Source organism: Hemitrygon akajei, chromosome 8, assembly GCF_048418815.1.
Source record: "Hemitrygon akajei chromosome 8, sHemAka1.3, whole genome shotgun sequence".
Lineage (NCBI taxonomy): Eukaryota > Metazoa > Chordata > Chondrichthyes > Myliobatiformes > Dasyatidae > Hemitrygon > Hemitrygon akajei.
In genome coordinates this window covers 157,242,227-157,314,315 of record NC_133131.1, presented here as the reverse complement: position 1 = coordinate 157,314,315, position 72,089 = coordinate 157,242,227, and the positions used below count along the sequence as shown (strand labels likewise).

The following is a 72,089-nucleotide window of genomic DNA, read 5'->3' as shown; positions in this document are numbered from 1 at the left end:
AACACACTGTATGAGTAATCCTGTACCAGTCTGCCTAGTTTGCAGAGATCTTGTTTGTTATGGCAACCTGATTTTAATTAAGTCTTTCTATTATCAGTGATTTCCACCAGAATCTTTAAAAACTCCTGCCAGCTCGACAAGAAGCAGTTGTCAGAACCAGGATCAGAAAATGAAGTAAGTAGGGTTCAGATGTGCATTAAGATGTTTCACAAACATTTCAGTAGCAGACAGATGATAGAACCAGTGCATTAGATGCCTTCCAGCTAAATTAAGCCATCTGATGTGTCAAACAATAATGCAATCAAAGCTTTTTTTTAAGAGAATACCCTACAGTGTCCTTTTTGTTCGATTTATCTCAGCAAACAGGAGTTGTTCCTCCTTTCTCTCTGCATTTGAAGGTGAAACATTTGCTTCAGGTTGACATTTCTTTGGAGAATCTAAATGGGAAGAAGCGCCTTGCTGATTTGCTATTGTAAATCAGACGTTCCCTGCAGTGCTTGCTTCTCTTATCCATGTATACAGGCTCCAGGCAAATCATTGTCGTACATTCAGACGTTCTGCTTCTGCTGGAGTTTTCATGTTACTTTTAAATTGCAGCCTGGCTAATGTGATGTTAGTAAGGACTGCTTTAGTCAAACACTAAACTAAATTAAAGATAGACTATGAAGTTTGGTTTTTAATACAGCCTGTGTCTGTGTGTAACAGGCAAGATTAGCATTTCATACGTGACCCTTGAAATATCACTGGAGTCCTTCCCACGAAGGAACTTCTGTGGTCCCATGCAGGAGAGAACTCCAGGACTTAGATGCAGGGATGGTAATGTCCATTTAACTCAGGACGATCTACAACTTAATGGGGATCAAGAAGGTGGCAGTGTTCCAATGCACTTGAAAGCATTGCCAAAAGACACAGGAGCAGAATTAGGCCATTCAGCCCATCACATCTACTCCACCATTCCATCATGGCTGATTTATTGGCCCTCTCAACTCCAATCTCTTGCCTTCTCCCTGTAATTTTTGATGCTTTTACTAATCAAAAACCCATCAAGCTCCAGATTAAATAAACTTTGTCATCCCATCCTCTAGCTAAAGAAATTCCTCCTCATCTTTGTTCTAAAGGGGAGTCCTTGTATTCTAAGACTGTGCCTTCTGGTCCTAAACTATCTTTCCTGATGATAGAGGATGCATGCTTGGGCCTGAGAATATACTTGCTTGCAGGGCATTTTTATGGGTCCTGTCTTACCCCTTCCCTCTCCTCAGCTGCCTATCACCTCCCTCTTCTTTCCCTTTTTCCCATCATCCATGCTCCTTTCCTATCAGATTCCTTCTACCTACAACTTCCCAGCTTCTCACTTCAGCGCACCCACCATCCCCTCACCTGGCTTCATCTCTCACCTGCCAGTTTGTGCGCCTTCCTAAAGCCCCAACCACACCACCTTTTTCTAGCTTCTTCCCCCTTCCTTTCCAGTCCTCCTGAAGGGCCAAGGCCCGAAAAGTTGACTGTTTATTTCCCACTGTAGATGCTGCCTGACTGCTGAGTTCCTCCAGCATTCTGTGTGTTGCTGTGTGAACAGTTACTGGCACTGCTGCTGGAGGAATTGAATGTTTAATGTAGATCGTAGATAACCGTCAAGCTTTGGGCTTTGGCCTCATTTCAAATTCCTGCTGGAGCTGCACTCACCCAGACAATTAAGGAGCATTCTGCCACCTCCTGAACTGTGCCTTGTAGATGGTAGTGTCAAGATGTAAGTTACTCTTTGCAGAACACCCACCCTCTGACCAGTTCTTTCAACCACAGTATTTAAGTAACTTGTTCAATTGAATTTCTGGTGATTAGTGACCCCCAGGTTGTAAAAATCCCAAATTCCCCTCAGTCATCACCAGTCCTGCTAAATCTTAAATTATTCCATTTTTTTTCAGTTAACAATTTATTCCGCGTCCTGGATGTCCACCATCCAGGACATACCCTCTTCTCATCAGCAGCATCGGGGTGGGGGGGGGAGGTACAGGATCCTGAAGAAACACTCTTGATGCTTTAGCAACAGCTTCTTTCCCTCCACCATCAGATTTCTGAATGTTCTTGAAATTATGAGCATGACCTCACTATTCCCCTTTGTACTACCTATTTATTTACTTACTGTAACTTCAGTAATTTTTTTATATCTTGCATTCTACTGCAGCCACAAAGCAACGTCAATAACAATGAACCTGATTCTGATTCTTTGTGCGGTCAAAAATTTCCGACGAAAATAAGAAACAGAAGAAGGAGGAGGCCAATCTAACCAGGGGAAAACCACAAGCTCATATCCTCATATCTGCCTTGTCAAGCCTGTAAAAGCTTTGCATACTCCCATGAGATCATGGCCAATTCTTGTGAATTCTACAGAGTAAAGGCCCAACCGCTTCTGCTTAACCTCTCCTTATAACGACAAACTTGCCAACCCAGGAATCAATATGATGCAACGTCACTGTATTTAATACCATAACACCAAAAGATATAGGAGCAGAACTATACCATTTGGCCCATCAAGTATTTCCCGCCATTCCATTAAAGGCTGATTTATTATCCCTCTCACCCCTATTCTCCTGCCTTCTCCCTGTAACCTTAGATGCCCTTACTGATCAAGAACCTATCAACACCCCTTTAAATATACCCATAGACTTGGCCTCCACATCATCTTTGGCAATGAATTCCACAGATTCACCAGCCTATGACTAAAGAAATTCCTCCTCATCCCTGTCCTTCCATTTGGAAGGAAAGGGACATTGTTACATATAGAAGTGACTATGAACTTCTGTAAAACCCCACCCTGGTTCACCTTAAGGAAGGAAACCTGCCATCCTAACCCATTCTGTTCTGCATGTGTCCTTCTGGCTAAAGAAATTCCTCCTTATCTCTTTTCTAAAGGGTCAACCTTATATTCTGAGGCTGAGCCCTCTCAACCTAGACTCTCGCACCTTTGGAAACATCCTCTCCACGTCCGCTCTATCTTGGCCTTTCAATATTCGATTGGTTTCAATGAGATTCCCCATCATTCTTCTCATTGCCAGTGAGTACAGGCCCAGAGGCATCAAACACTCCTCACACTTTAATCCTTTTATTCCCGAAATCATTCTCTGGAGCCTCTCCAATGTCAACATATCTTTTATTAAATTAGGAGCCCGAAACTACTCATAATACTCCAAGTGTGGTCTGACCAATGCCTCATAAAGCCTCAGCATTACTTTTTCTTCACCTTCTTAAGCCCATCACCTCAAATAGGGCCTAGGCAACCAGAATCCTCTGTTCAGGACCAGTAGAAGGTTGAGTGGCCCTGTGGCTTCCGCTTTCATCACACAACTTCAGAAATCCACAAGGGAAAAATTCTTCCTCTCCCAGCAATGAGGTGTTTGGAGCTTCTGTTGGCGTTTCTGAAGTTCTGGGCTTTTCAGTGTAACACTTGCTAGCCACATGCCCATCCCTCCTTCTTTCTCAGCCTGGTCTGAGACCATGCATGGTGGAGCTTCAGCAATTCATCTTTGCTTTGTATTCCAGTCCTCTTAAAATGAATGCTAACATGGCATTTGTCTTCCTTACCTCCGACTCAACCTGCCAGTTAACCTTTAGGGAATCATAAAGTACCTCTGCACTTCTGATTTCTGAATTTTCCACTCACTCAGAAAATAGTCTACACCTTTATTCCTTCTACCAAAATGCATGATCATACACTTCCTTACACTATATTCCATTTCCCACTTCCTTACCAATTCCTTAATCTGTCTAAATCCGTCAGCTGATTTCATATTTCCTCAACACTAACTGCTCCACCACCTATCTTTGTATCTTCCGTAATCTTGGCCACAAAGCCATCAATTCCATCATTGACATAAAATGTGAAAAGAAATGGTCCCAACGCCAACCCCTGCAGAACTTCACTGGTCACTGGCAGCCAACCAGAAAAGACCCCCTTTATTCACACGCTTTGCCTCCTGCCAGTCACCCACTCTACTATCCATGCTAGTACCTTTCCTGTAATACCCTGGGCTCTTATCTTGTTTAGCAGCCTTGTGTGTGGCATCTTGTCAAAAGCCTTCTAAAATTCCAAATAAACAGCATCCACTGATTCTCCTTTGTCTATCCAATCTTTTAATTCCTCGAAGAATTCCAACAGATTTGTCAGGCAAGATTTATCCTCAAGGAAATCTAGTGACTTTGGTCAATTTTATTAGGTGCCTCCAAGTACCCGAAACCTCATCCTTAATAATGGACTCCAGCATCTTCACAACCATTGAAATCAGGCTATTGGTCTATAATTTCCTTCCTTTTGCATCCCTTCTTAAGGAGTGGAGTGACATTTGCAATGTTCCAGTCCTCCAGAACCAATCCAGAATTTAGTGATTCTTGAAAGATCATTACCAATACCTCCACAATCTCTTCAACTACCTCCTTCAGAACCCTGGAGTGTCATCCATCTGGTCCAGGTGACTTACCTACTTTCAAACCTTTCAACTTCCCAAGCACCTCCTGCTTAGTAATAGCAGTGACACTCACTCTGTCCCCTGAAACTCTCAAATTTCTGGCATTCTGCTGGTGTCTTCCACAGTGAAGACTGACCCTGTACAGCCCTTTCCAATCCTGTGCAGGAGATGCTACATACCAGGCTGTGATGTAACCATGTCAGGATATTCTCACTGTATACCTGTAGAGATATGCAAGAGTCTTTGGTGACTTACCAAATCTCTACATAGCTCTACACACCATCCTTATACACCTGGAGAAGAAGGCTGCTTATGTGAGATTGCTGTTCTTGGACTACAGTTCTGCATTCAACTCCATAATTCCCTCCAGGTCTGACAAAAAGCTCAGAGACCCTGGCCTTCACCCTGCCTTGTGCAGCTGGATCCTGAACTTCTTGTCAGATCGCCAGCAGGTGGTAAGAACGGGCTCCCTTACTCACATCTGCCCGTCTGACGCTCAACACTGGGAACCCTCAGGGCTGTGTCCTGTCCCTTCCTTTACTCTCTGTATCCCCATGACTATGTCACCACCCACAGCTGCTAATTAAATTTGCTGATGATACCACATTGGTTGGCCTTATCTCAAATACTAACAAGGCAGCCTACAGAGAAGAAGTCATCACCTCAACACAGCGATGTCAAGAAAACAATCTCTCCCTCAATGTCGCAATAACAAAGGAGCTGGTTGTGGATTACAGGAGACAAGCTAACCCACTGACCTCACAATGAGGACTGGTGTGCGTTCTGACTCTACATCTTCAGATGGAGTCACCATCTGAGCCCTTGTTCTCTAGCCTTAATTTATCCATCTCCACTAACACATTTCCCAGTCAGGTCAGCCCCTGAGATGAATTGGCTACATAAAAGGAAATGGAAGAACAAACTAATGCAGAACTCAGAGAATGTCAAGCACTGCACCGTAATGCTGTGTTGACCTTTTAACACACACTAAGATCAATCTCAACCTTCTTTCCTGCATAGCCTTCTATTTTTCTTTCATCAACGGGCCTATCAAAGAGTCTCTTAAATATCCCGAATGTATTTGCCTCTACCACCATCCTAGCTGAGTGTTCCATGCATTTTCCCAGTCTCTGTGTAAAAGACCTACCTCTGAAATCTCCCCCCTGTACAATGATCTTAAAAGTATTTTAGCCATTGCCAGCCTGCGATAAAGGTTCTTTCTGTCCACTCTATCTATGCCTCTTATCATCTTATACACCTTTATCAACTCTCCTCTCATCTGTCTGCATTCCATGGATTACAAAAGAGATACAGGGGAGGTTAAAGCTGCTCTGATAAGTATTAGGTTATAAACACCAAGAAAGACCAGGCTAATTACAAAAGAATCAAATAGGAAGATAAAATTAAAGATACACAGTGAAAGCATATGAAAATAGACTGCTGACACAAATTTCAATCCTAAAGAAATCAATAGGTAATAAAAAGGTTGTCGTGGGGTGCTCTTGGAGGTCTGGGTCCAAGTGCGGGGGACCGGCAGGCTTGCTCTGTTACGAGAGCTGCTGGCACCAGGAATTGCAGTTGGCAGGCTCACGACTCAACCTAGGAGTGGAGGGACGGTGGAATCCCCATGAAGAGACGGAAACAAGAGGAATACCAGTAAAGCCACAGAGCAACACCACGAGACAGTTCATTCTCTCCAATACAATGACCCCACTAAGGCACTGAATGAGAGTCCTCTTTAAATAATCACAGAATGTGGGGAATGTGTGCCAGTCACAATTACCTTGACCAGTTTAAACTGAACTAGTAAATACAGGTGCTCAGGAACAATAGACAATAGGTGCAGAAGTAGACCATTCGGCCCTTCGAGCCTGTACCGCCATTCTGAGATCATGGCTGATCATCTACTATCAATACCCGGTTCCTGCCTTGTCCCCATATCCCTTGATTTACCTATCTAGCTCCTTCTTGAAAGCATCCAGAGAATTGGCCTCCACTGCCTTCCGAGGCAGTGCATTCCAGACCCCCACAACTCTCTGGGAGAAGTTTTTCCTTAACTTTGTCCTAAATGACCTACCCCATATTCTCAAACCATGCCCTCTGGTACTGGACTCTCCCAGCATCTGGAACATATTTCCTGCCTCTATCTTGTCCAATCCCTTAATAATCCTATATGTTGCAATCAGATCCCCTCTCAATCTCCTTAATTCCAGCGTGTACAAGCCCAGTCTCTCTAACCTCTCTGCGTAAGACAGTCCTGACATCCCAGGAATTAACCTCGTGAATCTACGCTGCACTTCCTCTACAGCCAGGATGTCCTTCCTTAACCCTGGAGACCAAAACTGTACACAATACTCCAGGTGTGGTCTCACCAGGGCTCTGTACAAATGCAAGAGGATTTCCTTGCTCTTGTACTCAATTCCCTTTGTAATAAAGGCCAACATTCCATTAGCCTTCTTCACTGCCTGCTGCACTTGCTCATTCACCTTCAGTGACTGATGAACAAGGACTCCGAGATCTCTTTGTATTTCTCCCTTACCTAACTCTACACCGTTCAGATAATAATCTGCCTTTCTGTTCTTACTCCCAAAGTGGATAACCTCACACTTATTCACATTAAACGTCATCTGCCAAGTGTCTGCCCACTCACTCAGCCTATCCAAGTCACCCAGAATTCTCCTAACATCCTCATCACATGTCACACTGCCACCCAGCTTAGTATCATCAGCAAACTTGCTGATGTTATTCTCAATGCCTTCATCTAAATCATTGATGTTGATGAACTCAGAAGCTCAATGCTCTTCAGCAAGCAGCAAAGACTACAGCACTCATGACACTATGTGCAGGAATGGGATCCATTAAGGACAAAATTGGGAACTTGAAAATGAATGCCAAGGACCATGTTAAATTACTTTGCATCTGTCTGCACCAGTGAAGGAGTGCACTGGCAATCCCGGAACCCACGAACAACAGACTTCAGTGTAGAGATGGCGACAAGAGTTTACCCATAATTCCAGAAGAATATCGGTGGCTTGGCCAAGCGGCAGGGTGAGAAGTAACATTCTCAAAACCAGGACACTGTGAGTAGCGCTAATCAGGCGCCACTTAAATAATACAGGCAACACAGAATTTCCAAGCCTATCAAAATAAACTTGACACACGACACCGGGAGACCACGTTACAAAGAGCGAGTTGCTCAGGAAAGACACATGAAAGCCTAAACAACTAACAACTCTCATTAAACAACAATTAGCCAATTCAGGTGTTCTGAAAACCTCAGAGCCCAATGCTCTCTGGTGTCACCCACAGGCCCAGAGAGTTCATTACAACAAAGGTGCTTCTAAAGTATAATGAAGAGGGATGTGACTGAGCGCCAGAGTTTGTGTCACCTGTGGTTGGTATCTGGAACACACTTCCAAAAGAGGTGGAGGAATCATTACATTTCAGGAGGATTTAAACAGACACTTAAATAGACAAGGTGTAGAAGGATAAGGTCCTATTGAATTATTATAGATAGGCAGAAAGGTCAGCATGGATCTGATGGACTGAATGGCTTATTTCTTACACGACAATCCTATGGCTCAGTGAAGGAGTCATAAAAACACAAGAGATTCTGAAAATGCTGGAAATCCAGAGTAACTGCTACAAAATGCTGGAGGAACTCAGCAGGTCAGGTGACATCTGGGAAGAGAAACAGTTGATGTTTTCACTGTGTTCAATATTGAGGGAAATTGCAGAGGTGCCAGCATGCAGGATATTGACCTTGATATTGATCTGAACTTTATTGATCACTCTGCTTGTACAATATGTGAACTCCTCCCATGTGGGAGTGGCTAACTGAGTGGCACAGCAGTAACGCTATTAACCTCCACCACAGTTTCAGGCTGAGATACTTCATCAGGACTCTTTAGAAGATATTAAAGTGGGATATTATAAAGGAAATTTTAAAGCAAAGAGGTATCAAAAGTATTGACTGATAAAAAAATTAGGAAGTCTTCAATACAGTTTGGGATACATCCCTAGATTCTGAACTAGTATGGGAGGAAACTGCACAGGGGACTGACAATAATCTTTCAAAGGTTTTTGGATACAGGGATATGACAGAGGGCTGAGAGGGGCAAATGTTATTCATTTGGCACAAAAGGAAATAAAGTTAAATCCAGCAACTGCAAACCAGTCAGTTTAACCCTGGTGACGGGAAAGCTGTTGGAAACATTGATCCAGGTCAAGATGAATAGTAGCCCAGAGGAAAACAGATTAATTAAGGTTTTGTTTCCCCAGAATGGAAAGGGAAGAAAGGGGGCAGAGGTCACAGTCAGAGGCTGCACCAAGAAAAGGTTTCCTTGAGGAGTCAGCAGCGAATTTGTTATGGGCAAATTGTATTTTACCAATGCAATAACAGCGTTTTAGTGAGGTAAAGTAAGGAATTTATTAGGGTAAATCAGTAAGTGTGGTTCAAGTTTTTGATTAGATGCCACATAAGAGACTTAGTCAGGAAAGCTGAAGCACATGGTATAAAAGGAACTTTAATACAAATTTGGCTGGGCTACAGACAATCGAGATAGTGGCAAAAGGTTGCATTTCAGCCTCTGTAAGATAAGTGGCATTTCACAGAGATCAGTGTTAGAACAACTGCTTTTCTTAGAATCTGTAGTAATGACCCAGACATAGGTGCAAGCCAGAATTTCTTTGTTTGTGTATGACACAAAACTGGTGGCATTATAAAATGTATAGGCAATAATGATAAATTTTAACAGGGAATAAACGGGCTGGTGGAATGGCCATGTACAAGACAGATGAAGTTTAAGGTGGCGAAATGCAAGTTGATATGCTTTGATAGAAAGAGAAAGAAGAAATAATATAAAATAAAGGATAATATACTAAAAAGGGGTTATGGGTCCCCTCTGCCATTAGATTTCTGAACAGTCCATGAATCCATGAACTACCAGCGTGTACATTGCCACCAACCTCTTAGATCCCTTAACCCCCACCACCCATTTATACCTCCTACCCAAGATCGACAAACCTGTCTGACCAGGTTTCTGTTTGTTCCTGCCCCACTGAACTTATATCAGCTTTCCTCAACTCTATTTTATCCCCCCGGTTCACTCCCTTCCTACCTACATCTATGACATTTCACACACTCTGGATCTTTTCGATGACTTCAAGTTCCCTGACCCCAATCGTTTCATTTTCATTATGGATGTCCAGTCCCTATACACCTCCATCCCCCATCAGGAGGGCCTTAAAAATCTGCTTCTTTGTAGACAACGCACCCAACCTGTTCTCCTCCACCACCACTCTCCTCCGTCTGGCAGAACTAATCCTCAAAACTCTCAATAATTTCTCCTTCGGCTCCTCCCACTTCCTTCAAACCAAGGATGTAGCCATGGACACTTGCAAGGGTCCCAGCTAAGCCCCCCTTTTTGTCAGCTACCTGGAACAGTCCATGTTGCAAGCCTACACTGGTATCACTCCCCAACTTTTCCTACATTACATTGATGACTGCACTGGTGCTGCTTTGTGCCCCCAGCTTCCACACTGGCCTCAAATTGACCCAGTCTATTTCCAACACCTCCCTCCCCCTTCTCGATCTCATTGTGTCTATTTCTGGAGACAGTTTATCTACTGATACCTTTTATAAACCCACTGATTCTCACAGTTACCTTGACTGTAGCTCTTTCCACCCAATCACTTGTAAAAATGCTGTCCCTTACTCTCGATTCCTCCATCTCCACCAAATTTGCTCTCAGAATGAGGCTTTTCATTCCAGAACAAAGCAGGTAGAAACATAGGAAACCTACAGCACAATACAGGCCCTTCAGCCCACAATGCTGTGCCGAACATGTACTTACTTTAGAAATTACCTAGGGTTACCCATAGCTTTCTAATTTCCTAAGCTCCAAATACCTGTCCAGGAGCCGCTTAAAAGACCCCATCATATCCGCCTCAACCACCATCACTGGAAGCCTACTCCATGCACTCACCACACTCTGCATTAAAAAACTTACCCCAACATCTCCTCTGTACCTACTGCCAAGCACCTTAAAACTGTGCCCTCTCTTATTAGTTATTTCAGTCCTCCCTCTTCAAAGAAAGGGGCTTTCCTTTCTCCACCATCAATGCTGCCCTCACCCGCATCTCTTCCATTTCATATATGTCTTCCCTCACCCCATCCTCCTGCCATCCTACAAGAAATAGGGTTCCTCTTGTCCTCACCTACCACTCCACTAGCCTCCACACCCAGCACATAATTCTCTGTAACTTCTGCCATCTCCAACAGGATCCCACCACCAAGCAAGCTTTCCCTCCCCCCCCCCCCCCACTTTCTGCTTTCCGTAGGGATCACTCCCTATGTGATTCTTCCATTCGTTCCTCCCCACTGATCTCCCTCCTGGTACTTACCCTTGCAAACAGAACAAGAGCCACACCTGTCCCTACACCTCCTCCCTCACAACCATTCAGGACCCAAAACAGTCCTTCCAGGTGAGGTGACAGTTCACCTGTGAGTCTGTTAGGGTCATCTACTGTATCCCGTGCTCCCGGTGTGGCCTCCAGAATATCGGTGAGACCCAACAATGATTGGGAGACCGCTTTGCCGAGCACCTACGCTCCATCTGCCAGTAACAACGAGATTTCCCGGTGGCCACCCATTTCAATCCCACTTCCCATTCCCATTCCAACATGTCAGCCCTTGGCCTCCTCTACTGCTGTGATGAGGCTACACTCAGGTTGGAAGAGCCACACCTTGTATTCCATCTGGGTGGCCTCCAACCTGATGGCAAGGACATCAATTTCTCTAACTTCCGGTAATTGCACCCATTTACCATTCCCCCATTCCTGTTTCCCTCTCTCATCCTACCTGCCCATCACTTCCCTTTGGTGCTCCTCCCCCTTCCCTGTCTTCCATAGTCTTCGACCCTTTCCTATCAGATTCCCCTTTCTCCAGCCTTTTATCTCTTTCACCGATCAACTTCCCAGCTCCTCGCTTCACCCCTCCCCCTCTCCCACTTTAACCTATCTCCTACCACCTTTTACTTCCTTCTCCCCTCCTTGCTCTGACTGCTCATCTTTTTTTCCTCCAGTCCCGATGGATGATCTGGGTCCAAAATGTCGACCCTACTCTTTTCCATAGACGCTAACTGACCTGCGAAGTTCCTGCAGCATTTTGTGTGTGTGTTGCTTGGATTTCCAGCACCTGCAGATTCTTTGTGTTTCTGCAACTATCACACTATTCCTCTTTTGCACTATTTATTTACTTTTTATTATAACTTGTAGTAATTTTTATGCATTGCACCATACCACTGTAACAAAACAACAAATTCCACGCCATATGTCATTGGTAATAAACCTGATTCTGATTCCGATTCAAATCATTCAAAGAGGCAGGGCAAGCTGAAAAAGAGTCACAATTCAGGGTTTATCTGTTTGACATACAGCGTAAAAGCAGGGAAGTTGTATAGGATAGGTAAACCCAGTTAAAAAAAACGTTAAGATACTTTCTTTTATTAACTGAGACACTGATTCTTTTTAATTTCAAAATAGGCTTTATTCATAAGCAAAACATACAAGAAATACAAAAATCTATTCATGGCTTTCTTTACATGCATAGTGTGATTCAGCCTATGCATTCATAACATTATAAGTTCTATACATTTGTAGTGTGATCACATTCTAGACCATTACACTAATCAGGGAGGTTGTGCCAGTACCATGTACAACATTAGATCACAGCTTGGACATTGTATGCAATTCTGGCTACCTCATTACAGGAAGGATGATTGATCTGGATGGAATACAGTGGAACCACACTCTCTAAATGCTGGAGGAACTCAACAGGTCAGGCAGCATCTATGGAGGGAAATCAAAGATCATAGCTGGGAGCCTAAGGAGGAAGGAAGCCAGATGGAGGCAATGGGCAGGTGAGGAGAAGGGAGCAGCTGAGAATATAGAATGGGAAAAGGGGGGAGGAGTGGGGTGGGGAGAGAATTACCAGAAGTTAGAGAAATCAGTGTTGATGCTGTCTGGTGAGGTGCTGCTCCTCCAACCAGAGTTCGGCCTCATCCAGGCAGCAGAGGAGGACGTGGACAGAAAGGTCGGAATGGGAATGGGAAGTTGAAATGAAATGGGTAGCCGGCAGGAGAGCCTGCCTTTTACGGCATACTCCTCCACTGCCTATAGCATCCCCCCGGCCCTCCTTATCTTTCCCTTTTCTCCCTTGGTCTACTGACCTCTAATAGTTTCCTTCTTCTTCAGCCCTTTACCTCTTCCACCTATCACCTCCCAGCCACTTGTTCATCCCCCTTTCCTCCATCCATCCACTTTTCCACTCACTTGGTCTCACCTATCACCTGCCAGCCTGTACTCTTTCCCATACCCCAAACTTCTTCTTCTGGCTTTTGCTCCTTCACTTCCAATCATTATGAAGGATCTCAACCCAAAATGTTTACTGTTTATTCACTTCCATAGATGCCATCTGACTACCGAGTTCTTCCAGCATTTTGTGTATGCCGTTCAAGATTTTCAGCACCTGCAGAATCTTGTGTATTTGATATCACGTGGGACACTCAGTTTACTATGCACAGGTGTACATTCATGACTGACTGGGTAACAAACGCTCTCCTTGCCAGTGAACACGCCAAGAGTGACAACCCTTTAACTGGTTAACAAATCAATTGTTTCTCCCCCAGTACCTCCTTTACCTAGTACAGTGACCGTTGAGTATACATTCATGGTCTTCTGTTGCCCATCCACTTCAAGGATCAATGTGCAGAGCATTCAGAAATGCTCTTCTGCATGCCACTATTGTAACACGTGGTTATTTGAGTTATTGTCGGCTTGAACCCATCTGGCCATTCTCCTCTGACCTCTGACATTAACAAAAGGTGTTTTTTGCCCACAGAACTGCTGCTCACTGGAAGTTTTTTTTTGTTCTTCACACCATTCTCTGAAAGCTCTGGAGACTGTTGTACGTGAAAATCCTATGAGATCAGCAGTTTCTGAGATACTCATACCACCCTGTCTGGCACCAACAATCATTCCATGGTCAAAGTCACTTAGATCACATTTCTTCCCCATTCAGATATTTGGTCTGAACAACAACTGATCCTCTTGCATGCTTTTATGTATTGAGTTGCCACCACAAGATTGACTGATTAGATATTTGCATTAGTGAGCTACAGTACAGATGTATCTAATAAAGTCGCCGCTGAGTCTATATTGTATTTCATAGAAGCAACATGAAAGAGATTTCTGCATTTTGTGAGCATGTCATTCCTAGCCTAGCCACGTCATTCTGGTAAACATGACAGCCACTGGCCGTGTGGTCAATCACTGACTGTAGAGTAATTGTGCTCATTGACACAAAACAAATACTCTCAAGAATCAAGTACGTGATGATCTTATCTGTAAATGAAAGGAAACACTGTGTAACAGAGAACAAAATGTCCAGGGCATTGACACTATGCACTGAGGTTAAAGTGAGCATGATATCCAGTTCTCTATAACTAATAGACATCATGTGTGGTCAATCTTACAGCAAGCAGGAGATCAATTCTAATCTGCCCATTCTTTGGCCATATCCATTGAACAATGGGATGCCTTTGGAGCTAAGGATGGTGGAGGGGGTGTGCGCAATGTGGGGAATGTGAGGGAGTGCACAGAAAAATCAGAGGATATTAGCTAATAAAGAACTACACTTTCAAAACCATGGGGACGACAACAAGTGGAAGGGTATGTTCTGTGCTGTATCTCTAAAGAAAAGGAAACCAATAGGGAAGACAACTGAAAGAGTCATAGAAAGAAACTATGCAGCTCTTCATATTTACAAATATTTACTATCATCACTAATTCTACTTTTTTATCCAGAATGACCAAAGAGGAACTAATGCTTTCCCAGCATATATGATGAATAAACTCTTCTCGGGCTGCCAGCTGGGTACAGGTATCGATTTTAACTGACATCTCAATGACGAACTCTCCATGAAGACGGCAGAGTTTGCCATTGAAACATTGGCTAAAGTTGATATCTACACCCAGCTGGAAGCCCAGAAAGATTTTATTCGTAGAATGACAACAACTTCTTGTGAGACTGTAGCCCAGGTTTTATAGATGCCCAACCACAGAAGCATCATCACTCCATCTACTTTGTTGAGCCCTTTAAGAAATTTGTGTGTTTCAGAGAGATCATCTCTCATTCATCTGAAGCTGTAGAGTCTTAGAGATACCGCACAGACACAGGCCTTTCAGCCCACTGACTCCATGCCGACCATCAACCACTCATTTACATTAACCCCAGACTAATCCATTCTTTTTCAATCTCTCCACATTTTCATTAACTCTGCCTAAATTTTTCAGTCCTCCTGCGCTATGGGCAATTGACCTACTAACCTACATGCTTCTGGGATGTGGGACGAAACCCATACGGTCACCGGGAGGATGTGCAGACTCCACTCAGACAGCACCAGAAGTCAGACTGAATCCGGGTGCCTGATACTGTGAGGCAGCAGCTCTGTTCACTTTGTCACTCTGCACTCTGAAGAGGGTAGTAGTCTCTGAGGAGATGCGGTATGTCACCAAAGACTCTAGCAAATTTCTACAGATGTTTTGTGGACTGGTTGCGTCACTCTCTATTATGGAGTTGCCATTGCACAGGATCATAAGAGGCTGCAGAGAGCTGTAGACTCAGCCTGCTACCTCATAGGCAAAACCCTCCTCACCATCCTCAAAAGGCAGGCCCATCATTAAGGACCCTCACCATTTAGGAAATGCCCTCTTTTCAGAGAGGGGGTGCAGGAGCCTGAAGCCCCACATTCAAGGGTTGAAAGATTCAAGATTCAAAGTACATTTATTAGCAAAGTATATGCAGTGTACAATCCTGAAGTTCATCTCCCCCACAGTCACAAAACAAAGAAGATTCATGGAACTAATTGGTTCAAAGAGAAACATCAAACATCAACCCCTACCCTACCGACACGTGCAAAAGAATTGTGAAAATGGCAAAAAAGAGCAAAAAACACAGAATACAAAACACAAGAGGCATATTTCAGTAAAGTTTTAGGAACAGCTTCTTCCTCTCTGCCATTAGATGTCTGAACAGTCCATAACCCTATGAACATGACCTACCTATTCCTCTTCTGCATTATTTATTTATTTGTTACTTACAGTAATTTATTATGCCTACACGGTACCGCTGCCACAAAACAATACTTTGGAGTGAAGGAGGATGAGAGGTGACTTGATAGAGGTGTACAAGCTGATAAGAGGCATAGATAGAGTGGATAGCCAGAGACTTTTTCCCATAGTGGAATGGCTAATACAAGGGGTAAGGTTACTGGAGGAAATCATAGTGGGGATGTCCTGTACTGGACTGTGCTGTGCTGTTCTATGTTCTATGTCAACAACAGGAGAACTTTGTGCACTTGAGCATTTAAAGGCAATACATCCAACAAAAGTGTCCTGGCAGGTTGGTTACGGGATCAGTCAATCAAGTTGCAGAGACAGGCAATGGCTGGAAGAAGACTTAACTGAAGTATATAAAATCATAAGGTGTCTAAATAAATTAAATTGGATTTATCTCTTTCAGCAGGGAAGCCAAAGCAAGCTTGGTAATTGGTCCATTATTGTCACATGTACTGAGATACAGTTGGAAAGCTATGGTTTGCATGCTGTCCTTACTGTTAACATAGTACAGTACAGGAACAAGCTCTTCAGCCCACAACAATGAGCCAAACCTATTAAATTTGTAATGAAATGGCCAACTGAACTTATCTATTCTGTCTTCACAATGTCCTAAATGTTATGGTGGTGGCATCCGTCGGTCTCGAGAGACCATGGATCTGCGCCTGGGGTTTCCAGGGTGCAGGCCTGGGCAGGGTTATATGGGAGACCGGCAGTTGCCCAAGCTGCAGGCCTTCCCCTCTCCACGCCACCGATGTTGTCCAAGGGAAGGGCACTAGGACCCATGCAGCTTGGCCTTGCTCACGGACACAAACACGCTGCCTCAGCTGAGGCTCGAACCAGTGACCTTCAGGTTACTAGTCTGATGCCTTGCCCACTAGGCCACGTGCCAACACACTCTAAATGTTATAGGGAAAAAGAATAGGGAGGGTTAATACCCAGTAAATAGGGATGCAGATGGTGCTACTGTGGTAACAGGAAACCACAGACAAAGCCTAGAAATGGAGACATGGAATTCAGCAACAATTACATCTATGTTTCAGAAAGTTCACCAATTGTGTTATACTCTGCACCTATTGTTGTAATAGAAAGTTGGATTTGCTGATAGACCTGTGCATAATTGTTTGATTCTGTAATCAGGACCTAGTCTGTTACATGGTGGTGCTCCAGTAGCCACCATTCTGTTATCAAAATGAAGTTTTACTGGTAATCTCTTCAACTGAATACGTAAAAGCTGTGCCAAGTTCTAGATCAGCTTTGGCTGGTCCCCTTGAAATAGTTCGACTGCTATTTCAAACATAATTTTGCTGCAATACGTCCAGATCAGTCCTTAAACATAAGGGGTTAGCACAACGCTTTACAGCACAGGTGACCCGGGTTCAATTCCCGCCGCTACCTGCAGGGAGATTGTACGTTCTCCCTGTGACCACATGGGTTTCCTCCGGCTGCTCCGGTTTCCTCCTACAGCCCAAAGACATATCGGTTGATAGGTTAGTTGGTCACTGTAAATTGTCCTAAAATCGGGCAATCCAGGGATTGCTGGACAGCACAGCTCGAAAGGCCCATTCTGCACTGTATCTCAATAAAATAAAAAAAAATTTAAAGTACGTCAATATAGTACAAACGAAAAGCAGTAACAATGCAGGATAAAGTGCTGTGGCTACAATTACAGAGTGCAACCAGACAATTAGATGCAAGGGCTGCAGCGAGGTAGTCAAGAGTTCAACCTTATTGTAAAATAGTTTGATAACAGAGGGACAGAATCTGTCATTCAGTCAGTCTGGTGGTGCATATTTTTAAGTGGTAAGAAGATAGAAGGATAGGAGTGTGGGGGTCTTTGATAATGTTGGCTGCTTTCCCGAGGCAGTGGGAAGTGTAGACAGAATCTATGGAAGGACACCTGATGGCCTTAAAGTAAATAGTAGAAGGATTCAAAGGAAATAAAAATCAGTTTTCATGCAGAGGGTGGAGAGGATCTGAAGCCCATATCATCATACCAAGAAAGCCAGAAACATTTACCGCATTTAAGCAATGTTTGGATGTGAACAACGAGAAGGCGTACAGGATCGAGATAGATCAGCTGGTCGAGTGTCACAGCAACAACATCGCACTCAGCATCGGTAAGATGAAAGAATTGATTGTGGACTTTAGAAAGGGTAAGATGAGGGAACACACACCAGTCCTTATCAAGGAATCAGCAGTGGAAAGGGTGAGCATTTTCAAGTTCCTGGGTGTGGACATCTCTAAGGATCAATCGGGGGCCCAATATATCCACGCAGTTACAAAGAACATATGACAGCAGTTATATTTCATTAGGAGTTTGAGCAGAATTGGTATGTCATCAAAGACACTTGCAAATTATTTTAGATGTACTATGGAGAGCGTTCCAGCTGGCTGCATCACCATCTGGTATGGGGGAGGGTGCCACTGCTCAGGATCAAAATAAGCCGCAGAAATACCTGAACTCAGTCAGCTCCAGTGTGTGCACTAGCCACCCAGCACGCAGGACATCTTCAAGGAGCAATGCTTCAAAAAGGTGGCATCCATCACAAAGGACCCCCATCACCCAGGACATGCCATCTTCTCAATGCTACCATCAGGGAGGAGGTACAGGAGCCCAAAGACACACGCTAAATAATTCAGGAACAGCTTCTTCCCCTCTGCAATCTGATCTCTGAATGGACATTGAACCCATGAACACTACCTCACTACTTATTTTCTTTTTTTTTTACATTACTGAACTTTTTTTAATATATATCATGCATTGCAATGTACTGCTGCCGCATAACATTAACACACAGTGGTGATTTTAAACCTGATTCCGATTCTGAGGAGCCATGACCTGCAACACTTGGACTGAACGCTGGAAGGTGGGATTAGGCTAGGTGGTTTCTTTCTGACCAGCATGAAAGTGATGAACCAAATGGTTTCCACCCAGAACACGTTTTCTACAGCTCCATGGTCCTAATTTTCTCTCCCTACATTGAAGTCTTATTCCTGCTTGCAAGACAGTGGAAGGATACTAAATCATACATGGGCTGCATCTGTGTGGTGATATTCCATGCTTCTGGAAAACCCAGCCTCCTGTCACCTCATAACCTGGGGCCTCATTCCATGTGACACATCCATTTGGACAATTAACTCGATTCACACATGAAGCAAACAGAATACTGCCTGGATTTAAGGGCATAAATTATAAGAACAACTTCAAGAAGATGACGTTCATCATTAAGGTCCCTCATCATCCGGAACATACCCTCTTCTCATTATTACCATCAGGGAGGAGGTACAGGAACCTGAAGGCACACACTCAATGATTTAGGAACAGCTTCTTCCTCTTTGCCATCAGATTTCTGAACAGTCCATGAACACTATCTCAATATTCCTCTTCAAGACTATTTATCTACATCAAGTTTATTGACCCTTACAGTAATTTTTATGTCTTCCACAAAACAATAAATTTCACAACATATGTCTGTGAAGGTAAACCTAGTTCTGATTCCAAGAGGTTGGAAAAACCATGCTTCTTTTCTCTGAAGTGGCACAGGACAGGCTGAAGGGAGACGTTGCTGAATTTTGTAAAATTATGAGAGGCAGAGGTAGGGTAGACAGCCACCATCAAAGTATGCTAGAAGGCATGCAATTAAGGTGAGAGGGAAAGTTCAAAGGAGATGTGCAGCACATTTACACTCAGTGCCACTTTACTAGGTACTCTCGTACACCAGCTCATTAATACAAATACCTTTTCAGTCAATGATGCAGCAGCAACTCTGTGCATGGAGAAATGGTCAGGAGGTTCAGATCAAACAGCAGAATGGGAAAGAAATATGATTAAGTGACTTTGACTGTGGAAGATTATTGGTGCTGGAAGGGATGTTTGGAGTTTCTTAGAACCTGCTGATCTCCTGGGATTTTCATGCACAACAGTCTCTAGAGGTTACAGAGAACAGTGCAAAAACACAAAAATGCGGGTGGGTGATGGCTGCGTGGATGAAAACATCTTGTTAATGAGAGAGGTCAGAGAAAAATGGCTAGAGTAGTTCAAGCTGACGGGAAGGCGACAGAAACTCAAATAACCGCACGTTACAGTGGTGGTGTGCAGAGGAGCAACTCTGAGTGCACAGCACATTAAACCTTGAAATGGATGGGCCACAGCATCAGAACATCCCAAAAATACACTCAGTAGTCACTTTATTAGGCACAGGAGGTACTTATTAAAGTGGCCACTAAGTGTACACAGTGAATGGTGGGTGCCTGGTATCTGCTGCCAGGGATAATGGTGGAGGTGGATACAAAAGAGGCATTTAAGAGGCTCTTAGATAGGCCCATGAATTTGCAAATAATAGATAGATGTGGACTATTTGCAGGCAGAAGGGATTAGGTGCCATTTGCTTAATTAGTTGAGTATATCTTTGGGGGCTGAAGAGCCTGCACGCCAGTGCGATTATTCAAATCGAGCATGATGTTCCCCTGTGGCTGTCTCTGGGATGATAGGGTGGACTCCCTTAGTGGTAAATGCCTGTGTGTGACTTTGCTTAACATGGAGAGGCTGATGCGCTGGCTCCCTGTGTGGTACTGTTCTATCTTCTACGGAATGTCAGAATGGGTGCTGCATCTGCTGAGCATTTTGCCATCACAATTCCTATCCTGCCAAGTTGCTATGCTTCAAAAATACCTTGGTCAGATGAGGACCTCTTGTCTCTATCCCTGCTAAGGTGGCAGGAAGGTGGGGTAGGTGTGAATGTCTGGGAAATGGAGGAAAGTGGGTGAGGGCAGCATTGTTGGTAGAGAAAGGGAAACCCCATTCTTTGAAGAAGGAGGCCTCATTTGGGAACAGCTGCGGCAGAGACAAAAGAACTGACAGAAGGGGAAAGCATTTTACAGGAGGCAGGGTGGGATGAGGTATAGTCAAGACAGCCATGGAAATCTGTAGGTTTGTGAAAGATGTCAGTAGACAGAGAGATTGAGAAAGGGGGAAAAGCTGTCAGAAATGAACCAAGTGAATTTAAGGGCAGGGTGGAAGGTAGGGGCAAAGTTGATGAAATTGGGAAGCTCAACAAGGGTGCCTAGAGCAGCACCAAAGCAGTTGTCAATATAGCAGAGGAAGAGTTGGGGACCATTACCAGGGAAGATTTGGAACATGGAGTGTTACAAAAAGGCTAGTTGTTTTATAGTTGTCAATACTAATGACCAGCTTTTCATTTTACAAGACATAGGAGCAGAATTAGGCTATTCAGTGTATCGAGTCTGTTCCTGCATTCCATCATGGCTGATCTATTTTCCCTCTCAACCCTATCCTCCTGCTTTCACTCCATAACTTCTCATGCCCTGATTAATTAAAAAACAATCAACCTTAGTTGATTTGCATAGTTTTTTGCAGCAATACATAGAGGTACCAACTAGAGAAGGGGCAGTGTTGGATCTCCTGTTAGGGAATGAGATAGGTCAGGTGATGGAGGTATGTGTTGGAGAGCACTTCGGGTCCAGTGATCACAATGCCATTAGTTTCAATATAATTATGGAGAAGAGGATAGATCTGGCCCCAGGGTTGAGATTTTTGATTGGAGAAAGGCTAACTTTGAGGAGATGCGGAAGGATTTAGAAGGAGTGGATTGGGATAATTTGTTTTATGGGAAGGATGTAATAGAGAAATGGAGGTCATTTAAAGGTGAAATTTTGAGGGTACAGAATCTTTATGTTCCTGTTAGGTTGAAAGGAAAGGTTAAAAGTTTGAGAGAGCCATGGTTTTCAAGGGATATTGGAAACTTGGTTCAGAAAAAGAGAGAGATCTACAATAAATATAGGCAGCATGAAGTAAATGAGGTGCTTGAGGAATATAAAGAATGTAAAAAGAATCTTAAGAAAGGATTAGAAAAGCTAAAAGATGCGAGGTTGCTTTGGCAAGTAAGGTGAAAATAAATCCAAAGGGTTTCTACGGTTATATTAATAGCAAAAGGATAGTGAGGGATAAAATTGGTCCCTTAGAGAATCAGACTGGACAGCATGCATGCATGGAGCCAAAAGAGATGGGGGAGATTTTGAAAATTTTCTTTTCTTCAGTATTCACTAAGGAGAAGGATATTGAATTTTGTAAGGTAAGGGAAGCAAGTAGGGTAGTTATGGAAACTATGATGATTAAAGAGGAGGAAGTACTGGCGCTTTTAAAGAATATAAAAGTGGGTAAGTCTCCGGATCCTGACAGGATATTCCCTAGGACCTTGAGGGAAGTTAGTGTAGAAATAGCAGGGGCTATGACAGAAATATTTCAAATGTCATCAGAAACGGGGATGGTGCCGGAGGATTGGCATATTGCTCATGTGGTTCCATTGTTTAAAAAGGGTTCTAAAAGTAAACCTAGCAATTATTGGCCTGTAAGTTTGATGTCAGTGGTGGGTAAATTAATGGAAAGTATTCTTAGAGATGGTGTATATAATTATCTGGATAAACAGGAGCTGATTAGGAACAGTCAACATGGATTTGTGCGTGGAAGGTCATGTTTGACAAATCTTATTGAATTTTTTGAAGAGGTTACTAGGAAAGTTGACGAGGGTAAAGCAGTGGATGTTGCCTATATGGACTTCAGTAAGGCCTTTGACAAGGTTTCACACGTAAGGTTAGTTAGGAAGGTTCAATCGTTAGGTATTAATATTGAAGAAGTAAAATGGATTCAACAGTGTCTGGATGGGAGATGCCAGAGAGCAGTGGTGGAGGTTGGAGGCCGGTGACTAGTGGTGTACCTCAGGGATCTGTACTGGGTCCATTGTTGTTTGTCATATACATTAATGATCTGGATGATGGGGTGGTAAATTGAATTAGTAAGTATGCAGATGATTCTAAGATAGGTGGCATTGTGGATAATGAAGTAGGTTTTCAAAGCTTGCAGAGAGATTTAGGCCAGTTAGAAGAGTGGGCTGAAAGATGACAGATGGAGTTTAATGCTGATAAGTGTGAGGTGCTACATTTTGGTAGGACTAATCAAAATAGGACATACATGGTAAATGGTAGGGCATTGAGGAATACAGTAGAACAGAGTGATCTAAGAATAATGGTGCATAGTTCCCTGAAGGTGGAATCTCATGTGGATAGGATGGTGAAGAAAGCTTTTGGTATGCTGGCCTTTATAAATCAGAGCATTGAGTATAGGAGATGGGATGTAATGTTAAAATTGTACAAGGCATTGGTAAGGCCAAATTTGGAGTATTGTGTACAGTTCTGGTCACCGAATTATAGGAAAGATGTCAACAAGATAGAGAGAGTGCAGAGGAGATTTACTAGAATGTTACCTGGGTTTCAGCACCTAAGTTACAGAGAAAGGTTGAACAAGTTAGGTCTTTATTCTTTGGAGCATAGAAGGTTGAGGAGGGACTTGATAGAGGTATTTAAAATTATGAGGGGGATAGATAGAGTTGACATGGATAGGCTTTTTTCATTGAGAGAAGGGGAGATTCAAACAAGAGGATATGAGTTCAGAGTTAAAGGGCAAAAGTTTAAAGGTAACACGAGGGGGAACTTCTTCACTCAGAGAGTGGTAGCTGTGTGGAACGAGCTTCCAGTAGAAGTGGTAGAGGCAGGCTCGATATTGTCATTTTAAAAATAAATTGGATAGGTATATGGACAGGAAAGGAATGGACGGTTCTGGGCTGAGTGCAGGTCGGTGGGACTAGGTGAGAGTAAGTGTTCGGCATGGACTAGAAGGGCCGAGATGGCCTGTTTCCGTGCTGTAATTGTTATATGGTTATATGACTTGCTGGGCCAAAAGGGCCTGGTCCGTGCCGTATCTCTAAATAAAAATATATAATTTACACCTTTTAGAAATGTTTAAAATGTTGCATAATTATTTCTGTCTCCAAATACACTATAAACAATGACAAGGTTAAAACACCCACCTTCACTGTACAAAACAGCACACGTCGGAGTCCAATATAATAATACTCCGGGAGCTCAAATCCTAGAAACAATGCAGCTGGCTGTTGTTGATTCAAAGCCATTATTTTGTGTGGATTAAAAACATAAAGAAACAAATAATCCTGAAACTTGATTTAAGGAAGTGAAATGAAATTAAAAAAAGCTTTTGCTCGTGGAATATTTAAACTGGCAGACAATTCAAATGAGGATTTAGAGGATTACAGCTGGATGAAGAGAAGCTAGGAAGATACTTAACCAAGCTAAATGACAGAGAAAAAAAATTGGGTTGGTTTACTTCAGGAAATATATGGTTGGTTTCAGAATAGGCGTGGAAAGCAAAATCGTTTTTGCAAAACCAAAATGCAGAGTGAAGCTTAATGGACAAGCAGGTAGGAACACCATCTCACCGAAGGAGCGGTTACTAAATGCTGAAAAAGACAAGCATGCGTTTCCATATTAAGAAAACTCAGCTCGAGGGTTAGTGATGTGCATCAAGAGCACAGCCAACAACGGGAAGCCTGCCTTCTGAAAAGCTTCAAGTTACAGTTCGCGCATTCAGTCAGAAGCTTAAGGGTTTCTTGCAAGGGATGTTTCCTGCCTCCATTTCCAGGATGCAATCAAAGCCAGGGAATTCGTCACTGGCTGTTTCAGAACTCATTCAGATCAAACACTAATCTGCCTTCGCCGCCAGAGGCCAAAGGTTACATGTTTCAGGTCATTAGCAGCAGAGGGAGGAAAGAGAAGCATGAATGAACATATCGAACGAGACCTGCAGTTCAAAGAAAACAACTCGTTCATTAATATTCCTGGGGGAAAGAAACTTGCTCTCCTTTACCAAGTCTGGCTAATATAGGTCCCGTGTCCCACACTATCTCTAAACTGCCTTCCTGGCTGTATCCCAGGGCAACCAGACACAGGCAATAACTGCAGCCTCTCTGGGATAACTCCCTGCTCTCGGAAATAATCCCAGGGATACTTTGTGTTGGCCTGAGAGGTCAGACAGTTTAATATGTCACCTGAAAGTCACCAGTGCAATATGACAGGATTTCCTTTAGTAGAGTTGCTTTGTAGTTTAATTATATTTGCAGGGGGTACTGGGTATATGGACCGAGCTGTCAGAGGAAGAGATAGGTACAGTTACAATGTTTAAAAGACATTTATGCAGATACGGTGCATGGATAGGAAGGGTTTAGAAAGATATGGGCTTAATGTGGACAAATGAGACCATAAGACAAAGAGAGAGCAGAATTAGGCCATTCAGCCCATTGAGTCTACTCTGCCATCTGATCATAGCTGATTTTGTTTCCTCAGCCCACTTCTCCTGCCCTCCTTGAGACTTATACTCCTCATCATTCAAGAGCCTATGAATCTATTACTTATCACAAACAAGAGAAAATCTGCAGATGCCTAAAATCCAAGCAAAACACACAAAATGCTGGAGGAATTCAGCAGGCCAGGCAGCATCTATGGAAAAGAGCAAACAGTTGATGTTTTGGCCTGAAACGTTGACTGTACCTTTTTCCACAGATGCTGCCTGGCCTGCTGAGCTCCTCCAGCATTTTGTGTGTGTCTTCCTGATGACTTGACCTCCACCACCTCTGTGGCAACAGATTAACCACTCTGTGGCTGAAGAATTACCTCCTCATCTCAGTTTTAAAGGGACATCCCTTTATTCTGAGCCTGTGCCCTTGGATCTTGCAAATGAAAACATCCTCTCTACATCCATTCTATCTAAGCCTTCCAGTATCAATAGGTTTCAATGAAATCACTCCCTCGCTCTTCAGGAACGCATAGAGTGCAAGCCCGGTGCTACCAAACACTCCTCACAGGCTAAGCATTTCATTCCTGGAAACATTCTTGAGAAGTTCTTCTGGACCCTCTCGAGGATCAGCACATCCTTTCTTAGACATGAGGCCCAAAATTGCTCACAATATTCCAAATGCAGTCTGGCCAAAGCCTTAAAAAGCCTCAGCAATATATCCCTGCTTTATACTCTAGTCCTCTTGCAATAAATGCCAACTTTGCAGTGACCTTCTTCATTACTGACTCAAAATAAAAGATAACCTAAAAGGAATCCTGAACCGGGACTTCCAAGTCTCCTTTCCACCTCCGAGTTCTAAATTCTCTCCCCATTTATAAAATAGTCTGTCCTTTTATTCTTCCTAGCAAAGCGCATAACCCCGACACTTCCCTATGCTGTATTGAACCTGCCACTTCTTTGCCCATTCTTCCAACTTGTCCAAGCCCTTCAGTAGTCTCCCTGCCTCTGCACCATTACTTGTCCATCCACCTCCCTCAGTAAACTTGGCCACTCCGTCATCAGTTCCTTCATCCAGATCATTAATGTACACTGGAACATTCCAACACTGACCCCTGGGAAACTCCACTAGTTACTGGAAGCCAACCTGCAAAGGACCCCTTTTAACCAACCCCCCCCCCACCCCCGGCTTCTGCCAGTCAGCCCATCTTCTATCCGTGCTAGCAACTTACTTCTAACACCCATGAGACTAGCTCAGGTCGGCTAGTCACAAAGATGAGTTGGATCAAAAATCCTGTTTCCAAGCTGTATGACTCTATTACAGAATGAGCGACACAATCTAATTATGATGCAGAAGGAGGCCATTTGGCCCAGTGGGTCCATAATAGCCTCCAGCAGAGCAATCCCATCAATCTCCCATACTCCTTATTTCCCTGTGCCCCTGAACTTACTGTTTCTCTCTCAAGCCTGTTGAGACCCTTTGATTCTAATGGCCACTTACCTAAACTAAATTACAGTAACCAATTAACTTCCCGGCCACGTCTTTGGGATGTGGCAAGAAAGCAGGGTGCCCGCTGAGAATCAACCCGGGTGTGAAAACTCCTCAAAGACAGCACCCAAAGTCAGGATCAAACCCAGGGCCCAAGGGCTCTGCTCCCCCAGCGTGCTTTAAGACGAGTTCAAATCCTACCGTGGCCTCTGGGAAGTTCGATCAAGATTCAAGATTTAAGTTTATTTATCATGTACAGTGAAATGCATCGTTTGTGTTAACAAGTACCCGAGGTTGTGCTGGGGCCAGCCCACAAGCGTCACCACATATTCCAGCACCAACATAGTGCACCCACATTGCTCAGCAGAGCAACACAGAACACTACAAACAACAACAGCAAAAGCAAGTCCCTGTCCCTCCCTCCCACCCACACTCATACGCAGTCCTATAACCCCAGAGTAGGCCACCAGCCTCCAGCAGACGCTGACTCAGGCCTGCAGACTCTGGGCCTCGACGTCCCCAGCGGACGCACAGAGATTCACAGGCACACAGACTTCAATTAAAGATATCTGGAGTTCCAAAAAAAATTATTAATGGTGACTACAAAACAGCCAATGGTAAAAATCTACCTGGTTCCAAGTAGGAATTCTGGCATCCCTACCTAGTCCAGCCTATTTGTGGCTCCATTTACAGAGACATGTGCGTAAAAAGGGCCCAAAGGATCATTGGGGACATGAATCACCCCAACCACAAACTGTTCCAGCTGCTACCATCTGGGAAATGGTACTACAGCATAAAAGCCAGGACCAACAGGCTCCAGGACAGCTTCTTCCACCAGGCCATCAGACTGGTTAATTCATGCTGATACAATTGTATTTCTATGTTATATTGACTGTCCTGTTGTACATACTCTTTTTCACAAATTACTATAAATTGCACGTTGCACATTTAGACGGAGACATAATGTAAAGATTTTTATTCCTCATGTATTGAAGGACGTAAGTAATAAAGTCAAATCATTCATTCCACCTATTTTGCCGTGTGAAATGGCTAATTACTGGGTTAAGTTCAAGTGCCAAGTCAATAATTTCACCCTCATCCCCGAACAATTAAATGAAAATATTAATTGACAGGCTGGAATTTTATGCTCTGTTCTCTGAGCTGGGCCCTGAGACTGAGATTCTGAAGGACCAGCTTTCTCAGAGCCTTCCTGTTGCTAGTCTGTGACATTTTAACCAACAAGTAAGCATTGGAATTTGTGCCTTATCAGTAATCAACATGCAGAGCAAACTTGATGGGCCAAATGGCCTAATTCTGCTCCTATATCTTATGGTCTAAAATGTGAAACAGCCCCAATGAAGGGTAAAGCCATAACTTACAGTTTTCATGAGGAGTGACATAGGACTGGCCAGTTGCCCTGGTTCCAAAGGTATATAACCCACTGTAGAAATTTATTCTGGGTTAGCCAGGCAGATTTCTCAAGCCTTAGGAATGTTGAGGGAAGGTAGTGGCCACTGCTTCCAGATTTCCAGCTTCAGTCACGTGCTCCAACTGGACGCACACCACCCCCTCCCAACCCTTTCCAATTTTCCACTACTCAAAGCTCAATAGAAATGGAAACAAGCAATCTGCAGGAGAAACCGAGCAGGTTGAGCAGCATCTGTGGGGTGAAACCAGGGAGACTTGAAGGAGGAAGGGACTGAGCCTACTTCAGCCCTGTAGCCCACAGCACCCAGCAAGCAGAATCACCGGTGCATCCAATTTGAGAGGTTTGCACCAGTCAGTTTCTGAGTCACAGTTCAGATAAGCTTTAAAGAGATCAGCTTCATTGCTACACAAGCATCAAGACATTAAAACACAGTGAAATGCATCGTTTGCATCAACAACCAACATAGTCCAACTACGTGCTGGGAGCAGCCTGCAAGTGTCACTGGGCTTGACGCCAACACTGCAAGGATGTGCACACCCAAAGCACGCAGCCAGAAGAGAGAGCCATCCACACATAGGAGCCCAATCAATTCACCGCACTATCAAACGGACGCCTGCCCACCCGCTACATTCTCACAGTCGATCTGATACGGTACACCCACAACTTACTAACCTTAATCCACGTGTCTTTGGAACATGGGAGGAAACCCGATAACCAGGAAGAAACCCACGCGGTCACAGGGAGAACATACAAGTTCCTTACAGACAATGGTGGAACTGAGCCCAGGTCGCTGAGACTGTAATATTGTTACACGAATCACTGAGTTACCGTGACTCCTTAAGCCGGGGGTGGTCATGGGGATGACCTGTTAAATGCTCCCAATGGCGTGCCTCTCGAATAGCCTCCGACAACCAAGTCCAGCTCCTGGTCTTCATGTGTGATTTAGCAGCTAAGCCTGTCCAGACCATTTCTACTATCAGGAGAAGGGTCAAAAGCCGGTTACTGGTGCCTTAAAATCAGTCACTTTGGGCAGATAGGGCTCGTCAGCCGTGGTTGGCAGCTCATCCAGACCATAAGACCATAGAACATTGGAGCAGAGGTAGGCCTCTTGGCGCCTCAAGTGTGCTCTGCCATTCCATCATGGCAGATTCATTATCCCTCTCGACCCCATTCTCCAGCCTTCTTCCAGAAACTTTTCACACCCAGACTAACCAATAACCTATCAATCGCTGCTTTAAATATACTCAATTAATTGGCCTCCACAGCAGCCTGTGGCAATTATCTCCACAGATTCACCACCCTCTGGCAGAAGGAATTGCTCCTCATTCCTCCTCCCTCTAATCTGTGGCTGTGCCCCATGGTCCTAAACTTGCCCACGAGAGGAAACATCCTCCTTTCCAGACCTTTGAATATACCTCCTGACCCCCCCCCCCCCCCATTCTTCTAAACTCCAGCAAGAACAGGCCCAGGGCCATCAAAGACTCCTCAACATTAACCCTTTCATTTCCAGAATCATTCTTATGGACCTCCTCTGGACCCACTCCAATACCAGCAGATACTTTCTCAGATAAGGGGCCTAAAACTGCTTACAATACTCCAGGTGCAAGTCTTGGGATTACATCCTTGCTCTTATATTCAATCTAGGAGAAGGAAAACTCTGATGTAAAATCTCCATTGCCTTGCGGCTATACCGACTCACGAGGAAGACTTTGAGAGTAAGCCCAGAGGAAAAATCCAGCGATGGAGTCCCTAAGGCAGTCCTACATTGAACTCAGCTCTGAATGGCAACTCCTGCAATGCCACTAGTGCCAAGATGTATCGGTCTCTCCCGTTTCTTTGAATTCATCCACTGTGTGAGGAGGGGAAGCCTACTACATGGGCAACATCTTCCTCTCCATATCGTACTGCCCTGGCTTGACTATCACGTCTACAGCTGGGACACAACATCCATAGTCGACCCCGACCAGCGGAGATCCTCAAAAATGCTACTGTGATGCCTTCAAAAATTAAGACACAAGAGACTGCCGATGCTAGTATCTGGAACATGAAACAATCTGCTGGAAGAACCCAGCGGCATCTGTCGACCATTTGGGTCGAAACCCTGTGACAGGATTGATGAGTCCTGAGCAAACCCTACTGGCAGTGTAGTGGTTCGCACATTGCTTTACTTCGCCACTGATCAGGGTTCAATTCCTGCTGCTGCCTAAAAGGAGTTTGTCTATACTCCCCATGACCGCGTGCGTTTCCTCCCACATTCCACAGATGTTCAGTTAGGGTTAGTGAGCTGTGAGCGTGCTGGAAGTGAGGCCACATTTGCAGTCTGCTCGCTGATTTGATTCAATCAATGTTTCGATGTAGGTGTAACAGTAAAACTAATTTCTCTTTAGTCTCTGGGCTTTTTTTTTTAAGGAACATCACCTAGGAAGTCAGTTATATAAAACTTCTACTGAAGCAGCCCATCACAAGGTACTTCACAGGAGACATACCAAGCAAAAGTGATACTAAGCTGCAAATGGCTGTGCACATGCTTGGTCAAAGACAAAAGAAGGTAGCAGTGGAGACACAAGAGATCCTGCAGATGCTGGAGATCTAGAGCAACACACACAAAATGCTGGCAGAACTCAGCGAGTCAGGCAGCATGTATGGAGGGAAATGAACAGTCAGCATTTTGCAACAAGGCCCTTCATCAGTCCTGATGAAGGAACTCGGTCTGAAATGTCAACTGTTCATTTCCAACCATTGATTCTACCTGACCTCAAGAAATGAGCAGAAGTAATCCACTCAGCTCCTCATTCCTTGCCCGCCAATCAATGTGCTCTACCCCTAGCCCCAACTTCACTCAGTTGAAGACAAGCAGCATTACGTTTGTTTGCGGCTGCATTGGCCCACAATAAGGAAGTTGTTCTCGCAGGAACATGGCTCCAGGACAATCATCCCAGGAACCGGCAAACTACAAACCATGACATTCAAGGACTTTGGGCTATATTTGTTTTGTCATTGTATGTTTTACTGCTATCGTAATTATATGTGCTTTGTGCTGTGTGTGACAATTGGGTTTGTGTTTTGTACTTTGGCCCCAGAGGAACACTGTTTCACTTGGCTGTGTTCTTGTGTATGTTTGAATGACAAGTTAACTCAAATTTGAACTTGCACTTGAATTCCTTTTGGTGCTTTTTCCCGTAGCCAAAAATTCTGTGACCTCCCAAAGATTTTATTGGAGAGCCTCTTCAAATACCACCATGGTTCATGACTAAACACAACCAATCAATGCGTGAGATTCGCCATCCTAGGGTCAAAGAGCAATGATTCATGAAGAGGTAATGTGGCAGGGAGGCTACTGAGAATCAGGCTACAGGCTGTTAAAGACAGAACCTACAAGGGTGGGGCATTTACATTCAAATTCAAAGGGTGGGGCCTTTGACAAGGTTCCACACGGAAGGTTAGTTAGGAAGGTTCAATCGTTAGGTATTAATATTGAAGTAGTGAAATGGATTCAACAGTGGCTGGATGGGAGATGCCAGAGAGTAGTGATGGATAACTGCTTGTCATGTTGGAGGCCGGTGACTAGTGGTGTGCCTCAGGGATCTGTACTGGGTCCATTGTTGTTTGTCATATACATTAATGATCTGGATGATGGGGTGGTAAATTGGATTAGTAAGTATGCAGATGATACTAAGATAGGTGGTGTTGTGGATAATGAAGTAGGTTTTCAAAGCTTGCAGAGAGATATAGGCCAGTTAGAAGAGTGGACTGAAAGATGGCAGGTGGAGTTTAATGCTGGTAAGTGTGAGGTGCTACATTTTGGTAGGAATAATCAAAATAGGACATACATGGTAAATAGTAGGGCATTGAGGAATGCAGTGGTACAGAGTGATCTAGGAATAATGGTGCATAGTTCCCTGAAGGTGGAATCTCATGTGGATAAGGTGGTGAAGAAAGCTTTTGGTATGCTGGTCTTTATAAATCAGAGCATTGAGTATAGGAGTTGGAATGTAATGTTAAAATTGTACAAGGCATTGGTAAGGCCAAATTTGGAGTATTGTGTATAGTTCTGGTCACCGAATTATAGGAAAGATGTCAACAAAATAGAGAGAGTACAGAGGAGATTTACTAGAATGTTACCTGGGTTTCAGCACCTAAGTTACAGGGAAAGGTTGAACAAGTTAGGTCTTTATTCTTTGGAGCATAGAAGGTTGAGGGGGGACTTGATAGAGGTATTTAAAATTATGAGGGGGATAGATAGAGTTGACGTGGATAGGCTTTTTCCATTGAGAGAAGGGGAGATTCAAACAAGAGGAAATGAGTTGTGAGTTAAGGGGCAAAAGTTTAGGGGTAACACAAGGGGGAACTTCTTTATTCAGAGAGTGGTAGCTGTGTGGAACGAGCTTCCAGTAGAAGTGGTAGAGGCAGGTTCGATATTGCCATTTAAAGTAAAATTAGATAGGTATATGGACAGGAAAGGAATGGAGGGTTATGGTCAGTGGGACTAGGTGAGAGTAACTGCTATCATGTTTGCTGTTGTGTGCTGGGGCAGCAGACACCAACAGAATCAACAAACTCATTCGTAAGGCCAGTGATGTTGTGGGGGTGGAACTGGACTCTCTGACGGTGGTGTCTGAAAGCAGGATGCTGTCCAAGTTGCATGCCATCTTGGACAATGACTCCCATCCACTTCATAATGTACTGGTTAGGCACAGGAGTGCATTCAGCCAGAGACTCATTCCACCGAGATGTAACATTGAGCGGCATAGGAAGTCATTCCTACCTGTGGCCATCAAACTTTACAACTCCTCCCTCAGAGCATCAGACACCCTGTGCCAATAGGTTAGCCCTGGACTTATTTCCACTTGGCATGATGAACTTATTATTTAATTATTTATGGTTTTATATTGCTATAATTCTTCACTATTCTTGGTTGGTGCGGCTGTAATGAAACCCAATTCCCCTCAGGATCAATAAAGTATGTCTGTGTGTCTGTCTGTCTGTTTAGCACAGACTAGAAGGCCGAGATGGCCTGTGTCTGTGTTGTAATTGTTATATAGTTATATGGTTATAAAATATCAAGGACAAGTAGGGCTCAAATATGTCAGAAGGTAATAAAGGCAGAGGTGCTTACAGTGATGAAGGTGCTTTCTTTGGGAGTCAAGAATACACTGGCGTGCTCCACACTAAAATATGCACTGTGGCTGAAGAGACACGCCATTGTGGCCCAGAGGTAATAATGGATCATGAATGTACCGTCACTCTGCTGAATAAGCAGCAAGCTGGGTTATGCCTGAATCATGCAAATCATGTGCACGCATTCTGAAAAAAACATCATGTTACTACTAAGGGAAATTAGAAAGGCAGCTGTTTCTGGTTAGACCAGAAATATCTATGATTTCAGACCCGTGCTGCTTTCAGTTCCCACTATTCTCACCATTGAACAATAATGTATAATAATGACTTGCCGACCTTCCCCACCAGCCTAGTACAGATGAGAAAATTGCTGCATCAGAACGACTGTGCCCTTCTCTACCCTGAGTTTTGTAACCTCCTCAAAGGGTCAACACAACATTAAACACAAGCTAACTAAAGGGTTAAGATTTAGGAAATACCTCAATAGCATTTCTCAGCATTGTCTAGGTTAACTTTTTTTGCATTTGTGCATGAAACAGCTCTCCTTTGGGTGAATGATATCCGTCCTCTATCTCCAAACAACTGACTGCAGTATTGACCTAAACTTACAGATTAAACTGTTCCACATCTCTGGAAAGCTCAGCTATGGAGCTGATTCATCTCATCATCAAGTGCCACAAAACCATTTGAAGGCCTCACCATGACGAGAATAATCCCCTCCTGTCTGAATCATTTTTTCTGAAACTCCCTCAAATTCCTTTCTAATTTATTGTTGTACCTCCACTAGCATTAACCTGGACATTGGCAGTTTTTAATTCACTGATTTGTTCCTGGTTTTGTGCTGATCATCAGCTGACTTAATCAGTGCCCCATGGGCAACAAGGTTGGCTGAAACTATCAGAATTGTGTGTCAGAGAACGCAAGGACTAAACGAGGACAAACAATGTAAGAAAGTCACGAGTCCGATTCTCAAAATAACCACTGCAAATACAGCGACACTTCCCTATCATCTGTCAAAAAGAAGGTCACCTTGAAAGCATAATGAAGTAAATGTAATATGTACTCAGCAACGCCTCCTGGGAAGTGTCTCCTCGCACAGATACCTCAGTGGCCATTTTATTAGATGTAGGAGTGCAACCCAATGAGCTCTTTTGCTGCTGTAGCACGTCCACTTAAAGGTTCAATGTGTTGTACATTCAGAGATGCCCTTCTGCACACCACTGTTGTAACACGTGGTTATTTGAGTTACTGTCACCTTCCTGTCAGCTTGAACCAGTCTGGCCATTCCCCTCTGACCTCTCTTTAACGAGGTGTTTTCACCCACAGAACTGCTGCTCACTGGATGCATTTTTTTTTAATTGAACAAAATTCTGTAGAATGATGTGTGTGCAAACCCTAGATCAGCAGTTTTTGAGATACTCAAGCCACCCTGTCTGGCACCAATAATCATTCCGTGGTCAAAGTCACTTGGATCCCATTTCTTTCCCATTCTGATGTTTGGTCTGAACAACAACTGAACCTCGAGCCGGTCTGCATGTGTTTATCCATTGAATTGCTGCCACATGATTGGCTGAACAGATATTTGCATTAACAAGCAGGTGTGCTCATGTACTTAATAAAGTGGCCACTGTATGTACTCAACATTGCTACCGGTGAAGGACACCCCACACAAATGCCTTCCGCTTGTCTCTGTCTTTCTTTGATCTCCCTTTTGCCTGCCTGTTAATATAACTTTTAAAAACACAGAGGCATGGTGGTTGAGTTTCTGAACTAGCGATCCTAAAGCCTGGGATATGGATCGGAAAATATGGGTACAAATTCCAAAACTTCGACAGATTTATTCCTCTTCATAGATGCTGCTTGACCTGCTGAGTTCCTCCAGCACTTTTGTGTGTATGTTGCTCAAGATATACAGCATCTGCAGAATCCCTTGTGTTTGCAAATTCCTCCACCCAGTTGGGGAATTGAAATTATTAATCAAATAAGGGATGATAAAATATTAATGATGGAAAAAGTTGCCCAGTTTATTAATATTCATTGTGGTTCATAAGACCATAAGAGATAGGAGCAGAATTAGGTCATTGCATCTGTTCTACCATTTCATCATGGCTGATTTGTTATCCCTCTCAACCCTATTCTCCAGCCGTCTCCCTGAAACTTTTAACGCCCTTACTAATCAAGAACCTCAGCATTACATCCTTGCTTTTATATCCTAGTCCCCTTGAAACGAATGCAAACATTGCAATTCCCTTCCTTAGCACAGATTCACCCTGCAAGTTAGCCTTTAGAGAATCATATCCTTTCCACCTCTGATCTTTGAATTTTCTCCCCATTTAGAAAGTAGTCTTCGTCCTTATTCCTTCTAGCAAAGTGCATGACCGTGCATTTCTCTACGCCATATTCCATCTGCCACTTCCTTGCCCATTCTCCTAATCTGTCTAAGTCTTCTGCAGACCCCATAAGTACACACCCCAAGCTGTACTTGGTTCTTAACCGCATGACAAAATGGCTATTAAGTTGAAGGGCTTTAAGGGATGTGGAGAAGTTGTTTGTTTTAAATTTACTTTTCAGGATCTTTACAATGGAAATCTAAAAACAGAAAATGCTGGGAAAAGCTCAACAGGTCAAGTAACATCAGATGAATTCCATTTGTTTCACCCATTGCCCTCCCCCACCTTCTCTACTACCAAGTAATGAATTAGAGTGCAGGTTTGTTTTTTTCTTGTATTTTCCTTGCAGTTTAAATATCCTATGTTTATTTTTATAAAATCACCTGTATGTGAGCAATTGCTCAGTGAATTTTTGGTAATTGTGGTATAGATGATTTCATATTTTCCAGAAGTTTCTCTACAGCCTGTGTCATGCCACTGAATCTGATTACTTCATACGTTACTTCTCATGACTGGAAAGTCTTCTTATCTCCAGTCTGAGCTCATTTTTAGCATAGCGTGACCACAGCTTCTTTGCTCTTTGCCTTTCTTTGCTTGTTCTTTGTTCTTTTAACACCTATAAAGAGCCATAGCTACATAGTTGGATGACTCATTCTTTACTTCTGAAGGACCTCTAGATCACAATATCACGCGGATCCAACACTAGACTAATTTGTTTTCTTTCTTTCTTGATTCTGATGAAGGGTCTTCGACCTGAAGTGTTAACTGCTCACATGCTGGTTTGACTTGCTGAGCTTTTCAAGATTCGAGGTTCACGATTGGTCAATGTCATTTCCTGTATACAAGCCTTAAGGAGAATGGAATAATTACTCTAGATCTGATACAGCACAAAAAACACTAAAGATAATGAGCACAATAATAATAATAATAAATTCAATTCAATTCAATATAAATACGTAAGATAGCTCATATACATGTCCATAAAGTGAAGCTCCTCCAAGAGGACTACAGCTTTGTTGCTTGCATGCCTCGATGTCCTGGAGAGCTATGTTGGCTGGAGTCAGGGCTTTATGTTTTGGCTCTTGGTAGGGTCACCCATGCCAAACATGTTAAAGAGTAGAGAACAGGCTAGGAGTGGTCCACTGGTCTTCCAGGTTCGGGGGGTCAGCTCAGGGCTAACAACCCTGACCAGTAAAACAGAATTGTTACGGAAACAGCAATGAAGAATCCATCTACATCTGAGTGTGACGGTACTCCTGAGTCTCTGCCGGGGACTTGCATGACTGACAGTGGTGAAAGCTGACATGATGAAGGAAGCCTGAACACCACCAGAGATGGAGAACCTTCACTGCTGTCCTAAATCCCGGCAGCATAAATAATGTGCAGCTAGGCTGTACATAAGGTGACTGACAGGAAATAATAAAGTAGTGGTTGAGTCAGTGGGTGGAGGTGTTGGACAGCCTTACTGCTTGGGGAAAGTAACGATTATCTGAGCAGTTCCTCTTTTACTTTAAAACTCCTTAGCTCCCCTTGCCCAATCAAGAATCAAATTTATCAGCTTCGGCCACCATTAAATTGTGGTGGTGTGCTGGTCGGCCTACAACAAGCAACAGAAAAAAACAACATTCAAGAATGATAAAGAATAAAGAATTATATTTAAAAAAATAAAGTCAGGGGTTGTGGTACAGATATGGAATAAAATGTGAATATATACTTAAATCATGGCATGTATTTACAATGTGAAGAGCATTATAAAAAGTGGTTTAATGTGTAGTGCAGTGATGAAGGGTAGTAGATAGTGGGGTCTGGAGAGGGCTAACTAGAATGCTTAACCAAATCACAAACAAGTGAAAACCTGCAGATGCTGATTTTCCTCCAGCATTTTGTGTGTGTAACTGGAACGGTTGATCAGATTAACTGCCTGGGGGAAGAAACTTTTGAGATGACGTGAAGTTCTTCTATTCTTTTATTAGCCATATGGTGCTTTCCAGAAGGGAGCTTATGGAAAAGGCAGTTTGCATGGTGGAAAACACACATCTGTGAGGTGCTGAGGAAGGATCTCAGCCAGAAACATCAACTGTTTATTCCTCTCCATGGATGTTGTCCGATCTGCTGAGCTTCTCCAACATTTTGTGTGCATTACTCTGACTTTCCAGCATCTTCAGAATCTCTGAAAGGGTTTGTGTTTATGATTTGTGGGGCACTGGTACAATCCCTCGAGTCGACTATGATGTTCTCCTGAGAGGTTATTCCCTTAAAGTAGAACGCCTGTGTGTGACTTTCCTTAATGTGGGGAGGCAGCCACCGCACAGTCCTCGACAGATCAGGGTCAGGGTCCGGTGGCATGCCATCCAAGATGACTGGGGGCTCCTCACTGCTGCAGTCTTCCTTCGCCTTAACTGCCATTGTGATGTGTCATCATCTCCTGCCAGCTCCACCATTGAGGTCTTGGTTGGATCGCTCTTTGTCTAGAACCCCTCTCCCCTTGACCTTACCGCATTTCTCTCGGGATCTCAGGAACTCACAAGCCTCTCCACCAAGACAAGATGATGACCTTTGGAGATTCGCAGGATGGGTAGTGTCCTCAATGATTTTTCCTGCCTGTGTCTTCGTTCTGGACACAAACAAGTCCTACAGTGATGGTAGACTGTAGCCAATGACCTTTCCTGCTGTCCTAACTGTTCGCTGTAGTTTTCCAAATTCTGAGAGGATGCTGCACCAAACCAGACAGCAATGGACTGAAGTCACAGATCATCTGCCACATTTTACTTCTTTGGCCAACATGCCAGCTTCCTTCCTCCACTGCCAGCCCCTTCCACCCACCTCCTTCAACAATGCATGGATGAATCTCAAAGACTTCTTTGACTCTGTGACTCCATCCACCAGCCTGTGTCAAGACCCTTTTCCTTTCCCTTGCCATCAAGCCAAAGTTTCCCCAGTCTCCGCACATGCTTCACCATCTTCAGGACCAAAATTAAGCCAGTGCATCTGTTACTCTTACTGTGTGAACCAGTGATACTGAAGTCACTCTCTAACCATAACAATCAACCTCTGTCAAGTTATTTACAATAAATCCAGAAATTACAAGAAATTAAAGCCCTTTCGTGGAAGCAAGGGGAGCCATTACTCCAAAGTTAGCCTACAGGTCATCATCATAGAGACATAGACCACTACAGCAAAGAAACAGGCCTTTTGGCCCATCTAGATGTGCTGGACTGTTATTCTGCCTAATTCCCATTGTTCCACTACAGTCCTCCTTACCCCTCTCGTCCATGTAGCAATCCAAACCTCTTAAATTCATCCATCCACCCACTTCTGCTGGAAGCTTGTCCACACTCTCACCCCCCCCCCCACCTATGATTGAAAAAATTCCTCCCCCCTCAGGTTCCCCTTAAACATTTCTCCTTTCACCCTTCACCTCTAATCTCATCCAGTCTCAGTGCTTGCATTTACCTCTATACCCCTCATAATTTTGTCTACTTGTCTAATTCATATCTCACTTAAATGGATGGATTGTTACATTCAGAAAGCAATCCATTTACTTTCTATTTGAACAAATAATTGCTAATTTCTCTCACCATCTCCTAAGGGAGGTTAGTCAATTGATCAGTTACTTATTGAACTAGTGTTTTCACAGGTTAATTCTAACCTCCCAGGGCTGAGACCGCTGGCTGTACCAGTCTGAGCAAAAAATACAGTATCAGGGTAAAATCAATCATATCTCCTCTCAATCTTCCCTTATTTTTATCACTGCAGACATGGTTGATTGCCTATCTTAGTCCAATTTCATTATTCCATCAATCATCCTACTTGCTCTCTCCTTCCTTTGACCTATCTGCTTTACTTTCAATCTCTCACTACCTCCCTCTCTTTCTTGTTGTTTGGACATTGTCAACCATCTAATTTCACTTCCTGCCCAATAAGCTAGCTAATGTTATACATTGTTTTCACGTCCACTTACTGTCTCTTAACCTCCCCCCACTTCATTGCTATTGGTATTGGTTGACTATTGTCCCGTGGACCATGATACAGTGAACAGCTTGTCATGATATTGTTCATACTTTTCAAATCATTACACAGTTCATTGAGATAGAAGAAGGTAAAACAATAACAATGCAGAACAAAGTGTAAAAGCTACTAAAAAAGTGCAGAGAAGCTAAACAATAAAGTGCACAATCATAACGAGGTAGATTGTGAGGTAGAGTCCATCTCATCGTACAAGAGGCCCTTTCAATTCTTCCTGTGACCCCATGGGTTTTCCTTGGCTACACCAGTTCCCTCTCATGTTCAAAAGACGTGCGTGCATGTTGGTAGGTTAATTGTCTGGTGTAAATTGCCTCTAGTGTGTGGGCGAGCAGTAGAATCCTCATGGTAATGCAGAGAATGAAAAACTAGGATCAACATCAGATTAGTGTAAATAGGAGGTAAATACACAGTATATTTGGATGAGGGAATTACATGACAAACTGGTATTGGTATTGGTATCGGTATTGATTTATTATTGTCACATGTATAGGGACAAAGTGAAAAGTTTGTCTTGCATACCGTTCATACAGATTACAGATTAAGATACAGATTAAGTTATCACACAGTGTATTAAGGTAAAAACAACAGCAATGCAGAATAAACTGTAAAAGCTACAGAGAAATTGCCGTGTAGGTAAACAATAAGGTGCAAGATCATAACCTGGTAGATTATGCGGTCAAGAATGCATTGTATTGTACTAGGAAACCCTTTAATACTCTTGTAACAGTGGGGTAGAAATTGCCTTTGATCTGCTTTCATATTTTTGTTTCTTGTGCCCGATGGGAGAGGGGAAAGAAAAGAATGGCTGTGGTGGGTGCTATTGGGAATGTTCAAGGAGACTGCAATGAATGAAGGGTTAATGGCAAAGTCACATTTGCAGCTTGCTGATCTTTCTGAGCCACAGAGGAATTATTTGCAGCCTATACAGTCAGCTCACTTATCCACGTCATCACTTCACACTAGCAACAGGACAGTAGTTCAACTTCTCTCTCAGTGATCCTCACCTGTGGCCAATAACTATGACCAGTTACTTAACTTGCTAATAACACAATGATTCTCCCCGTAACCATGAACGCTTCTACTAATCGAGAACCTATCAAACTCTACTTTCAAAATACCCAATGGTTTACCAATACCCAATCTCGACAGATTCAATACTCCCTGGCTGAAGAAATTCCTCATCGTCATCTCCAATACCAATTCCATTGGAAACTCTGGGAACTCCTGGCCGCTGACCACTCAAAGTGGAGAACATGTAATGGCAATGCACGGTGAGCTAGTGTTGGCGCGTGGCCTAGCGGATAAGGCATCAGACTAGTGATCTGAAGGTCACTGGCTTGAGCCTCAGCTGAGGCAGTGTTTTGTGTCCTTGAGTAAGGCACTTAACAACACATCGCTCTGTGACAACACCGGTGCCAAGCTGCTTGGGTCCTAGTGCCCTTCCCTTCGACAACATCAGTGGCGTGGAGAGGGGAAGGCTTGCAGCTTGGGCAACTGCCGGTCTCCCATACAACCCTGCCCAGGCCTGGCCCTGGAAACCTTCCAAGGCACAAATCCATGGTCTCACGAGACTAACGGATGCCTATATATAATGGCACTGAGAGTAAGTGCATTACAAGCATGCTGAAACTCAGTGAAAAAGACAGATGACTGGACCACCTCACTAATCACCCAACTCTTGACCCAGAATCTGTGCCAAAGTCTGTAAGTCCCACTTTGGCCTTAACGGTCACCACATCGGTTTAACATCGGTAGCTGAGCGAAGGGCGCTGAGTAGGCTACGGTCAATTATGGAAAACTCTGAACATCCTCTACATAGCACCATCCAGAGACAGAGAAGCAGTTTCAGCGACAGGTTACTATCGATGCAATGCTCCTCAGACAGGATGAAGAGGTCAATACTCCCCAATGCCATTAGGCTTTACAATTCAACCGCCAGGACTTAAGAACTTTTTAAAAGCTATTATTAATGCTTTTTGAGATAGTGATTTAGATGCATATCATATTTTTTACTGAGTTAAGTATTGTATGTAATTAGTTTTGCTACAACAAGTGTATGGGACATTGGAAAAAAGTTGAATTTCCCCATGGGGATGAATAAAGTATCTATCTATCTATCTATCTATCTATCTATCTATAAACCAGAAAACTCAGAGTGAAAGCAAGTGCTCTTCCATTCTGAGGTTCCACCTGTGAAGTAGATGTCTTGCATTTGTACTTGAGTTTACAAACCTCAAAGTAAATTTATTATTGAAGTACTGTACATATATGTCATCAGATACTACAGTGAGAGTCATTTTATTGTGGGCATGCATAGTAGATAATATGTTTGTCAGAAGGCGGCACAGCCTGGATGATGGGGATCTTTGATGATGGATGCAAATTTCATGTGGGAGTGCTTCTTGTAGGTGTGCTTAATGGGGAGGGAGTTACCTGCAATGGTCTGGGCTGTATCCACCACTTTTTAAAGGCTTTTCCGTTCATGAGCATTTCCATACCAGGCCATGATACAACCAGTCAGGACACTCTCCACCATGCATCTATTGAAGTTTGTCTAAGTTTTAGATGACATGCTAAATCCGTGCAAACTTCTAAAAAAAGTAGAGGTGCTGCTATGCTTTTTTCATAATGGCACTTATGTGCTGGTCCCAGACAAATCCTATGAAATGATAACACTGAGGAATTTAAAGTTGCTGACCCTCTCCACCTCAGATCCCCTGATGAGGACTGGTCCATGGAACTCCAGTTTGCTCCTCTTGTTGTCAATAATCAGCTCTTTGGTCTTGCTGGCCTTGAGTGAGATGCTGCTGTGGCACCATTGAGCCAGATTTACAATCTCCCTCCTACATGCCGACTTGTCACCACTTTTGATTCGGCCAACAGCGATGTCATCAGCAAACTTAAATATGGAGCTGTACTTAGCCTCAGGGTCTTAAGTATAAAGCGAGTAGGGGTGGGGGCTAAGCACACAGCCTTGTGGTCATGATTAACCTCTCAAATGTGGGATGAAGTTGGGTAGCTTTCTTTCACAGCTCAGATGAGAAGCAGTGAACAACCTCCTGTATGCTAATTTTCTGATTCCACAATGAGCCACAATAATTATTCCACAATAATACAAGAGATGCTGGTCTCAAAGGATGTGAGGAAGTTTGGGAACACTAGGGAAGAAGGGAATGATACCAATGTCTTCTGTTATGACATGGGCCCTATGTTCTCCTTTTGTGTCTTTGATAAAGTAACAAGCCAAGTGTGCATGTCCAAAGTTTAGAGTAGTTATCAAAACACATACAGTATACTAGCTTGAGATCTTTTTGTAATTTAGAGGAAAATGAAGAAATACAATAGAATTTACAAAAACAACTATACATAAACAAAGACTGACAAACAACCGATGTGCAAAAGAAGAGAAGTTGTGCAAATACAAAAATAATACTGAGAACAGGGAGTTGTAAGTAAAGCTTTTGAAAGTGAGTCAGGAGGTAGTAGAGTTGGGGTGACATTGTCCTAGATATTGTCTCCACTCCTGGTTTTCTTCTTTGTGCGACTGTGTCATGATTTTTTCATGTAACATCTCTCTTAATTTAAGAGACTACTAGACAGGTATATGGAGGAATTTAAGGTGGAGGGCTATATGGGAGGCAGGGTTTAAGGGTCGGCACAACATTGTGGGCCGAATGGCCTGTACTGCGCTGTATTGTTCTACGTTCAAACTCTTGCCTTTTTTTTCCACTCTCAATCCCTTTGTTTTAAAATTTTATTTGTTGTCCACTGCCTGAGACTCACTCTTCCCTGACAGCCAGACTGAGATTGTCACACCACCTCCCGCTCGCTGCAGACCGGGGGTGCGCTCAGGAACTGACGAACGATGCGTAGAACTGGTGATGCCCGGGCGAGGAGGTGTGGCTTCGCTCCCTCTCGCCTCTGCAGGAGGAAGAGGAGTGTGAATGGGGACGGTGCAGCCAGTGGTGTGTCCTGAACGTCATATGGGCCGCCAGGCAGCCATTGGCTCCACTGCGCTCACCAGACAGATTGTTTTGACCGCTCGCCTGTCTGCGCCGTATGAATAGATCCGAGCAGGATGTGACCTAATAATTTAGCAAACAATGTAACGCGGTGGCAGCGGAACAGAATCGACAGCAAACTTGTATATTAAAAAACACATCTTTCCAGGACGCAGACTTTTACAGTGTGAATGAGCACTTGAATGGTAGGTCTACGTTTAGTTACTTCGTGGCTTGGGTTGCATTGCTGTAACGTGTTAACTCGCGATACAGCCCCGTCTCCACAGATACAGTGGGCATATGTTAGATTTTGAAGGGGGTAGAATGGTTTAATCTTTGCCCCTGGTGCTCTGATTTCAGATCGTGACCATGACCTAATTGATTGTAGTTTACTCTGCCTTGATTTCAGATGTTACTCCCGAAAATGACAGTAAAATGAAATTGGAATTTGATTTACAGATTTTTTTTCTTGAAATTAAACTTAACAGCAAAAACTTGTTAATTTAAATTTATGTCCGCGGCGTTTGTGGTTTTGTTGTCAAGTCACAAAGTTTGGGACTTGGGTTTGAGATTGCCATGTTCGTGAGCTCACCCTAACTGTTCTGTTTGCCTGATCACCTAAGGTGATCCTCCTACAGCTCCACGCTAAGAATTCCCCCTGAACCAGATGTCAAGGGTTGAAAAGACCTGCTGGACGTGTAACTGCGGCCGGGCGCGAAGGCCTGAGAACATCTCCAGCGGCACGTTGCTGGTGGCAAAGGCGCACGAAATGATGACCATCCTCACCTCGGTCATGGCTAGTGCCTACTGCTCGCTAGCCAGCGGCAATACCATGAACTTACTGCGGCGGGGACTGGTGCTCTTCACCGTGGGAGTCTTCCTGGCTCTCGTGTTAAACTTGCTGCAGATCCAGAGGCACGTCACCCTGTTCCCCGAAGAAGTCATCGCCACAATCTTCTCTTCGGCCTGGTGGGTGCCACCTTGTTGTGGCACGGCTGCAGGTAAGGATGAGGGAGCGGGAAGGACCGGTGCTCCTGTGGGAGACCGGGGCCCTTCGGGGCAAGGTGTCCCGCCTAATTTAGCAAGACTTGCATATCCTTCAGCAGTGTGGAGTTTTCTGGAAAGAGTTTGAATTTAGTACTGTTTTAACCTTGACGAGAAAGAGAAGCATTTTCAGTTTCAGTTCAGCCCTAGCCCAAGTGCTGTAATTAAAATCAGTGAAGTGTTAGAGAATGCTCTGCAGGCTAGGCTGTACCAGGCAAGATTGGTTAAAGTTTCCGTTCTAAGATGTTTCACCAGTTAAGTTTGACATTAAGCTTAAGACACCTCTCGCATCCAGTCATCCTGATAGGGGGGATTATTTGTAATACAAAGAAATCTAAAATTATCACAGTAGGTATTTCACATTTGGTCATAAATCGAGTCTTATCAGTTGCAAACATTTGCAGTTAAAATACGGACCCATCTGACTCAAAGGACTTAAGACCGTTCCGCTCTTTTAAAGGCAATAAGAATGTATTTTCTCTAAGATGTTTTTCTCCAAATAATTCCTTATTTTAGTGAGGTGCCGGAGCCCCAAATTCTTCCTTCATACTCTAAAACTTGCTGCATTGAAAGCAGCTCCGATTCAGCATCCTCTGTCAAAGGCAGAATTTGCAAAAATTCCCAACTCAGAATCCTCCCCATTACCACAGAAAGTCCTGAGATTGAATTGAATATTATTCAAGGTTCTGTATTTACAGAAGGAAGTGCTGCACAGCTAGAATCTGAAAACTTGAAAATGTGGGTTTTTAAAAAAAAAACTCGTAAGACATTTAACTTTCAAAATATATGAATGGCTGGTACCTATATTTCTGTGTCCATTTACACGGAAGGTTGGTGGGAATGCTTTTAACACAGCCAGAGGGTTGCGGTCTATTTGCCCAGTTCTGTATCCAATGTTTTGGGGATGTTTATTCCGCGCCACGTGTCGCTGAATTTGCATGAAACAGCAACACGTTGGAGGGGGCGGAGCCTTGCGGAAGCGGTGCCGTGTTTTTATTGGCCCAGCTAAAACTGGTGAGAGGGGACATTTACTCGTGATTGGTTGCTATGTACAACATGCCACCGCACTTGAAAAGAAGAATGAAAACTAGGAAGTGAGGCAACTCTGCTGTCAAGGTCCTTTTCATCAATTAAGGGAACAGCTGGCTTTTTCTTTCCGTCGGCAGGTGTCAGGCACACTAGTAGGTCAATGACTCAAAGTATGATGTAGTTTGAAAGAGTTATCATTTGGGGTGGACTCCTTCAACAGAGAACAGCAGGTAACACACAGCCCTTGGCTATTTGATAGATAGATAGATAGATTCTTTATTCATCCCCATGGGGAAATTCAACTTTTTTCCAATGTCCCATACACTTGTTGTAGCAAAACTAATTACATACAATACTTAACTCAGTAAAAAATATGATATGCATCTAAATCACTATCTCAAAAAGCATTAATAATAGCTTTTAAAAAGTTCTTAAGTCCTGGCGGTTGAATTGTAAAGCCTAATGGCATTGGGGAGTATTGACCTCTTCATCCTGTCTGAGGAGCATTGCATCGATAGTAACCTGTCGCTGAAACTGCTTCTCTGTCTCTGGATTTGGGATCAGATTCCAGTGGCAAGATGAGCGGGAAACCTTCATTGCTGCAACCATCCCCTGCCTTCAAAGCCAATCTGCCGGCTCTACCAAAGAGGTCTTGGTTGGATCGATTTTTTTCTGGAACTTTACTGCCACGGGTGACCCTACCAGGAAGCTAAACCCCAGATGGCATCGGTCCTCTGGGACGCACTAGCCTCTCCACTAGGACGAGCCGACAAGCCAAGATGCCGAGCGTACTGTGTAAAAACCAACACTCACAAAATGTTGGAGGAGCTCAGCAAGTCATGGAGGGGAATAAACAGCCAATGTTTTGGGCCAAGACCCATCATCAGGATGGAAAGGAAGCAGATCTTTTTTTTATATAATGGATTGATGCTCCAGGTGCAACGGGGAGTATAGTTTGAATTTTTTTAAAGGTCACCATGCTAAACCTTACGCACCTTCCCATGTTTAATTAATGTATCCGATGTGTGGAGACATCAGCAAATATCAATCCAATAAAGGTAATTGTTATTTGTTTAGTTATGTCTTTAGTCCGAAATGAAGGGGCTGAGAGTTATCGATCCAAGTTTGCTGATGATTCAGAGCTGGGGGGGGGGGGGGGAATGTGAGCTGTGAGGTGGATGCAAAAATTCTACGTATCCATGGAACTTTGTTAAAAATGTGTGCTGGCAATATCAGAGCCCAAGTGCAGAGGGAAGGCAGACTCTGATGTAGAGACATCAACAAGAGTTCATTCCAAAAGAACATCGGTGGCTCAGCCTAGCGATTCTGCGAGAAGTAACATTCTCAAAACTAGGACCCCGTGATTACTGCTAATCAGGCATCCACTTAAATAATACACGTAACATGGAATCCTTGAGCCGATCAAAATAAGCTTAAACAGAAGGCACCAGGAGACCGCATTACAAAGAGTGAGTTAAAGTATGAGTATTTGATGGCTCTGGGCCTGTACTCACCAGTGTTTATAAGAATGAAAGTGGAGGGGGGTCTCATTGAAACCTACTGAAAGCCCTAGATTGAATGGATGTGGAGAGGATGTTTCCTGTATTGGGGAGTCTAGGACTAGTGGGCACAGCCTCAGAATAGAGGGACATCCCTTTAGTACAGAATCAAGGAGGAGTTTCTTTAGCTGGCGGGTGGTGAATCTGAATTCATTGCCATAGACAGCTGTGATGGCCAAGTTATTGGGTATATTTAAAGCAGAGGTTGATGGCTTTGTGATTAGTAAGGACACCTAAGCTTACGGGGAGAAAGCAGGAGAATGGGGCTGAGAGGGATAATATATCAACCATGATGGGATGGCGGAGCGGGCTTGATGGTCCCAATGGCCTAATTCTGTTCCTATGTCATATGGTTGGTTGGCATCCATCTGTCTCAAAGGACAATGAGTGATGATGATCACCATCACAAGCCTAAGTGGCTATGTCATATGAAATTATAATATAACTGCTGAGAAACTCAGGAGCATTTAGATATCCCTGTAAACAAATTACAGTCACAAGAAATTGGGAAGTAAATGTTATGTTGGTCAACAATGGAAATGGTTAGAAGATACAAATCAGTAGAACTTTGTTAAAACCACTGGGATTAGGTTTAATTTCAGATAACACTGGCGAATGTGCAACAAAGGCTTATGAGATTAGCTCCTGGGGCCTGAGGTTAGTCCCATCAGTAAAGGCTGAGTGTTATGAGATAACATCCTGGAGTGCTGATTTCATTGTAAAGCAAAGTTCAGGGAGGCTGGACAATGCAGAAGGCAAGAAGTTATTTCCACTAACCAGAGGATAGAACTCCACGTAAGAAGATAGACGTTCTGAAATGAGACAGGGAGTTTCATCACTCAGTGTTCAAAGCTGGCTGGGCAGATTTTGGACTCTGGATGAATCATGACTTGTTGATTTCAGTGGGAAACTGAATCAGCAAGGAGTCTACATAAATGTTAGTGCAGCTCTGTGACAGTATGGCCTACTGTTGCTTGTCTGTCTAATACTGGGGACTGCTCTATTGGCCAATCACCCTGTGAAAAGAGCATTTAGAATAAAGCTTCTTAACCTATGCCTTCTCTGTTGTTAGGAAAGTTTTGCTCCTTTCTTAACAATGATGTGATAAGACCATAAGACATGGTAGCAGAATTAGCCCATTCAGCCCATTAAGTCTTCTCTGCCATTCCGTCATGACTGATTAATTATCCTTAGAGGCCTCTTCCTCCTGCCTTCTCCACGTAACCTTTGATGCCCTTACTAACAAATCTATCAAGCTATGTTTTAAATGTACCCAAATGACTTGGCCTCCATAGCCAAGTTATTTGTTCATATGGCATGGATGTCTCTGACAAGCTGACATCTATTGTTCATCCTTTCTTGAGCACTAAGCTTGCTAAGCTAAGGGTAAAGGTCCCATAAAGCTTAAGATTAGCAGGTGAAACTCGTTGTTTTGCATCAAATCAAATCAGCGAGGTTTGTGGTGGGCAGCCTGCAAGTGTCGCCATGCTTCCTGCACCAGCATAACATGCCCACAACTCGCTAACCCTAACCCGTACATCTTTAGAATGTGGGAGGAAACCAGCGCGTCTGGAGGAAGCCTGCGCAGTCATGGGGAGAACATTGCAAACTCTTTACAGGCAGCTGTAGGAATCAAACCCCAATCTTACAGCAAGCACGGTAATGCTTTGTGTTAAATGCTACGCTACAACGAGGAGGTAGGAATCACGTGTGCCAGATTGGGTGAGGGTGACAGACTTCCTCCCCAGAAAGTTATATTGGAATTGGTTTATTATTGTCACATTTACCAAGATACAGTGAAAAGCTTGTCATGCACACTGTTCATACAGATCAGATCATTACACGGTGCTTTGAGGTAGAATAACACAAAACAGTAACAGTGCAGAATATAGTGTAACAGCTACTGAAAAAGTGAAGTGTAGGTAAACGATGAAGTGGAACGTTACACACACAATGCTGGAGGATCTCAGCAAGTCAGGCAGCATCTATGGAAATGAATAAACAGTCGATGGTCAGGCCGAGACCCTTCCTCAGGACTGAAAAGGAAGGAAGAAGATGCCTGATTGAAAAGGTGCGGCAGGGAGGGAAAGGAGGCTAGCTAGAGGGTGATACGTGAAGCCAGGCGGGTAGGAAAGGTAAAGGGCTGGAGGGGAAGGAATCTGATAGGAGAGGAGATTGGATCATAGGAGAAAAGGAAAGAGGGGCAGACCCAGGGGGAGGTGATAGGCAGATTGCAAATGGGAGCCCGGGATCCAGAGCGTAAGCAGGGTGCGCAGCCAGGGCAAAGTCCACACTGTGGGACAGATGTGGCTCGTCACTGTTGGGGTCTGGAACAGTGGGGATCAGGGTTTGAGGCCAGAGTAACACAAGAGATTCTGCAGATGCTGAAAACCTACAAAAACTCAGCAGGTCAGGCAGCATCTATGGAGGAGAATGAAAGTCAACATTTCGGGCCGAGACCCTTCAGCAGGGCTGGGAAGGAAGAGAGGGGGAGTAGCCAGAAGGTGGGGGGGGAGGGAGGAGGGGAAGGACTACAAGCATGAGGGTGATGGGTGAAACCAGGTGAATGGGAAGTTAGAAGGGAGATAAAGTGAGAAGCTGGGAAATGATAGGTGGAACAAATAAAGGGCTAAACAAGAAGGAATCCGATAGGAGAATGGAGTGTGGGAGAAAGGGAAGGAGAGGTGATAGAGAAAGCAGCCAGAATGGGCAATGGAAAAAAAAGAGAATGGCGGGAGGGGTGTGGGAAGAAATTACCAGACGTTAGTTAGAGAAATCGATGTTCATGCCATCAGGTTGGAGGCTACCCAGATGGGATACGAGGTGTTGCTCCTCCAACCTGAGAATGGCCTCATCCTGTCAGAATGGGAACGGGAAGTCGGATTAAAATGGTCAGCCACCAGAAATCCTGTTTGTTGTCGCTGGAGCGAGGGCGCTTGACAAAGTCTATGTCAGATCTCACCAATGTAGAGGAGGCTACACCAGGAGATATTTCTATCTTTAACTTCAGTGTTCACTGAAAATGTATTATCCTAGTAAAGAAAGTGAAATAGAAGTCTGTTTAGGTAATAATAGAAGTAATATCCAATAGTCTAGAAAATCTGCCAGACCAACACTACCAAGGTCCAAGGTGCCAGGTTCTCAGTCGCCCCTCCTCTGTCCACCTACCACATATTGGCTGCTTGTGTCACCCCTTTAATTAATATGAAAACATTTAAACCTTATGAGCCCTGATGAAGGGTCTCAGCCCAAAACAACTCTTCTGCCTAGATGCTGCCTAACCTGTTGATTACCTCCAACATATTATGTGCTTTGCTCCAGGCTTCCGTCGTCTGCAGAATCCCCTGTGTTTAGCATTTAGGCACCTTACCGTTTAAAAATTTTTGCACGTTAATGAAATCAAGGAATTTGGGATCAGTGCAGGAAATCGGTGTTGAGTTAAAAAGCCAGTGGTGTGAGTGGACGGTGGAATTCTTATGCTTCACAACAAAATGTTGGTTCTAACTGCTTCATCTTTCTGTCTCTCACACAGCTGTAGTGGGTCTGCTATACCCCTGCATTGACAGCCACCTCGGAGAGCCACACAAGTTCAAACGGGAATGGGCGAGCGTCATGAGGTGTGTAGCGGTATTTGTTGGCATCAACCACGCTAGTGCTGTATCCTTCCAACTGTGAATGGCACGACAGGCTCCTGCCAAGAGTCGTCTATGTCCGCCATTACTCAACTTCGCCCACGGGTCTCTCTCTGCCAAGTGGTTTTATGGAACTAGGGCGGTGCCTGGCTTCTGAAATCTCGTCACCTTTCTGTCGTTCTGTAGATCCAATGTCCACAGAGTAAGGGACAGGGAATGAGCCATAGAGTCTGAACAGCACAGAACAGGCCTTTGGGACCAGCACATCCATGCCAATGCTTTTTCCCCAACTATAGTAATTGAGTTTGTCTGCCTTGGAATGGGATAGACTCGATGTGTCAAATGGCCTAAATTCTGCTCCCACATCTTATGGTGTTGATGGAAACATATCTTTCTGTAGTCTGCCTATACCTATTTAAGTTTGTCCAAATGCATTTTAAATGGAGTAGTTATACCTTCATTGGCAATGTTTTCCAGACAGCAACCACTCTCTATATAAAAAAAAAATTAACCTTTCGAGTCCTCGCATCTTCCTCTCACCTTAATCCTAGCCACTTTTTTTTGTAAGCCTACTGTGGGGGAGAAATCCTCTTTGTGCCTCTCATTTACTTGCATTCTTCTATCAGTTCACCGCACAACCTCCTTCACTCCAGGGAAAGCAAGCCCAGCCTATCCACTGGCTTCCTGTAACTGGAGTCCCCTAATCCAGGCAACCCCCTTAGGAACCTGGAGAAATAGACCAGAGTGCTGGAGGGGCTTTGTGGGTCAGGCAGCATTGTTGGGGGGGGGGAGGGGGGTCAGATTGAGAGGAGGAATTCTCAAATTTCAGGTCGAAGCCCCACATCGGGAATGAGTGTGCAGAGGGAGTTGGCCGGTGTGATGAGGAGAGGTGGAGAGGCAAGACAGGAGGCAGTACGTGATAGGTGGACCGAGGAGGGATGACAGACAGATGGAGCCAAGTGGGGGAGAGGGAGGGATGGAGATGGGAGATAGAGGTTAGTGGGTGATAGGTTGAACTAGACAAGGATAGATAAAGGCAGATGGGGCCAAGTGGGAGGAGGTGAGGGTGATGGCTGGAAGCACAAGCTCAACTCAAGAGATTCTGCAGATGCTGGAAATCCAGAGCAACTCACTCAAAATGCTGGAGAAACTCAACAGGTCAGATTGAGGGAATTAACAATCGATATTTCGGGCCAAGGCCCTTCATCAGGAAGGGTGATAAGCATGAACACAAATGGCTACCGCTGCTGGAATCTGATACGTAAAGAATGTGATAATGGGAACCATTGAGGGTTTGGGTTCAGAATTCTTTAAATTATTTTTGTCAGATGTACCAAGATACAATGAAAAGCTTCTCCTGCATACTGTTCATACAGATCAAATCATTGCACGGTGCATTCAGGATGAAAAATAAGAATACAGAATTAAGTGTAACAGCTACAGAGAAAATGCAGTGCAGATAAGCAGTAAGGTGCAAGATCAGAGTGAAGCAGGTGTCTAGTCAAGTGTCCCAGCTTACCATACTAGGGAACTCTTTAATAGCCTTGTAACAGCAGGTAGAAGCTGTCTGGAGCTTAGTGGTAAGGGCAAATGGGACCAGGTGAGGGAAGGGATCCAGAGGGTGATGCGTGTAGAACCAGTAGGGGGAAGGGGATGAAAATGGTGATGGGATGCTGGGGGTGGGTATAGAAAAGGGAACAAAAATGGGCGGACCAGAGATAGACTGGAAGGAGGCAGGGGATAGAAACTGGAAGAAAATCTCCTGATGAATCTCTTCAGCAACGCGATCACATCAGACGAGGAGAAATTTATTTGCCTTGAGGACGACGAACAAGAATTCTCTACCCTGAGGACTATGGAGACTGAGTGACTGAACTGATGTCAATTTACTTTCCCTGTTTGCTCATGCGATATTAGTCTTGAATAGTTCCAGCCAAGCTGGGTGGTTGATATTCAGCAGATCAGTTACCGATTTCCTGCGGGAATCTCCCACTCACTCCATCTCTCACGTTCCCATTCTGTTTTGCACCCAGTTTTAACTCACTATTATCTTTCAAAGTCTTGATTCTGCCCTTTCTGTCGTTGACTGATTTCTTCCCATCATTTTAATCTGCTACAGCTTGTTCCTGAGGTTACACCAAAATGAGAATAATCATCAACCACAAATGAGTCCTTGCTTCTCGAGGAATACTGTAAACAACTAAATCAATCCTGTATCTCATTCTGCAACAATATCACTTCTAAATGCTTCTATCTGAGCAACAGCACTGCTTGGCACCGAGGACGTTTAAAATCTCTTCAGGAAACTGAAAGATCATTCTTAGTGTAAGAAGGAAAACAAAAGTAAAAGTGGACTCTAGAAATTCCGGGAAATTGTTAAATCAGCTAATATCAATCCGCCCATCTGTTACATTTTTAATTAATTGGCTTCTGAGGTAAGGAAAATTGTTTAACAGATGGCCACTGAGTTAGTTTTCTTACACTTCTGGCTAAGGTGAAGACTATTCCCTTTAGCAATTTTTCAGTGGAATCAAATTAAAAGCTAATTTTTGTTAATAACTCACTATAACCCCAATTGTCCAGCATTGTCACCAAGATTCCATCTCAACGCCACAACTTTACAATTTTTTAAAAAGTCATCTCAATGTCAATTATATATTATTGTTTATGAAATTTTAAACTGTCCATTGCTTTGTTTTAACTTACAAATAGGATAAGGGTACATGTGAGTTTAGAAGAATGAGTGGGGGGGGGGGGTTGAAATCTCATTGAAACCTATGGAATGGACATGGATGAGGATGTTTCCTATAGTGGGGGAGCTAGGACAAGAGGGCACACCTTCAGAATACAAGGACATCCCTTTAGAACAGAAATGAAGAGGAATTTCTTTAGCCAGAAGGTGGTGAGTCTGTGGAATTCATTGCCACAGACAGCTGTGGAGGCCAAATCATCAGGTATATTTAAAGTTGAAGTTGAAAGGTTCTTGATTAGTAAGGGTGCCAAAGGTAAAGGGGAGATGGCAGAAGAATGGGGTTGAGAGGGACAGTTAATCAACCATGATGGAACCATGTCTGCATAGTGGAGCAGACTCGTTAGGCCGAATGGTCTAATTCTTCTCCTATGTCTTATGGTCTCATGTATAGCTGATGCCTCACATTACAACCCACTGATGCATTTGGCTCTTTCCTTAATTCTGGTGTCTCATCAGAAATTAGATTTTGCCAATAACATGCAGTTGTCGTTGACCCTGGCTGCCCTCTCACTGGGTCTCTGGTGGACTTTTGATCGCTCTCGAAGTGGATTTGGACTTGGCCTTACAATAGCCTTCGTGGCAACCCTGGTCACACAGCTGTTAGTGTACAATGGCGTTTACCAGTAAGTACAAGAGTCTGGATTGGTAATTCTGTCATTTATCTTCTTCCACGTGCCTCACCACCTACAGAATCTATGCACGGCCGCCATTTTATTAGGTACTTCCTGTACCTAATAAAAGTACCCACTGAGTGTATGTTCCTGGTCTTCTGCTGCAGTAGCCCACCCACTTCGAGGTTCGAAGCGTGTGTTCAGAGATGCTCTTCTGCACACCACTGTTGTAATGTGTGTTTGCTTGAGTTACTGGCTTCCTGTCAGCTTGAACCAGTCTGGCCATTCTCCTCTGACCTCTGATTAACGAGGCATTTTCGCCCACAGAACTGCCACTCACTGGATTTTTTTTTTGTTGTTGTTTTTCGCACCATTCTCTGTTATCTCTAGAGGATGTTGTGCGTGAATATCCCAGGAGATCAACGCACCTGAGCTCATCAAGCCACCCTGTCTGGCACCAACAATCCTTCCACAGTCAAAATCACTTAGATCACATTTCCTTCCCATTCTGTTGTTTGGTCTGAACCTCTTGATCATACCTGCATGCTTTTATGCACTGAGCTGCTGCAACATGATTAGCTGTTAAGATATTTACATTAATGGGGGGGGGGGGGGGGGATGTACAGGAGTGCCTGATAAAGTGGTCACCGTGTGTATGTTACTATCGATATTTAGAAGTTGAACAAGCCCCCACAGTAAATATAAACTCCTACCCCTCTTGCACCTCCTTCAGCAAGAACCTACCTCTTGAACTACACAGCACATTCTAGTAGCAAGAACTCATGTTTGTCCTGTTGACAACTAGACAAGGAAAAAGTTTACCATATTATTAAAGAGTAACAACCCTGCCCTATAAGACCAAAATCTTTATTACAGCAGCGGTTCAATTATTTTGTTCATTCATTATTGATGCCAGAATGGGATTGCTTTCCTGTGAATGTTTAACACCATAACACCCTTGATGGGCTTCTCACTTGCTTTAAGTTCTCGTTGAGACATCGTCTCTTCCCAATTCTGGTTCCTTGTTCAGATTTAACTTCTAAACCCCTACCAAGCACAGCAACATAGCGAGAGTGGACTTGCTGGAGACCTTTTGATGGTTCAGCATATCAAAAAAGCTCGTGGGCTGTTATGTTACCCTGTTAATACCCGCATCTTCTTTTCATAAGGTTGGCTCCAGTGAACAGGTAGAGGAGAGAGCATCAGGCACACGCTAAATCACAGGCTTACCCTTGCTTAGTCATCAGTAATGGCTTAGTGGACAAGCCAGTAAATGTGGGACAGTCGAGCCTTCCTTTACAACTGCTGGTCATCGAGAGTTAGTACTATCCATCGTGGTAATGGCAGTAACATTAACCAAGTCTTTCATTACCCTGGGCTGTCCAGTAGCCTGATCCACCCTGGAAACTATTCACATCAGTTAAGGCAGAGAAGCAACAATGTCCTTCAGTGTGGAACAAGCAGGTTCCGGGGGCAATGCGGTCGCATAATGTTTATCACAGTCACTTTACAGGGCCAGTTATCACTGATCGGTGGTTCAACTCCCCCTGCTGCCTGTAAAGAGTTTGTACGTTCTCCCTGTGATTGTGTGGGTTTCCTCAGAGTCACACAGCATTGGCCCAGCTCGTCCATGCTGACCAAGGTGTCTTTTCTGAGCTTGTCCCATTTGCCTGAATTTGGCCCATATTCCTCCAATCCTTTCTGTCCCTGTACCTGTATATTAAATGTTGTAACTGAACATGTCCTCTGTGAGCTTATTCCACATACTCACCAGCCTCGGTGTGGTGAAAGATTCCCCTCAAATCCCTTTTAAATCTTCCCCACCTCACCATAAACCTATATCTTCTCATTTTAGACTCCCTGACCCTGGGAAAAAGACTGTATCACCTCAGCTATGGCCGTCATGATTTTATAAACAACTATAAAATCTGACTTTCACACTCCAGGGAAGGAGGTCCCAATATGACCAACCTTTCCTTGTAACTCTGGTCATGCTGTCATGGCAACAGCTTTATAAATCTTTTCTGCTCCCTTCCCAGTTGGAACTTAGCAACTTACAGCACAGTCCAGGCCCTTGGACCCATGATGTTGTGCCGACTGTTTAACCTACGTTAAGATCGATCTAACCATTCACTTCCACCTACCTATCTTACTAAGTGTCTTTAAACATCCCTAATGTATCTGTCTCTACCACCTGCCCAGGTAATGCATTTCACACACTTGCCTCCAGTTGCCTTAAAACTATGCCCCCTTGTATCAGCCTCGAATAGTTTAATAGCATCCTTCCCGTTGCTGGGTGGCAGAACTGCAAGCAATACTCAACGTGCAGTCTCGCCGATGACTTTTTGCAGCATCCTATTGCCTATGCTCGGTGCACTGAGCTGTGAAGGCACAGTTTGTCTTTTTTTGCACATTTGTTGCTTGTCAGTCTTTGTTTATGCACAGTTTTCATAAATTCTATAATATTTCTTTATTTTTTCCTGTGATCATGCAAGAGCAGAAATTGGGTTTAATAAAATTACTGCAGATACTTCAAGGGCTATGGAATTCAATCTGGCTTACTAAGTAGCTAACATCTAAATAAATAATTGAAACATAGAAAACATACAGCACAATACAGGCCCTTCAGCCCACATGGTTGTACCGAACAAGTCCCTACCCTAGAAATTACTAGTCTTACCTACAGCCCTCTATTTTTCTAAGCTCCATGTACCTATCTAAAAGTCTCTTAAAAGACCCTATTGTATATGCCTCCACCATCTTTGCCGGAACCCAATTCCACGCACTCACCACTCTGAGTGAAAAAACTTACCCCTGACATCTCTGCACCTACTCCCCTTCACCTTAAACCTGTGTCCTCTTGTGACAACCATTTTAGACCTGGGAAAAAGCCTCTGACTACTTACACGATCAACACCTCTCAACATCTTATACAACTCTATCAGGTCACCTCTCATCCTCCATCTCCCCAAGGAGAAAAGGCCGAGTTCACTCAACCTATTCTCATAAGGCATGCTCCACAATCCAGGCCACATTCTTGTAAAACTCCGCTGCACCCTTTCTATGATTTCCACATCCTTCCTTTAGCGAGGCGACCAAAACTGAGCACAGTACTTCAAGTCGGGTCTGACCAGGGTCCTATATAGCTGCAACATTAGCTCTCGGCTCCTAAATTCAATTCCATGATTGATAAAGGCCAATACACCATACGTCTTCTTAACCACGGAGTCAACCTGCGTAGCTGCTTTGAGCGTCCTATGGACTCGGACCCCAAGATCCCTCTGATCCTCCACACTGTCAAGAGTCTTACCATTAATACTATCTTCTGCCATCATATTTGACCTACCAAAATGAACCACTTCATACTCACCTGGGTTGAACTCCATCTGCCACTTCTCAGCCCAGTTTTGTATCCTATCAATATCCCGCTGTAACCATTGACAGCACTCCACACTATCCACAACACCCCCAACCTTCGTGTCATCAGCAAACTTACTAACCCATCCCTCCACTTCCTCATCCAGGCCATTTATAAAAATCACAAAGAGTAAGGGTCCCAGAACAGATCCCTGAGGCACTCCACTGGTGACCAACCTCCATGCAGTACATGACCCGTCTACAACCACTCTTTGTGTTCTGTGGTCAAGCCAGTTCTGGATCCACAAAGCAATGTCCCCTTGGATCCCATGCCTTGATTTATCAACAAGCCTTGCATGGGGTACCTTATCAACTGCCTTGCTAAAATCCTTATACACTACAGCTACTGCTCTTCCTTCATCAATGTGTTTAGTCACATCCTCAAAAAATTCAATCAGGTTCATAAGGTACGACCTGCCTTTGATAAAGCCATTCTGACCCTTCCTAATCATATTATGCCTCTCCAAATATTCATAAATCCTGCCTCTCAGGATCTTCTCCATCAATTTCCCAACCACTGAAGTTAGGCTTGCTGATCATAATTTCCTGGGCTATCTCTACACCCTTTCTTGAGTAAGGGAACAGCATATACAAACCTCCAATCCTCCAGAACCTCCTCCGTCCCCATTGATGATGCAAAGTTCATCACCAGAGGCTCAGCTATCTCCTCCCTCACCTCCCACAGTGGCCTAAGGTACATTTTGTCTGGTCCCGGTGACTTATCCAACTTGATGCTTTCCAAAAGTTCCAGCACATACTCTTTCATAATATCTGCTTGCTCAAGCTTTTCAGTCTGCTGTGAGTCATCCCTACAATCACCAAGATCCTTTTCTGTTGTGAATATTGAAGCAAAGTATTCATTAAGTACTTCAGCTATTTCCTCCGGTTCCATACACACTTTCCCACTGTCACACTTGATAGGTCCTATTCTTTCACATCTTATCCTCTTGCTCTCCACATAATTGTAGAATGCCTTGGGGTTTTCCTAAATTCTGCCCGGCAAGGCCTTCTCATGGCCCCTTCTGGCTCTCCTAATTTCTTTCTTAAGCTCCTTCCTATCAGCCTTATAATCTTCTAGATCTCTAACATTACCTAGCTCTCTGAACCTTTTGTAAGCTTTTCTTTTCTTCTTGACTAGATTTATTGCAGCCTTTGTACACCACGGTTCCTTTACCCTACCATAACTTCCCTGTCTCATTGGAATGTACCTATGCAGAACTCCACACAAATATCCCCTGAACATTTGCCACATCTCTTCTGTACTTTTCTCTGAGAACATCTGTTTCCAATTTAAGCTTCCAATTTCCTGCCTGATAGCCTCATAATTCCCCTTACTGCAATTAAACACTTTCCTAACTTGTCTGTTCCTATCTCTCTCCAATGCTATTGTAAAGGAGATAGAATTATGATCACTGTCTCCAAAATGCTCTCCCACTGAGAGATCTGACACCTGACCAGGTTCATTTCCCAATACCAAATCAAGTACAGCCTCTCCCCTTGTAGGCTTATCTACATATTGTGTCAAGAAACCTTCCTGAACACATCTAACAAACTCCACCCCATCTAAACCCCTTGCTCTAGGGAGATGCCAATCTATATTTGGGAAATTAAAATCTCCCATCATGACAACTCTTATTATTACACCTTTCCAGGATCTGTTTCCCTATCTGCTCCTCGATATCCCTGTTACTATTGGGCGGCCTATAAAATACACCCAGTAAAGTTATTGAACCCTTCCTGTTCCTAATCTCCACCCACGGAGATTCCATAGACAATCCCTCCATGACGTCCACCTTTTCTGCAGCCGTGACACTATCTCTGATCAACAGTGCCAGGCCCCCATCTCGTTTGCTTCCCTCCCTGTCCTTTCCGAAACATCTAAAACCTTGCACTTGAAGTAACCATTCCTGCCCCTCAGCCATGCAAGTCTCTGCAATGGCCACATCATACCTCCAAGTACTGATCCACGCTCTAAGCTCATCTGCTTTGTTCACAACACTCCTTGTGTTAAAATAGATACATCTCAAACCTCTGGTCTGAGCGCGTCCCTTCTCTATCACCTGCCTAACCTCCCTCACACGCTGTCTCCTATCTTTCTCTATTTGAGAGCCAGACGCCTCTTCCCCAGTCTCTTCAGTTTGGCACCTGAGAACATTTCTATCACATACAAACCTTTGATTTCTGTCCACACAAGCAGTCCTCTCATGACCTTTATCCTCCTCCACCTCACCATCTGCTCTAACACTCTGGTTCCCCTCCCCCTGCAAATCTAGTTTAAACCCCCCGGAGCAGCACTAGCTAACCTACCCACAAGGATGTTAGTCCCCTTAATATTAATATGTTTAGTCACTGTGATAGATAGAGCCTCTGCAATAACTAATCTGTCAATTATAATTTGCTATCCAAAATGGGGAGAAGGCAGGAGAATAGGATTAGGAGGGATAATAAATTGGCCTTAACCAAATGTTGGGGAGACTTGATGGGCTGAATGGCCTAATTCTACTTCTGCATCTAATGATATAAATGCATGCTTGCGGCACGGTAGTGTAGTGGTCAACACAACGCTTTACAGTGCCGGCGACCCAGGTTCAATGCCTGCCACTGCCCGTAAGGATTTTGTAGCCCCTCCCCGTGACCGCGTGGGTTTCCTCCCACAGGCCAAAGACGTATCGGTTGGTCATTGTAAATTGTCCCGTGATTAGGCTGGGGGTAGAATTGGGGGGGTTTGCTGGGCTGGGCAGCGTGACTCAACGGGTTGGAAGGGCCTGTTCTGCATTGTATCTCAGCTGGAGAGTGAATCTCAAGGTAGGATATGGTGACATACATACTTAGGTAATATTTTGTCTTTGACTTCTACCTGTTCTTATCTGAAATTCACTTACCCCTCCAGTCTAATAGACATACAAAGCTCCGTTAATGTTCTTGTGCTGTGCATAAGCCAGGGGTGTAAGGCGGTTCTCTATCATGTTACTGCAGGTACACATCACCGGACTTTCTGTACATCCGCTCCTGGCTGCCCTGTATATTCTTCTCGGGTGGAGTGACCATGGGAAACATTGGGAGGCAGCTCGCCATGGTAAGTGGTTCAAGTCATTCCCCAGCTGCCTGTGGCCGAGCAAGATGGCCGGGAATCCGAAATAAAAGCAAGGAGGTCTGTAAACACTGGGCAGCACCTGGGGAGAGGAAATAATTTGGCTTGATTAAAAAGGTGCCACCTGACTTACTGAGTATTTTCAAAGTCAGAGTTGAGTTTATGCACAAGTACATGTATATCCAGGTGCAATGAAAAACTTAATTGCAGCTGCATCACAGGTAGTAGCATCAGAGCAGCAGCTCTATAAAACATACTCACACCATAAATGCAAATTATACACAATTTGTACAAGTACACAGTTAGAACAATCTGTGTTCAGTGTTTATCCTTGGTTTTTTTTATCAGTGAACTTTATGATTTGGTTACAATTATGTTCCTATGAAACCCCATGAGATATATCACAGTGTTAACAGCATTCTATAAATTTAGGTGGACAATTGATTTTGTTTAGTGCGAGTGTTACCAGGGCTACAAAAGTCGTATGGACTAACACACACACACACAATGCTGGAGGAACTCAGCAGGCTGGGCAACATCGGAGGAGATAAATAAACAATCAATGTTTAGGCCAAGACCTTTCATCAGGGAAGGAAGGGGGAAGGAGCCAGAATAAGAAGGTGGGAAGGGGGAAGGTGTACAAGCTGGCAGGTGATTGGTGAAGCCAGCTGAGGGAGAGGGGATGAAGTAGGAAGCTGTGAGGTGATAGGTGGAAAAGGTAAAGGAATCTGATGGGAGAGGACAGTGGATTTTGGGAGAAAGGGAAGGAGGAGGGGCACCAGAGGGAGGTGATAGGCAGGTGAGAAGAAGAGAAGAGGTGAGAGGGGAGTCAGAATGGGAAATGGAAATACAGAGAAGGCGGAGGGGTGGAAATTACCCAGTTAGAGAAATCAATGTTAATGCCATCAGGTTGGAGACTACCCAAACGGAATATGAGGTGATGCTGAGTGTGCCCTCATCCTGGCAGTTGAGGAGGCCATGGACTTACATGTCAGAATGGGAATGGGAGTAGAATTACAATGGGTGGCCATCGGGAAACCCTGCCGACTGCGGATGGAGTGAAAGGTGCTTGACAGGAGGGAGCAGCTGAGTGCCTCATTTCACTGTGTCCCGACGACCACCTTGCGTGTGCTGAGATGCTGCGCCTGGCACTTCCGCCGTGACGTATCTACATTACGACACCTGCACGGCAGCAGTGAGGCTGGCTGTGGCGGTGAGGATATAAACGAGGACTGTAGCAGTACCTCGGCAGCTGACTCACCCAGGAGCGTGGTGTCATCAGCAGTAAAATAAAACAGACGCTCAATATCAGAATCGGGCTTACTATCACTAAAATATGTTGTCTGCAGCAGCAGTACTGTGCAGTGCATAGAAATTACATGCAATATTGCATTTACTTGGAATATCATGTTCAGTTTGGGTGGCCTCTTTATGGGAAGAATGTGGAAGTTTTATATGGGGAAGTTTAGTAGCTAAGAACGAAACAGGAAAAAAAGACAAAAGATGATGGGCAACATGTTCTGCCTTTCTTATACCCCATAGATGAACATCCCATTCTAAATTGTAGATAAGAGTTAACCAATCAGACAGCCTGTATTCAAATAATACAATACCAGAGACCTTTCCAAATCATAAAGAACTGTAACTACTAGCAACACACTGAACAATTACTTATACATACTGTGACTACTTGGTAACATACTGAACAGTTACGTGTAGAGAGGAATTTATATAAAATACAGGCGGGCATAACAGTTAAGCTGCAAAGAAATATACAATTATACAGTCTAATCCAACACCTTTGCCTCAACGAGCACGACCCCCCCCCCCCCCCCCCAGCGTAGACAGACTCTCCTCATAACTAAAATTCTCAGTGCGGCCCGCCATCTTCATCAGTCTGCTTTGCTCTGTCTTTGCAGGGAGTCTCTGAGATCGCACAGAAGGACTGCCTCGATAAGATGCACAAGGATTGAACCGATACGATTGTGTGATGATTCCAGCGTAGGTGCTTTGTGTGCGAGCGTGCTCATATATAGACCAACGTGAGCTGTGGGTCCATATGTGTTGGAGCTTGCGAATTACTGCATGATATTCATAAAAGGGAAGATTTGCAATCTGTGATTGCCTTCGTACAATTAATTCATTTCTTAATGTCTGAACGTTTGGTGCCTGCCATCTGTATACACTCAGTCTGATGGGCACTCCTCATTTAATCTAATATGACCTGCAATGCCATTTCTGCTATTGCTACATCTGACCTAATTAGCAAGTATTAGGTCAGATCGATGGAAGTTCAGTGTTCATAAGCTTGTTGTATTATCCATGCTTTGATTCCTTATTTATTTCTCCTTCTCGAGTTCATTAGTAGCATTAAAGTACTCATGGGCCTCCCCACCCTCTCCGTTCTGCATGGGAATAAAGAGCGATCCTCTTTTCCTTTCTCCAAGCTCTAGTTCAGAACCCGTAAGTGACGATAGTATTCACCGGATTTCCTCATGTGCCACAGTACGGATGGGCCCAGCACTGAACAGCAGGAACTCCCTCGAGCTGGGCAGAACCAGTATCTGGACAGTCATAGAGTCGAGCTTTCCATTAGTCCCCAGACTCTGCAGTACACTGAAGCAGGGACACGATAATTCCAGCGCTTTTGGCCGAATGAATCATTGCCTGCTGCTCCACTCAGAGTGAAGTGATTTTTATTTTTGTATGTTTATCCAGTGTTTCTGATATGAACCAATCACTATTTGCATGCCTCTTGGTAGGATGATTGTCTGATTTTGTAAATTGAAAGCATTCCGGGTTATTTTTTTTTTCTCCTCCCTCGCTGTTCTCAATAAAAATGTTCAAGTAATTATCAAACAGAATTTATTTTGTTGGATGTTATTTTTTTAAAAAGTCATGCAAACTCTTAAAAAAATATTACTGTGTATCTTGCTGTTAATCTGCAACAATTCCTGTTGCCAAAGGGTCCTTGATCCGGTGTTAAACTCTGTTTCTCTTTCCGCTGATGTTGCCTGACCTGCCGAGTGTTTCCAACATTTCCTGTTTCTTTGCCTAATGCCTACAAAACCTCTAATGTCAGATACTTTCCAAGGCATCCCTAGTAAACATCTTCTCACACTTAAGTAAGAAGTTACGAGTTAAGACATCTCCCCAGAATTGGTGTGTGCTATTCTGGGCTTTCACTCCACTGTATTAGACCATAAAATATACAGTAGGAGCCATTCCTACTGTATGGCCATTCAACCCATTGAATGCTCCACCATTCGATTATAGTTCATTTACCATTGTCCCCGTCAGCCCCATAACTTTTGCTGCCCTGACTAATCAAGAACCTATCAACCTCTGCTTTAAATATGCCCAAGGATTTGGCCTCCACAGTCATCTGTGGCAATGAACTTCACAGATTTACCATCCTCTGGTTAAAAATATTCCTTCCAATCTCAGTTCTAACGGAACATCCTTGTATTCTGAGTCTGGGCCCTCTGGTCCTATAGGAAATTACTTCACTATAGGAAACATACTCTTCTCAATCACTCTTTGTAGGCCTTTCAATATTTGATGGGTTTCTATAAGATTAACCCCCCCCCCATTCTTCTAAACTCTTAACAAATACAGCCCCAGAGCCATCAATCATTCCTCATGTGTTAACCCTTTCATTTCCATGAGCTTCCTCTGGACTCTACAATACCAAAAGTGCTAGCTCTCAGAGAGGTGGTTAAAGCTGAGAGGTAATGCTATCAATAATTTGGAATGTTAGAGAAGAATAAAAGTTGAGAATTCATGGTGCAGTTATACAAAGCTTTGGTTGAGGTCACACTTGGAGTGTTATATTCAGTTTTGGTCGCCCTGTTATAGAAAATATTATTAAATTGAAAAAAGTGCAGAAGAATTTACAAGGGCTTTGCCAGGACTTGAACAGAGAGACTAGACAGGCTGGAACTTTGTTCCTTGGTGATCTTATAGCGATCTGAGAGGTGATCTTATAGAGGTGTATAAACTCATGAGGGGCATAGGTAAGGTGAATATTCTCATTCTTTCCCCTAAGAGTTGGGAAATATAGAAACATAGAAAATAGGTGCAGGAGTAGGCCATTCGGCCCTTCAAGCCTGCACCGCCATTCAGTATGATCATGGCTGATCATCCAACTCAGAACCCTGTACCTGCTTTCTCTCCATACCCCCCGATCCCTTTAGCCACAAGGGCCATATCTAACTTCCTCTTAAATATAGCCAATGAACCGGCCTCAACTGTTTCCTGTGGCAGAGAATTCCACAGATTCACCACTCTCTGTGTGAAGAAGTTTTTCCTCATCTCGGTCCTAAAAGGCTTCCCCTTTATCCTTAAACTGTGACCCCTCGTTCTGGACTTCCCCAACATCGGAAACAATCTTCCTGCATCTAGCCTGTCCAATCCCTTTAGAATTTTATGTTTCAATAAGATCCCCCCTCAATCTTCTAAATTCCAGTGAGTATAAGCCTAGTCGATCTAGTCTTTTCATATGAAAGTCCTGCCATCCCAGGAATCAATCTGGTGAACCTTCTCTGTACTCCCTCTATGGCAAGAATGTCTTTCCTCAAGAACTAGAGGGCATAGGTTTAAAGTGAGAAGGAAAAGATAAAAGAGGAACTTAAGAGGCAACTTCTTTTACATAAAGGATGGTATGTATGTGTGTGGAAAGAGCTGCCAGAGGAAGAGGGCAGGTACTATAGCAACATTTAAAACGGGTGCATAGATAGGAAAAGGTTATGGCTTTGATGGGGGCATCTTGGTCAACGTGGATCAGGGGCCTCTTTCCGTGCCAAATAACAAGGCTCGAAATCAAAGACTTTCTCATCTCTGGCCGCTTCCAGAAACTGGCAAGTTTCTCGGCTGAGCACCAGATGGCGCACCAGAGCGCCAGCGCAGAGAAAGGGCCGTCTGCCTTCGGGGAGGAACGTACTCTTCAAAGTCAACAGTACTGGACCGCAAACTGGAACAGTGTCCCGATAACCAAATGCATTTGGAATTTGCTTACGAACATCAGACGTTTTCATTGTGCACGTTTGCTTATTTCCAATACTTCGTTGCATTTACATTGCCCCATTCTAACTTTTATTTATTTTTACGAGAGAACGTTTGTTTAGGCGAAACATTTATTGCCTACCCCATATCACCTTCACACTGAGTGCGTTGGGTTATTTTAAGGACCGCTAAGAAGTATCTCCATTATGGGCTATGGAGTCACGTATAGATAGATTCACGGTCAACGAGCCATGTGATCCGAAAGGGCGAATCGGCTCATCGAAAGTAAGATTAAGCTTTAGTTTTACGTGCATCAAAACATTCAGCGGATTGCGGGGGTTTTTTTTTGCGTCAATGTCCAACACAGTCCGAGATGTGCTGGGAGGGGCAGTCTGCAAATGTCGCCGTGCTTTCGGCGACTCCTTACTGACCACCATGCGTACATTTGCACCAGCCCCATTTCATTCTCCCCACTTTTCCAATAGCTCCCCTTCCCGCCGACAAAATATTAAACATTGGACAGGCAGTAAAAAGCCGCCTCCCAGTTTTCCTGTCAAAATTTCCTAATGTCCCCAACAATAAAAACGACAAATTCAGTGGACAATTGAAAATAACTTCAAATAAATTAAAATGCTTGCAAGTAAGTATTAATATTAAACCAAATGCAACTAATTTAAATATTTCGGTTGAATCTATCTTTGGTGACCTTCAACATCACTGCAATTAATAATAGCATCACAATTTTAAAACTGGGCAAAATCCAGTTTTAATTTAACTGTGAAACAAAAGTTTAAAAATTGGTTAAGACAGAAATAGAATAGTTTATATCTAGAAACGTGCACTAAAACAAAATATGTGTGTTTGCTCAGGTCAGATAAGCTCCCTACACTTTAGGAAGTGAATACATAAAAGTCTTGGTTAATAAACTACATTCAGTGGCCACTTTATTAGGCACACCTGTACAGCTGCTCATTGATGCAAATATTTAATCATCCAATCATTTGGCAGCAACTCTGCATTAAAGCATGCAGATATTGTCAAGAGGTTCAGTTGTTGTTCAGACCAAACATCGGAATAGGTAAGAACAGTTATCGACGTGACTTTGACCATGGAATGATTGATGGTGCCAGATTGTATGTGCCAAGGGTAAGATCTGAGCATGTGGGAATGGGGGAGAGAAAAGTGGAGAGGGGACGTCCATAGACCCACCAGAATGCCATGAGAAGAGCTTGGTAAGAGCTTCAGGGATGACAACAACCCCCCCCCCCAACAATGGAAGCAGAAGGGGTGAAATCTCATGTCTTCGATGAACTACAAGTGCTGTTCGCAACAACAGAGTGGAGGTCCCCACCAGGTAAGTTCTTCATGCAGAAAAGTTATTTAAGCAAGGTGCCCAGGAGGAGATACACAGTCTGCAAAGGGAGGCCAAAATCAGATCTAGGTCACTGGTGCTGTGAGCAGCTGCTCACTTTTTACAGAACATCGGGTAATCTCAGAAGACCTGAGCAGGTTGCAAATTGATCTTTTTGTCAGGAAGGTCCAGGTTGGGTGTGGTGTGGCTGAAGTCTCTTTCAGTCCATTCTTCACCAAAGGACATACAGTATCTTAGCCTCCTGCCGCATCTCCTTATACACTGGCAGGCACGATAATAGTGATGCCTCAAAGTTTCGGCCCAAAGCATCAACTCTCCATGGATACTGCCTGACCTGCTGAGTTCCCCCAGCATTTTGTGAGTGTGACTCCGTATTTTCACCATCTGCAAAGGCAATCACCACATAGCCACCTCAAAAGTCAAATGCTCGAGGAAACATTCCCTCAAGCTCAGTCTACAGACCTTGGGAGGTGAGTGAGCAACCTGCAGTCCATTCTGTATCTCCCCAAGTGAAAATCAAAAGAACTCCAGATGCTTTAAATAGAGTCACCGAACACTACAGCACAGAAACAGGCCCTTTGGCCCATCTAGTCCATGCCAAGATATTATTCCACCTAGCCCATCGACCTGCACATGGATCACAGCCCCGCAGACCTCTCCCTTTCATGTTTTTTGAGAGGAACTTATCCAAGCTTCTCTTAAGTGTTGAAATCAAACCACTATCCACCACTTCCCCCGGCGGTTCATTCCATCCTCTGAATGAGGAAGTTCCCCCTTAACCCATGACCTCAGTGGAAGAAATCTGCTTGTATGTACCCTATCTATACCCCTCATGAATCTGAAAGAAAAATGGAAAATTCTGGAAATACTCTGCAGGTCAGTCTGCATCTGTGGGAAGAGAAACTGAATCAAATACCCTTCGATAGAAAAGTATTCCCGGAGGAGAAGCGAAAAATCTGAAAAACTGCTGGAAATCGAAACTAAATTGATAGAAATAAAAGCAGAAGATGTTGGAAATATTCAGCAGGTCAGACCACCTCCATGGGCGGAGAACATCTACATGAAACGTGCTAGAGAAAAGCAGTATCCATCATCAAAGATCTCCTCCCCACCACCCAGGCCATGCTCTTTTCTTGCTGCCGCCATCAGGTAGAAGACATAAATGTCTCAGGACTCCCACCACCATGTTCAAGAACAGTTATTACCCCTCAGGCTCTTGAACAAAAGAGGCTAACTACCCTCACTCTTTTTCTGGTGTTCCCTCAACCCATGGTATCACTTAAAGGACCCTTTATCTTGTTATTTCCTGTTCTAGTTGCTTATTGCCATTTACTCATATTTGCATCTGCCCAGTTTGTTGTCCATCGATTCTGTTTACAGTTAGATAGATAGATACTTTATTCATCCCCATGGGGAAATTCAACTTTTTTCCAATGTCCCATACACTTGTTGTAGCAAAACTAATTACATACAATACTTAACTCAGTAAAAAAATATGATATACATCTAAATCACTATCTCAAAAAGTATTAATAATAGCTTTTAAAAAGTTCTTAAGTCCTGGCGGTAGAATTGTAAAGCCTAATGGCATTGGGGAGTATTGACCTCTTCATCCTGTCTGAGGAGCATTGCATCGATAGTAACCTGTCGCTGAAACTGCTTCTCTGTCTCTGGATGGTGCTATGTAGAGGATGTTCAGAGTTATCCATAATTGACCGTAGCCTACTCAGCGCCCTTCGCTCAGCTACCAATGTTAAACTCTCCAGTACTTTGCCCACGACAGAGCCCGCCTTCCTTACCAGCTTATTAAGACGTGAGGCGTCCCTCTTCTTAATGCTTCCTCCCCAACACGCCACCACAAAGAAGAGGGCGCTCTCCACAACTGACCTATAGAACATCTTCAGCATCTCACTACAGACATTGAATGACGCCAACCTTCTAAGGAAGTACAGTCGACTCTGTGCCTTCCTGCACAAGGCATCTGTGTTGGCAGTCCAGTCTAGCTTCTCGTCTAACTGTACTCCCAGATACTTGTAGGTCTTAACCTGCTCCACACATTCTCCATTAATGATCACTGGCTCCATATGAGGCCTAGATCTCCTAAAGTCCACCACCATCTCCTTGGTCTTGGTGATATTGAGACGCAGGTAGTTTGAGTTGCACCATATCACAAAGTCCTGTATCAGTTTCCTATACTCCTCCTCCTGTCCATTCCTGACACACCCCACTATGGCCGTGTCATCAGCGAACTTCTGCACGTGGCAGGACTCCGAGTTATATTGGAAGTCTGATGTGTACAGGGTGAACAGGACCGGAGAGAGTACGGTTCCCTGCGGCGCTCCTGTGCTGCTGACCACTGTGTCAGACCTACAGTCTCCCAACCGCACATACTGAGGTCTATCTGTCAAGTAGTCCACTATCCAATCCACCATGTGAGAGTCTACTCCCATCTCCGTTAGTTTGTGCCTTAAGATCTTGGGCTGGATGGTGTTAAAGGCACTAGAGAAGTCAAGGAATGTAATCCTCACAGCACAACTGACCCCATCTAGGTGAGAGAGTGATTTGTGCAGCAAATACGTGATAGCATCCTCCACTCCCACCTTCTCCTTATACGCAAACTGAAGAGGATCCTGGGCGTGCCTGGTTTGTGGCCTCAGATTCTATAGTTTTGCTAAGTATTTGAATTTGAACTTGGGTTTGAATTTACTTAAATATTACATCCACTCACAATGTGAGGGAGTAAAAATTTACGTTATGACTCTGTTGCCATGTACAGATGTGAATATAAAAGTCTAACGGCTTGTAGAAAGAAGCTGTCCCGTAGCCTGTTGGTCCTGGCTTTAATGCTGTGGTACCGTCTGCCAGTCGGAAGCAGCTGAAACAGTTTACGGTTGGGGTGACTGGTGTCTCCGATGATCTTCCAGGCCTTCTTTGTGTACCTGCTGCTATAAGTGTCCTCGGCGGAGGGAGGTTCAAAACCACACATGTACTGGGCTGTCCGTACGACTCTCTGTAGCGCCCGGCGATCAAGGTTGATCAAGTAGGGAAAAGAACCTCAGGGTTGTATGTGGTGACAGGTATGTAATCTGATAATAAATCTTGCTTTGTACTCTGACTGGAGCTGTAATTTGTGTCATACAGGCAGGAAGGTTGGCATGCAGCTAGTGGCATCATTGTGTGTGAGTATAATGCTGGGCAAAGATCAGGAGCTCTATCATGGATAGTGTGGCCCTGTCCACTTTGGGAATTAGTGCAGTTTCACAATGAAAACTAACATAATCCATTCCAGCTAAAATTGAATTTAGTGTAATTAGTTATTTTAAAACAGGTGGTACCCGACCTCCTTGCTCGACTGACTATTCTTATTTCTGATTCCCCATGGCCCTACAGTTCCTGTTCATGAGAATGGGGTTGGGGTTAGACCAGGTACAGCATCCAACAGCACACCTCAGAATCAGAATCATGTTAATTAGCATCGACATAAGTCATAAAACTTGGTGTTTTATGGTAGCAGGACATAAAATTTACTCATCGTCATCATCATTATGTGCCATGTGGTATGACGTGGGCGACTGTGGTCTATGGCCATGATTGTCCTCGGCAAATTCTACAGAATTGGTTTGCCATTGCCTTCTTCCTGACAAGATGGATAATCCCAGCTTTTATCAACACTCTTCAGAGACTGTCAGCCTGACGTCAGTAGTCACAAAACTAGGACTTGTGATGTGCACCAGCTGCTCGTACGACCATCCACCGCCTGCTCCCATGGCTTCACATGACCCCGATCGGGGGACCAGGCAGGTGCTACACCTTGTCCAAGGAAAAATTACCATAAGTTATAATAACTAAATAATGGTGAATAATGACCTACCATTCGTGAGTCTATGGACAGTTCAGAATTCTGATGGCAGAGGGGAAAAAGCTGCTCCTACAATGTTGGTTGTAGTTCTGCAGGCTCCTGCACCTCCTCCTTGATGGCAGTATTGAGAAGAGGCCATGTCCCAGATGGTGAGGGTCCTTAAAAGTGCCTTCATTTGAAGATGTCCTTGATAGTGGGGAGGGTTGTGCCCATTATGGGGCTGGATGAGTCTATGATCCTCTCACGTGTGTGCTGGGGTGCAGTGAAACCTCAATTCCAGCAGCATCACAGGCACAGGTGCCTATGATGGTGCCACAGTACAGGGCTTTCCCTAGTGTCTCGGCCTACATTCACCCCTCCCCTTGCCCCATCCACAACCAACCGAATTAAAGCGGTGTCACGATTGTACAGCAGTGTGCAGACTGACTGACGCATTTCCCACAATGTAGTCAAGACTGCATGCGAAAGCAGTTTGCCCTTTGTACGGCACCGAAGGTTATCCCGAGGTCACGAAAGGCGCTATGGAAATGCAAGGGTTCCTTCAATGGCCCTTTGTGCCGCTGTTCTTGCATTGACGCCTAATGAAAACCGTGGCATTTCAGGAGCAGCAGTGCAGCCAGTCAATTAGTAGGCAATTCAATCCGAAACCTAAGAGCACAGGCAAAGAATCCAGCCTCATGATCGGGGGAAGTAACTGACAGCATGCGGAGAGGAACAAAGGTGACGGAAAATGTCCCATTCTTCAGCACTGCCAATTCACGCGCTGGTAAGGACGCAGCCCTGACAGATGGCAACTCTTTTATTCAAAATATTCAGTGAATTATTGATTTGTTTTTACACTAATTCGAATGCTTTTCAACTAATGTTCTTAGAGGGTCTTCCCCCAACCCCCCTCTCCCCTCAACAACCATTATATTTTCATCTAGACTGGGCATACTGTTTACATCGTTGGAGAACTTGACTTTGAGGACTTACTGACTCTGACAGTGTGAGACAGCTGAATTAACACCAGTAGGTATGGTCAAAAACCCAGCATGGCTCAAAGAGCTTGTCATTTAAACAGTGAATACTGTATTCATTTCCCGCCGCAACTGGAGATTGCGGCAAATTCCAAATGGGATTTACCATCAGGAATAGATTAGACCCAAGACTCTAGATCCCGTTTAAACACACAAAGGTTTGTTTATATTTATTTTGTTTTGGCGGAGTGACATCGTTAAAGTAGGTCACACTGTTAAGAGATTGATTGACAATCTCTACAGATGAGTGGCTCTTTGTTCCACATGTGGTGCAATGACTTCCAATTCAGCTCTCTTGAAAATGACATTTGTAAACATTTCAATACAAAAAAAAACATACAAAGTAACCACAGTATTTTTAAATTATATGATCGTGAGAGATACCTTAAAAGCTATAATTTAATTAATTTCTTTACAGACAAATTAACCCATGGATTTATACTATAATA

The 72,089-nt window shown here is 43.9% G+C and overlaps 1 protein-coding gene across 1 annotated transcript; it reads left to right on the top strand.

The window, feature by feature from the left end:
- The first annotated feature begins 43,181 nt into the window (after positions 1 to 43,181).
- Positions 43,182 to 63,250, top strand: insig1 (insulin induced gene 1). Its single transcript, XM_073054894.1, has 6 exons — positions 43,182 to 43,457; positions 43,875 to 44,252; positions 50,416 to 50,540; positions 53,724 to 53,890; positions 60,272 to 60,371; positions 62,306 to 63,250. The coding sequence occupies exons 2-6, from the start codon at positions 43,919 to 43,921 to the stop codon at positions 62,357 to 62,359; spliced, it is 780 nt and encodes a 259-aa protein (XP_072910995.1). The 5' UTR covers positions 43,182 to 43,457; positions 43,875 to 43,918; the 3' UTR covers positions 62,360 to 63,250.
- The last annotated feature ends 8,839 nt before the right edge of the window (positions 63,251 to 72,089 follow it).

Bases quoted from the DNA above. Each gene is read 5' to 3' on its own strand.
- insig1 (XM_073054894.1), top strand. From the start codon at position 43,919: ATGTCAAGGGTTGAAAAGACCTGCTGGACGTGTAACTGCGGCCGGGCG. The intron at 44,253-50,415 runs GTAAGGATGAGG...TCTCTCACACAG, and splicing joins TTGTTGTGGCACGGCTGCAG to CTGTAGTGGGTCTGCTATAC. The intron at 60,372-62,305 runs GTAAGTGGTTCA...CTGTCTTTGCAG, and splicing joins TTGGGAGGCAGCTCGCCATG to GGAGTCTCTGAGATCGCACA.